We start from the raw sequence: 72,089 nt of genomic DNA on the forward strand, positions 1-72,089 counted from the left end.
CATAAACGGGATTAGTGCCTTTAGAAAAGAGACCCTAGAGAGCGCCCATGCCGCTGTCCATGTGAGTACACATCAAAAAGACAGTCATCTAGGAACCAGGAAATGGGCTTTCACTAGACCTCAAATCTGCCAGCATCTTGATCTTGGACTTTGCAGCCTCCAGAACTTCAAGAAACAAATTTCTGCTGTTTATAAGCCACTCAGTCTATGGTGTTTGTTATAGCAGCCCAAATAGACTAAGACAATGTCTAACATCTATGGATAATTCAGAAAAGATAGAATTATTTTTATCTTTCTCTTACCTGGGTAATTGCTTTCTTTAAACCTTTTTACTTTCAGAAGTTTTCATGCTTTTCAAAGACTTTTTTTTTCCATAGAATATCTTACTTGTTCTTTATGGCAAAACCTGAAGGATAGAGCAGTTATCAGTCTTGTTCTGCAAATTTTAAAATACAATCAAGATAACACTTACCTGTATTTAAACAGCTTTTGTCTCATTCCCCAAAACCTGTTCCTTCACGGTGTTTACCATCTTAATTAATTATAATTATCTAATTAATCAACATTACAGCCAAAAAGGTATCTTTTCCATCACACTCAATACTTCTGCCAGTGCCATTGCCTCTACTTCTAAGATTTATTCTGAATCTATCAGTATTTCACCATTGATTAGGGGGTTTCACCCCCACTTATCATTGCTATGATTGCATATGTTGTCTAGTATTGTTGTGAAGATAACATGAAAATGAAAAAAAAATTAACTAAAAAGTTAAGAATGAACATAAATTATTATTGGAATTCTAGGAGCCCAATAAAAAGTACCCCTTTTCTGTACTTGAATCCTTAATCACTAGAAGGAGATAGACATGGAATTAGGCAGATAGAGATAAAATATCACCTTTATCACTTCCCTGCATGCAGTTCAATGCTTGCATTTGCTTATTAATAAAACTTATGACCCTTTTATGTATCAATTAATGATTTGATTTTGTGAAATCTCTTATTTTATCCATATACCTGGATCTTCCACATCTTCCTATTAGATTATTCCTTAAGTCATGCACAACCAGTTAGAGTTATGATGCTTTATGTTAGTTGCAGGGTTGGAGGCAAAATTAGCTGCCAAACCAAGGTGATGCCTACCAGGTACAGGCTTCCTTTGAGGCTTTGCCTTTTCCTAGACATAATCACGCAGCATAGCATCTTCTCCCTGCCAAAGAAGGCTGCCTCTTTCTCCTGACTGCTTTGTAGATGACTTAACATAAGGCCTGTTAGAGAGCTCTTCAGTTTTACACCTTTATAACCTCTTACACATAATGGCTAATCTCTGCCTCATTGGCTTCTGCAAAGTGTGGCTACAGTTTTCTACTTCAAGGTAGCTTTAGACAGTCCAAGACCAATATGGACTGCTCAATAAGGCAGAGCTGTCCACATTTGCTAAGGTCTTTGCAAGCCTTGTTTGCTAAGGATCAAGGGGTCTGCATTTTCTATGAGCTAAGCTGGCTAAAAATAGCCCTACCTATATCAATAAAGCCACTTGCCTGTGAACAAAGCTGCCATAAACCGTAATGATCCACCAAGGACAAAATTTCACTTAGGCCACCCTCACTAAACCCTTAGGAATAAAGCTACCAGCCAATTTCTTTCTGTCTCTTTGGTAACCTACGTTTCTTGAATTTTCTTAAGGTTCACAGACAGTGTACCCAAATATTAGAGTTTGGGGGAGCTTAATCATAATATATTGGCCTTAGTTTAGAACAAAATGAAATCCAGAAAACAAAGAAATGTATAGCAAGAGTATTTGCTTTACTGATATTAAGATAAATTAAGAACCTGGTTATAAATCTTTAGGCAAGTCGGCTAGCTTGTTAATACTTTACTCCTGAATTGAGCAGATATATCTGCTTTGTCACAGAGGAGTACAAAATTTCTGCTTTCCTATCAACAAATAATACTATGATGATTCTGAACTTAATGAAAAACCAAGTCCTGAGCACTTAAATGATCTGAGAAACTAATGTGCATTAATTGCATATTAACATCAAAGAGCAAAAAAGATGCTCTGATAAATATGTAGCTGGTATAATTTTTTCAATCCACTTATTTTGATGATGATGATGATAATTAGACTATGCTGGTTACTTAAGAGAATACATAGAATTATTGGGGGAACCAGCCCCCAATGTTTCAACATAGGTTCTTTCTATTTTCCCTAAGTGTCGGCTGGTCTGAGAAATAAAGAGAAAGAGTACAAAGAGAGAAATTTTATAGCTGGGACTCCGGGACTGTCATCACATATTGGTAGGACCATGATGGCAACCCCGAGCTGCAAAACCAGAAAGTTTTTATTAGGGATTTTAAAAGGGGTGGGTGTGTGTGAACAGGGAGTAGGTCACAAGGATCACATGCTTCAAAGGGCAATAAAGATCACAAGGCAAAGGCAAAATTAGAATTACTGATGAGGGTCTATGTCCCACTGTGCACACATTGTCTTGATAAACATCTTAACAGGAATCAGGGTTCGAGAGCAGACAATGGGTCTGACTAGAATTTACCAGGTTGGAATTTCCCAATCCTAGTAAGCCTGAGGGTACCGCAGGAGATGAGGTGTATTTCAGTCCTTATCTCAATCGCATAAGACAGACACTCCCAGAGCGGCCATCTATAGACCTACCCCCAGGAATTTATTACTTCCCCAGGGTTATTCCTTGCTGGGAAAATAATTCAGTGATATTTCTCCTACTCACACATCCATCTATAGGCTTTCTGCTAGAAGAAAAATATGGCTCTATTCTGCCTGACCCCACAGGCAGCCAGACCTTATGGTTATCTTCCCTTGTTCCCTGAAAATCACTGTTATTCTGTTCTTTTTCAGGGTGCACTGATTTCATATTGTGCAAACACATGTTTTACAATCCATTTGTACAACAGTGGTCCTGAGGTGACGTACATTCTCAGCTTACGAAGATATCAGGATTAAGAGATTAAAGTAAAGACAGGCATAAGAAATTATAAGAGTATTGATTGGGGAAGTGATAAATGTCCATGAAATCTTCACAATTTATGTTCAGAGATTGCAGTAAAGACAGGCATAAGAAATTATGAAACTATTAATTTTGGGAACTGATAAATGTCCATGAAATCTTCACAATTTATGGTCTGCCTCAGCTCCAGCTGGTCCCTCTGTTTGGGGTCCCTGACTTCCCACAACATAGAATCTTTTTTAGAAGCAGCTATTTATTTTTTAATACTTGGTGCTCTCCTTTGGACTAATATGTCTAAGTGTGTGGTAGTAGGGAGCATAGCTGCATATCAGAATTGGGGGAAGAGGAGGACTCTTTTCAGACTGTTACTCACTTAGAGGTTCTAATATCCACCTTCACTCTCTCCAGTTGAGAATCTCATTTTAAATGAACTACAGAGGTAGAATCTTAGAGATCAGTATATTACGTTCCTCGGGTCACTGGGTCTGAAAGATTTGAAGACCATTGTTTTGGAGTCATTTTAATTCCCTATTGCCATGCTCATTTATGGCTCCACCAGGTCCTTCATTGACCTGGCATTGAAAACATTACCTCAGCATCTTGTAACTACCCTCTAGCTACCTAAGGCCTGTTGTCTTTTGTGAATCTTCTCTCCCATTATGCTCCTTTTCTTTCTCCATCCCACATGGAAATACTCTACTTAACCTATTAGAAAATGTGCCTGATATGTAAACCTTATCACAGAGCAAAGCTTTCAAGTTGCCATTCTTTAATACACTCATTTAATCCTAAAATAGTTAAGGACCATCTCCATATGCCAGGCCCTGCAAGATAGCTAAGATTACCATGATGACGAAGACCCAGAAATAGCCATGAAAGAATGTAGGGTTTAGGCAGAGCTTATTTCCCGAAATGCCATTCTGAAAGCTTTACTACTCAACATGTAGGTCCCATGACATTGTTTTAGAAATGCTGAATCTTAGGCTCCACTCCAAACCTATTCAATCAGATTCCGAACTTAAACAAGAAACACAGGTATGTGGGTATACACATTAAACTTTGAGAATTATTGCCTTAAAATGCTAATTCTATGATATGTTCTACTATTAAAAAATCTTCTTTGTTTCATTCAATTTCAAAAGTTCTGGGTTAAAGCCAGTTTTAAAAGGTTTCTGTATTGAATAGCTTTACAGAGGTTTTAATGTAATCATTTTTCATTTTAAGCTACAAGAAGCACACATGTTCAAAGAAGTGCTTTGTGTTTCCCAACACTTTGACCAGGAAACCCCCTTTAATCCAGAATACTTAAAATAACTAGGACTTTAGAGAATGCCTCTTGGAAAAATTGGAGTCACATAATTTTTTTCTGCTTTTTTCTTAATTTTCACATTTCTGAGAAAGTTTTCATTTTATTATTTTTATACTCTATTATAACACACACCCTTATGTCCATTTTTTCTAGTATTAGAAACATTTCTGGCATTTAAACTTACCCTCTTCTGTCTCAGTCCATATAGCTTGAGTGGGATTGACCTGTCCCCAAGGCATGAGTGAGCTTGTGACTCAGGACTGTGCAATCAATCACTGTAGTTTTGGTTCAAGGACAGGCATATCAACTGTATTGGGCCAGTTAAGTTTGCTGTAGGATTTTCTGGGGGAAAGTGGAGAAACAGAATACATTAGATGACTATTGTCTCGAGGTCATAATAATATCGTAAGCACTTGGATATAGCTAGGCTGCAGATTGCTCTCTTGACTTCCATCCTTTTGAAAGTTATTTTGACTTAGGCCTCTGTTGTTTTTAACAGTAAGAGCCCTTTTTTAATGCATATAGTTCATTTAATGTACTACTAAGACAAATATTGGACCCTTTTAAATGACTTGTACTGTAGATGGCAGGTAGATAAATCATGCAAGGCAGGTCACCTTGTTAGCCAATGTTCCTCTGATGTCCATTGTAGATGCTGGGGTTAGGATCCACTCTAGGGACATGGATTTTTTACTTGTTGCCACTGGCAGTGGTCATTAGTGCTCTCATAAAAAGCATCTGGTGTCCCTAAAAACCTATCTAGAAGTAGTTGGCAAAACTGGCTGCTTCTCAGATTCATCTGGGAATCTTGTTAAACATTTAGACACTGGGACTACAAGAGAGCTCTTGGGGTAGAAGCTAGGAAGCTGTGTCTGTAACAGCCTCTCATCTGGTGATTCCTAGCACAGTAAGTCTGGCATTTGTCCATGAACGATGCTAGAAAACCCCTTCCCTTAGTGATCTTTGGCTCCTCCCTGGCTTTGTGTGCTCTGTTGCTGAATCAGTTTTTCTCCAATGTAGCCACACATAGAGCCCTCCACCTACAGAGGAACAAATCTTCCAGAGACAATGAACAGCAAGAATTTATATTAAATCCCCCTGGGTATTTGTTTTTGTTTTTGTTTTTCGTTTGTTTGTTTTGTTTTGTTTTCCTGTTTCAGAGGGATCAGCTACATTTACAATCTCAATATGTTTTGTCAGAATGTCAAACGTTTAAGTACATCGTTATGCATTATCTCATCAATCCTCATGTAGAGTTGCCCAATATTATATGTAATGTTCAGTTAAATTTGGATTTCAGATAAACTGTGCATTTGTTTTAGTATGTGTCCGAAATATTCCATGGGACATCCTCATATTATAAATGTGTTTGTCTCTTTTTATCTGAAAATCAAATTTAACTGGATATAACGCATTTGTATTTGTTAAATCTGGGAACCCTAATACCTCGTAACAACCTATGAGGAAGTTAGAGCAGGTGTTAGACTTTTCTAATTATACAGACAAGAAAACTGAAATTCTAAAAGTCCGTAAGTATTAGTGAGCTGTGGAGCAGAAACCAGAGCTAGATTTTCTCACCTCTGATCCAGGACTCTTATGTTTCACCCATCTGGCTTGAGCAATAGTTTAAAAGGATGATTGTGTGCTCCTAAGTACTTCACTTAGCTACTCCATTTTAGCATATATTAGGGGCATTGGGGTTATAAGGATGATTTAGTCTGTGTTCTGCCTTTGAGTTGATGATTAGATTATGACAAGTACTTTGAAAGAGGAAAACTATATTTCTAATATATACATATATATATTCTAATATATTTATAATATCAAAGCCGGGCACAGTGGCTCATGCCTGTAATCACAGCACTTTGGGAGGCTGAGGCAGGTGGGTCACCTGAGGTGAGGAGTTTGAGATTAGCCTGACCAACATGGTGAAACCCTGTCTCTACTAAAAATACAAAAATTAGCCAGGTGTGGTGGCACTTGCCTGTAATCCCAGCTACTCAGGAGACTGAGGCAGGAGAATTGCTTGAATCTGGAAGGCGGAGGCAGTGGACTAAGATTGCGCCACTGCACTCCAGCTTAGGTGACAGACTGAGATTCTGTCTCAAAATAAATAAATAAACCAATAAAACCTACGTTTCTATAAACCAGTAGATTCCCAGAAAATTGGTGGAAAGTACATTTATTTAAATATTGGCTAAGTAGAAACCTTTATTGATTTGAAAACAGTCCAGTGAGCATAGCATAATCCATAAAATGAATAAGAGCTAAGTATAAATCTTTAGTTGATTAGGAACTAGGAGGCTGTCTTCCTTGATTGAGTTGCAGAGCTAAGAATTAATATCATGGACTAGGGGTTCAAAACTTGCACATGAAAGTTAAATTACTTGGGCTCAAACCTGGTTCTATCTATCCTAATTCTGTTACCTTAGACAAATTGCTTAACTTCTGCTACTCAGTTTCTCGCCTGTAAAATGGGACTAATTAGCATAACCATTTTATAGGGTTGTTAGGAAGACTAATTAATTTAATGCATGTGGAGTGTTTTACAATGGTGTTTGGTAAGTGATAAATAAACTTCTACTATTATTATTTTGTTCGTATAGCTGCTGCTTTACACATGTACTGCAATTATTCCAGATGTTCCCTTGCTCCATATTACCTCTCTTACTGATTCCATTAACTGCTACAATGAGTCACATAACTTCAAACAGACGTTTGCATCGAATTTTCCATTTATGAATAGACTGCAGAGGCTATACATGGTGGAGGCCTAGACTGGTGCATAAGATGTCAAATTCTACCCCAAATATTAAGAAGCAGCATAAGTACTCTGCTTATGCTCACGGGCAATGTGGTTTCCTATGTCCATCTAGTCTTTCAAGCTAGAGATAGTTCAGGGAAGAAATTGCTTTGAAAACATAAATTCGTCATACATTTAAGCTTTGTGTCTTATCTTCATTTAGTTCGTCAGTGGAAGAATCCTGAAAATTTGAAACAATAAGATATACAGCCAACTTGGAGTCCATGAATCTGAGCATTTCAGACTAAGGTTTTGGTCCTTTGAACACGTACTCCAAAAACAAGTCTGGCTATCATAGCCAGCTTCTGCGATGTAGTGTATTCCCCACATCTGCCAAGAGTTTGAGCATGCGAAGGGTTCTGTGCCCTTTTTTCAGCTGATTGCTCTACCCCATTATTGCTGACTTTAAAATATTCAAACTACTAATGTAATATGTAGCACCTGCAAATACTGTAAACTATTAGCAGGATGGTAATGAAAATTGACTGCAAATGTAATGACAACAGGTGAAATTATTCATAGCCTGCTCATGGAGCAAACCTAAGAAATAAACTCAATGGGCATAAATGGAATAAGTTCATGACAAATAGGAAAGTATCCCAAACTGCTAAAGTAATAAAAGCAAATATAATAAATCTTTCCTACAAATATAATAAGGTCCCTAACTGTAAATGTAATAAAACCTATCAACAGCTGCAATATGTTTCGAACATATTATATAGCTTTACAAAGAATTATACCCCCTGCTGGTACAGCCTCAACAATGTCATGCTTTGTCTTTTTCCAGTGAGTCCAAATCTAGCACACTGCATGTTGCCCTGTGTATATTAAGTATGACAGAGTGTTACTATAACCAGGTTTGAACTGAAAATGAAATGCTCAATCCAGATGTGCTCTTTGGCCATTCTGCAAGCAGAGCCAAAGGCTGCGGATCTCCCACCAGGGGCTGAAATGCTGCCAGGAAAGCTAAGCATGGGAGGTGAGGAATTGATGAATTGCTGGATAACCTTTGTGTAGCTTGGATATGATGTCTGCATCAGGAAAGTGAGCAGTACATATGACTAAGGGAATGGGGACAGAGGGATTGGAGTGGGAAAAGTGTGGTATGAGGACCTTCTGTAAAGATCATGTATATGCCAGGCACAGTGCCACGTATTTCGTATCTTTCCATCCTTCCTCCCTTTTTTCCTTCTTTCTGCAATTCAGCAAATATCTGTTGAATGCTTGCCAGTTTATAGCTACTAATTATATTCTAGGAATAAAGGAGAAAATAATAAAGTAATCATTACGGAACCCATGAGACCCTTAAACCCTATAGGAGAATCAGAAAGTAAGCAGGAAATTCAAATACAATGCAATTAAAGCCATTACTCGGCAAGAGCTGAGAGTCTGGGACAGAAATCTGAGGAATATCAACATTTAAGAGATGGGCAGAGTTATATCAAATTTCTCTCTTCACATCTTCTCTCAGATTCAGCCAGTTCCCTTTTTTATGTTATGTATTAAATATAATACTAAGAACCAAGCAGAAATAGGTTACCAGGAACAGCAACGGGACATCATGGCTATAAACCCTAAATCTTGCTAATCTACAAACCCTATAGCTTCTTCTAAACTAAATGTACATTTTCTTCTAAAGTATTTTATTACAGGTTTCTCAAATATATATATATATAAAACAATCAACATGTGAGTTTATGACAACCATTGACATAATTCCACCTCTCACACCCGCCTTTTGCAGCATGCCATAAAATAACCAATATTAACACCTGGTTTGTATGGTACCAGGTCTTATTTCTTCATAGAAGCTTAAATATACGCACATAAAGTTTTTGCAGTTTTTCATATACATATTACTTTGCATCTTGCTTTACTCAGTAATATGGATTAGCTATTAGATAAATAAATACACAGCTAACACATTAATTTAGCTGCATACCAAAGGCTAGAATAAACATTATAGGCTGCATACTATTACATGCACTGATTTTTCTCAATTAACCAACATTTGGGTTCTTAGGTTTTTTTTTTTCCTTATTCTTTATTGTTTGTTTACTTTTTTTTGCAGGACCAAAAAAGCAAAAAACAAGAAACAAAAACACACAAACCAGACAACTAAAACAATAATAACAAAAATCTGCAATAGGTATTTTTGTACATATTGCTTTAAAAACATGAGATTCAGTCCAGGCGTGGTGGCTTACTCCTGTAATCCCAGCACTTAAGTCTGGAGGTGGGAAGATCACGAGGTCAGGAGTTTGAAACCAGCCTGACCAACATGGTGAAACCCTGTCTCTACTAAAAATACAAAAATTAGCCTGGCATGGGGGGGCAATAGTGAAAAGTTAAAGTGAAAATTTAAAGACTATGGAACTTTTATTTTGCAATAAGCAGTGGCAGATTACTTTTCAAAATTCAGGAGCAATTCACATTCTTATCAGAGATCATTATCTAGATACTAGCTCCAGGCTATATTTTACTTTACATCTTTTGGAAAGAGAGCTAAAACATGTTTTATCATTGTCTTCCAATTTCCACCTGTAACTGAGTTGCCATCTTTGTCTTTATTGGCTATTTGAATTTTTTATTCTACGAATTATCTGTTCATATAATTTTCTTAATTTATATATATATTTTTTTCATCATGGAACAGTCTTATGTATATTTGAAATAGTAATTATCTTACTATATGGGTTGCAAATATTTTATTTTGTTCTTTGACTTTGTTAATGGAATTCTTTTTATGTCTATTTTCATTTGTGACATCTGGGTTTCCTCTCACTTTGGTGGGCCTACTCTTTCCCAAAAGAGCTATGCCAGAGCTCCTAAATTGTTCTAATGTATATATTTTTTAAAATTATTTTAAATATATGTGAAAAGTTATAAAATATACTTGCATATTACTATTTATTATTGGCATACTATTTTATATATATTTGTACACGTTATAATTATTTATATATGAGACAGTTAACCTATACATTAAAATTTTCTGTAAGAATTTTTTGTATGTGGTATGTGCTTTGTTTTCTTATAAGTTTCTAAACACTTATACTGGCTGTAAAATGAAGTACCATTTTGCTAACTAATTAAATTATAACTTCTCAAATATTCAATCATATTTTCTTTTGGATCAGTTTTGAAGTAATTATTCTAATCAATATGACTATACCTATGCTTTTGCCATACCATTTCTATTACAATAGCTTTAATGTAAGTTTGGTACTTGCTAAGGCAAATTTCCCTCCAGTATTCCTTTTTTTTTTCTTTTGGCCACAATCAAATTTTATTTTTCCATGAACTTTTATATCAATATATCCAGTTTTAAAATAACTTTGTATTCTAATTTGATTTATAATATACTTATCTTGTAAATATGGAAGGATTTACATTTTTGTAAATTATAATCTTATTAAAACACATCGTTGCTCCTCTATTTGTTCAGATTTTAGATTATATATTTCCATCAATGATTGTTGTTTTCTTCATCAGATTTTTCTCCATTTTTTATTTTAACTGGACAACAGTGGAAATACTATTATACTGAAGTCTTTATCAGTCTCTAATTTTAATGGTTCATCTTTTCTTTGTGTGTGTGTGTTTTTCTGTATGTATTGTTTTGTTTTAGTCAAATTATTTTGATGATTCTAGTTATAAAAATATATCATCTGTTAAGAGAAAAATTTCTTGTCCAATGATCATGTAGATTTATATACATATTTCATTCTTGACTTATTGTATTAACTAGCATTTTCAAACCATATAAAATTATGTTTTGCTCCTAATTTTAATGGAAATGATATTACATTTAATTCTTTAGAATGATTTTTCCTGTTTGTTTGAATAGTATTATGTCCACTATATTCCTTAGAATTTTTTAATAAAAAATGCCTGAATTGTACCAAATGTACTTTTAATACATTGCTATATTAATTTGTATTTTTCTTTTAAATATATTTATTTGATATATCATATGCAGTTATTATTTCGGTATTTGAATAATGTGGCTCGATTTCACTTATACTATACAGTCATTTTGTAATATGGGATTTAAATTCTAATTTTAAATTTAAAATTGTACATTATCATTACAGTGATCAGCGCAGCTTTTTAAATCTTTTTTATCTTGATAAATTTGGATATTAAAGTTTCACTTGTTTCTAAAAATAAAATGGGGGCTTTCAATCTTTTGTGATCTATAAAATTCTTTCACAGCACTGGATTACCTGTTATTTAAAGATGATATAAAAATTATCTATAAAGATATCTAAGGTAATTTATTTTTAAATGGCAAAATATTTCATTCATACCACTAATTTTTTGTAGTTTATGTCTGTTTAACTTCTCTACTTTTTTAGGATCAATTTTGATAATTTGTACGTTGGTAAGTAATCATTCCTTTTTTTTCCAAATTTTCCAATTTGTTGCCCTAGTTTTGCACACAATATTTGCACATAAGTATTTTAAACCTAAAAATATAATATGTCTCCTTTCCGATTTGTCATAATATGTAGTTTTGTTTTCTCTTTTGTTTCTTTAATTAAAATTTCATCAGTTTTGTGAGCCTTTTTAAAAAATCAAATCACAGGGTTTTAAAAAATCATATCTATAAATTATTTTTGTTTTCCATATTTCAATAACTCATGTTTTTATAGGTTGCTATCCTTTGATTTTCAAGAACTGTAGACAATAGCTAAATTTTGCAAGGATGGTAAATTAGTAATGACCAAAATTTATTCACAAATATTGTAGCTTCTCCTAATTCAAATATATATACCAGTAAATTTTAGTCTAGTTGCTATGATTATGTATTCATTATTTTATATTTATTGTGCCTTTATTGTTACTTTTAGTTATTTTTCAGTTATACGTGTGTTAACCTCTTTGTTTTCATATATGGACAGTAATATATAAATTGGGTTGATTTTCCAGATTCTAGACATTTATATCCTCCCCTCTTCTTGCAATTACTTATTTGTGAATTAAAACTGCTCTCAATTAGCAGGAATAATATATAGTACATAAATAAACAATATTGTCTAAATCTTTCTTCTCTGTTTTGAATTATTTCCTTGAACTATATCACAGATATGGTTGTAACAGACAAATAGATCTTCAGGTGTTCCCCATAAACTCCACTTTCTATTTTTCACAGCCTTGTTCAGTTTCCTCCCTTTACATGTAGTGCCGAAACTAGCCCAGTTGTACCATAGAAGTGCTGTCTACTGTTTTTCGGATAAACATAGAAACTGACTCTCCTGGTCTTAAAGCTTGAAACTTAAATTTGTCTCATCTGAGTTCCTTCCCCAGGAAACCGGCCTTCAGGCCTCCCAGGTGGTATTAGGGAACTGAAACTCACCAGATCGCTGCATCCAGACAATGAGATACCAGGCTCCTCACTCATCATGACTACCTAAGCAACCACTGGCTTCCTGCTGACCAGCTCCTCTTCCTTACCCCTCCCTAATTCCTGTGTTCCTACACATAGTTAACTTCTCCCCTGCTATATGAACCCCTAAACTTAGCCAGTTGACGAGACAGATTTGAGACTGATCTGTTCTCCTTAACCAAAGCACCTGAAGAAAGCTTTCTTCCCCAGCAATACTCATTGTCTCAGTGATTGGCTTTCTGTGCAGTGAGCAGCAGGACCTAGACTGAAACCCTGGCATTTAGGCAGCAGTGGTGGCCTGTGACTTTAAACAGCAGAATATGGCAAAAGTGATGGAATGTATGTGATTACGTGTATATGATTACGTTTACATAAAATTGTAGTGCCTGTCTTACCAGAGTATCTCCCTGCTGGCTTTGAGGGAGCAAGTGGCTATGTTGGGAAGCCCTGTGTGGCAAGGGATAGTGGATGGTATCTGGGAAGTGAGGGTGGTCTCCACAGCCGACAACCAACAAGAAACAAATGCCCCCAGTGTTACTACTGCAAAAAACTGAAGTCTACAAACAACTCAAATGAAGGTGGAAGTGAATCATTTCCGTTCGAACCTGTGATATGACTTCATTCCTGGCTGACACCTTGATTGCAGCCTGTGCATCCCTTAGAGAATCTAGCTAAGTCATGCCCAGACTCCTGACCTACAAAACGTGATACAAGAAATATGTGTCATTATAAGCTGCTAAGTATTTAGAAGTACTGTCATGTATCAATAAAAATACAGGAGTATTATCAGGTCATATGGTAGCATCTCTCCAATACAGTAAGACATTTTAAAACTTATCTCCAGAAAGATTGTCAGCATTAGGTAAAATAAAAATGTTGGAGCTATCAAAATGTATCTATTTCAATCGCGCCTTTTCATGTTAAGTAATCATTTCAAATTTTAATTTTTAAAATAAAATTTTATTTTAAAATTTAATTTGCATATATGTACATAAATATATATTTGCATATATATATGCAGTCTTTCCTTAGTATCTGTGGGGAATTGGTTCTAGAATTCCCTGCAGATACAAAAACATCCATGAATGTTTAAGTCAATTATATTAAATGGTGTAGTATTGACATATAACCTATGTACATCCTCCTGTATACTTTAAATCATCTCCAGATTACTTATAATACTTAATATAATGTAAATGCTGTGTAAATCATTGTTATATTGTATTAAGGAAAAATAACAAGGAAACAGTTTGTACATGATTAGTTCAGACATATATATCCATTTAAAAACATTTTTTGATATGCAATTTTTTGAATTCACCCATGCAGAAACCATGGATACAGAGGGTACATGTATATATATTCAAACATGTAGTTGCTCATTAATGAGGCTAAAAAATTGTCAAGGTTTTATTTGCTATTTGTTTTATCACTGGTGTGAACTGTCAGCTCCCTTCCTTTGTCTCCTGGCTAAGTTTGAGAATTAAATTAATAGAATTTTTAAAAGCAGTTCTGAAATATTTTGGAGTGCAAATGTTTGTCACAGTAGTCAAAAATTTTTCCTTCACTTTATTTAGGCAATTTCTATATTATGAAAATATCTTCTTTGCTTTTAATTGCCTCTCTGGATATCCCCATCAAATATGGAAATCAAATATTTAATGTAAAATGGCATTTTTTGAGCACCCATTATATGCCAGACAGTTTGTGCATGACACATGGTCCTTGAGTGGTGACATGTCCATGAATCTCCAGCATTGTACGCACTGACTAGGATATACTATTGTGTCCGGAATTTATTCCTTCTGGTGGGTTCTTTGTCTCGCTGACTTCAAGAATGAAGCCGCAGACCCTCATGTTGAGTGTTATAGTTCTTAAAGATGGTGTGTTCCTTCAGATATTCAGATGTGCCCGGACTTTCTTCCTTCCAGTGGGTTCATGGCTTCAGAAGTGAAGCCGCAGACCTTTGCAGTGAGTGTTACAGCTCATAAAGGTAGTGTGGACCCAAAGAGTGAGCAACAGCAAGATTTATTGTGAAGAGCGAAAGAACAAAGCTTCCACAGTGTGGAAAGGGACCCAAGCAGGTTGCTGCTGCTGGCTTGGGTGGCCAGCTTTTATTCCCTTATTTGGGAATAATTTATTCCCACCCATGTCCTGCTGATTGGTCCATTTTACAGAGTGCTGATTGGTCCATTTTACAGAGTGCTGATTGGTGCATTTATAATCATTTAGCTAGACACAGAGTGCTGATTAGTGCATTTTTACAGAGTGCTGATTGGCGCATTTACAATCCTTTAGCTAGACAGGAAAGTTCTCCATGTCCCCACTCAATCCAGGAAGTCCAGCTGGCTTCACCTCTCACTATTTGTTCAATAAATCATTATTAAATGCAAAAAGCAATATCATCAATGTCTCTAATCATTATTAGATACAAAAAGCAATATTAGATACCAAAATCATATCTAACTGAGTGATTAATAAGTGTAGAAGAGAAGAACCAACTTGAAAGTGAATGAAGAGAACTCATGTAGAAACTGCTAAGTTCATGGTCTACCAACATGTTCTTTGCTTGGAAGGCTTGCCTTACACCACATCGCCACGTATTGTTTTATATTAAAGTCTTAAAAGCACTTTCATTTGATCCTTTTCAAATCTCAGTGAACTTGGTATACAGGTATATTTATCTTGGTATACAGGTATAAACTCAAAAGTCAGAGAGTTAAAATAACTTGTTCTATGACATAGATGTATCATGTCAGAATAAGAGCAAGAACCCAAATTTCTTGCTATGAATCCATTGCTCTTCCCGTTATTCACAAGCAATCTGAAACTGCTTATTTTAATGTGTTTTCCTGTGGAATGAAGTCTCTTGTACTGGTGTGTTACTGGTTATCTATATTCCAAGTATTATGTTCTGTCTCCCCAGCATGATCATGAGTTATATTAGGGTAGGCACTTTGTCCTATACCTTTCTTCTAGTTAATATGGAATTTTGTAGATCCTCAATAAATAGCTATTGAAGATTAGATTAAATGGCATTATATCTGCAATCCATTTGTCCACACGCTCTCATCTTTGAATATCTCAACTCCCTCATTCACCTTCAGGCATAGGCATTACACAGCTAAATCTGGTGTTAGGTTATGCTAATGATGTGGAACATGAAAAGTACACTCTGCAGTCTCCAAATGACAGGACAGAAAAGAATGGGTTATGGTTTGATTTATACAGTGCCCTTAGCTAGACCACACATGCTATCTTTCTAAGCACCTAGATTATAAAGCACAGGCGTGGAAAATTCAGAGACAGCCATACATCAGTGGGGATGACTATACTCCCCTACCGGACCAGTTAAAGGAAAATATATCTGTGTATTATATTACCTTTTAGAGTAACCATGATAACTCTGTGGAAAGTTACATTTCTTATATGATCTTTGGTTAAATATCACATTTCAATGTCTTCATAGTCATTCTTACAACATTGTAAAAATGAATCCTCATTTTTTTTTGGACAATACATCTTTGTGAAAGAAACTAGCATAGGGTTTTGGAGCCTTCTCAGTGCTGGGGAATAAATAAATATACTCCAAGGATCAAGGAAGATACCTTTACCTTTCATCATTTTCTACCCCAACTGTGTTTCAGCAACATTATACATTATAGTCTTTTAAACCTTATAACCAGCCTTTGCTAATTATGCCTCTTTTCTTTGGAATATTTTCTCTAGGGTATTTCTTTCTTATACTTAAAGTCTCACTATAGGATTTTAATCCCCTTGTAAGGCTTTCCAGCCCTCCTCTCTCCTCCTAGTATATTTTCTGTGTATATCTTTAGCATGTCTTGTGTTAAAATTATCTCTTCATGTCTCTGTTTTTTCCACTAGATATGATCTTTTTGGAGGCTGTGGTAGTACCATGTTCATCATTATATCCAAAGCAGTTAGTACATAACTTACCACAACTGCCAACAATTCCTGAATTTAAAGGGGATAGTTAATTATTTAATAAAAGCTTGCCATAGCAGTTGTGAAGACTAAATGGGAAAATGCAGATAAATAAATAAATGTTACTGGTGATAAAGCTAAATGTACAATTAGCAGATGGAATAGAGAACATTTGGTGATTCCTTTAATATTGTAAAGAAGAGGGAGGAGTCAAGTTTAACTTCATACTTTCTGATCTGGATAAATAATAATGTGTGATTCCACTGCCCAAGGTGAGGCGCCTAGATGGAGCTATACATGTGCCGTGCAGCTGAGGAGTGATGCCTGTGTGACATCTGAGAAAGTACCGGGTTTAGATGGAAATGTGTCATTATCAGAGTTCAGTAATGTGATTTGCATTCACTTCTCATTCTGCCTGAAAAGTCTTTCCTCCCACTCTTCATTTTGGTAATTGCTGCCTGTTTTCAAAATTCGATCTGGGTCCCCATCCTCTGGGGAGCCTTGCCTAACTTGCGAATTAGATTCAAGTTCTCTCCTGCGAACATATCTTACCTCTCTCTCTGGCATAGGACTCATCATATCACACTGTCTCGGAGGAGATTCTCAACACTTATTCATTTATTTTTCAATAAAGACGTATGGAATCAATAAAACTGATCTCTATAAAAAGAAAATAAATTGTTTAGTTCCACCACACCAAAAATTAGCCTTCACTGTAAAAATAGACAAGAAACAATATACGCCAACAACCCAGAAAGCGCAATCTTTATTAAGGCCAGATGAATTTTCTTTTCTTTCTCAAATCAAGGCCTGCTACAGCAAACATTAGAGAAGATATCATTTTACTTTTAATTTGTATTCCCAATTTCAGAATTACAAGAGTTAAATCTTCTTCAGATGATGGTAAACTGAATTTGTTCTCCATTGATTTTTTTTTAAATAAGGATTCCTGCTTGGGGGTTTCATTCAGTTGGTTGGAAGGAAATCCAGGACTCCAAAATCATGTAAAGCTTCTAACATTAAGAAAAATGTTGGCCTTCACTTGAGGAAGCAACCCTTGTAGAAAGAAAATGTCGAAAATAAATCTCTTTAAAGTGACACTCAGTAAAAGGTATTGCCCAGTCTGGACATGAAAATTTCAGTCACTTTCTCAGGTCTACTGTCTGGTTTCAACACCTTTCAATAAGAGGCTAGGAGACTTTGGGAAGAAAAATAAACTACTTATGAGAATTGGACAGTCATTTAAACCATATACATTTTACCATCCAGCTACATAAAGGTTTTTGGATGTACTAAGTGTAAGTAACACATTATAGGGATTTAAGGTAAACGCCCTTCTTTTTTTAAAAAAAAAGTTCAGTAAATATTTCTGGGTAATTGACTGCTCCATAATGCTTTAGATTTATTTTCCTTTATTTTAGTTTTATGTTTCCCACTGAGGGTGATTCTAACATTTACACTCCATACTTACGTAGCAGTGATAAGAATCCTATAATACATATCATATAATTCAAATATATTGCATATTGCAGAGCCTAGCCCAAAGTAGATATTCAACAAATATTCTTTCCTACACATTTCTAAGGCCCCTTTGATACAGAAGTGACTACTTTGTGAATGCGATAAAGTACTAATTTAGTTTTATTAAGCATGTTTTCACACAGTATTTTTTCTTCCATTTTAGTACCACTATAGAGTGTAATTGAGAACAGTTAAGCTGTAACCATCCTGGAGATCTATATATCTGCCAGTTATCGATCCAGCCTTATAAAAAGGTGCAGAAAGAGAGCCTAAATTGTGCTGAGCAAGTGGATTTTTTTTTAGACACAATCGCATTTCTTTGACGAGGGCCTCTGGTACAGTAATTACTTTTCTTCAAAGGAACTCCTTAGCCCATCACAATGGCAACAGACCTAATAAAGCCAAATGCATCCCCGAAGTTATTGGAGCTGATCTTCTAGGCGATAGAAGCTATTTCCTTTAGTGTGAAAAGGAACACATCTCTGGCCTTTACTTCCTTTTTATAAAATTCAAATGGAGTTGCATTTTGCTACCAAACCCTGCATGCTCTGTCTCCTCTGCATATTTTTAAGTGTACTTACAAGTTATTCAATTTTCAAGTAAATTACCCATTGGATTTTAATTTGTCATCATTGCCATTTAGGGGGCTAAAAATGTCTTAGACTACCTCACCAACTGGATAAGATTGCAGACAAGAGGTACGGGAATCTTTCCACCACGTTACTAGTGGAGGCAGTGTTGCAACTAGGAACTCCAAAATGCCCATATCTCTGTGTAGGGCCCTGGGCTCCACCTGCTATGGAGGCTAATGCTAGGAAAGGAACTTGGCCTACTTGAGGTAAAAGTTTGAAGTGTTTTTCAGGCTTGTCAAGGCCAAAACTAGAGTGAAGTCAAGTGAAGCAACTAAGTAAGTTTCAGTATTTAAAAAGGCTTTCCTCCCCAGGTCACAAAAGTGCCTCACTTAGCTTACCATTGTCCTCACCAACTTGTCAAGCTTCTTTGTGTGTGATTAAGACAATCAACAGTTGGTCATTTCAATCCAAAGTTTATCATAATGATATGGACAGGAGACAGAGAAACACTGGGTAGAAGATGGTGGTTCCCTGGCAAAAGTCCTACCCTCAAGCCTGGAGACCCATGGCCCCAAGTGGGAATAGGCATTTCTGTTTTTGCGCCCAAAAAGTTACCTTTTGGCCGGCCATGCCCCCTTATCCTGTATCCATATAAACCCCGAACCCCAGGCTTCAGGAGCAGATGAGCAGACAAGGAGACAAAGAGACAAGCAGATGAAGGTCAGCATGGTGGTGCAGAGAAAGAGAAGAAGAGGAACATCTGAACACAGAGAGGAGTCTGGCTGCGGGTGGGTGGAGAGGGGTTTGGCCCGGGGAAGATAATCTTGCCACTCCATCCCCTTCCAGCTGCCCATCCATCCTACTAAGAGCCACCTCCACTGCTCAATAAAACCCCATATTCATCCTTTAAGTCTATGTGTGATCCAATTCTTCCAGGACACTGGACAAGAACTTGGGATACAGAAAGCTGTCACACTGCCCCTCTGCCCTTGCAGAAAGGCAGAGGGTCCACTAAGTTGGTTAACACTCAAGCCATCCATGGATGGCAAGACTAAAATGGCACACTGTGACACATGCCCACTTGGGCTCCTGCACCTGTCTGTCTGTGTGCTTCCCCTTCACAAGGGGTTGGAGCAGTGGCAGTGACCAAACACACAAGCCACACCCCTGTCGCACATCCTGTGAGGGGGGTCAGGGAACTCTCCCATTTCAATAATGAATGTTAATATTCATTTAAGTGTTCACTATAAATCAATCTTTGTCGTAAGAGTTTTATGAGCTCATTTTAGCCTCCCTATAACACTATGACATAGGTACTAATAGTGTCTCCATTTTAAAGATGAGGAAACTGAGGCACAGAGAAATAAAGTAACTTGTCAAAGATCTCACAAAGTTTAAGAAAGAGCTTAAATTGAAGAGCTGGGATTCAAAGCCATGTCGAATGACTCATTGCCATTTTAGAAGAAACTCCAAAGCATCTTTCCAGGCAAGCTGGAGGCACAGAGTGTCAGCCTGAGACCTGGGTTTGGTGCAATGTCATCTCAGGGCTTGTCTTTGGCTCAGGATGTATCTAAAAGAAATTGGAAAGACTATTCTGAAGAAGGTAGAATTGGGACTTGATTAGATTAATAGGGCTTTTATAACAAAATACCACAGGTTTGGGGCTTACACAGCATAATTTTAATGTTTTACAGTTCTGGAGGCTAGAAGTTCAAGAGCATGGTCTCGTTAGGTTTGGTTTCACCTGAGGCCTCTCCCTTTAACTCATGGACAAGCACTTCTCATTGAAACCTTACAGGGTCTTTCCTCTGTGTGTGTGCACCTCTGGTGTCTCCTCTTTTTCTTATAAAGACACCAGTGGTATTGATTAAGAGCTCCACCCTTATTACTTTGCTTCACTCTAATTACCTCTTTAAGGCCCTATCTCCAAATACTGTCACATAGGAAATTAAGGCATCAACCTCTGAATTTGAAGAAAGATACAATTCAATCCACACCAGGTACATAGAGGCAAGATGATTTATAGTATCCAAAGGAGAAATGTCAGTCAGAATAGGCAAGGATCAGATGCAGTAACAAACAGTCTTCAAATCTTAATGAGTTAATACAATAACCATTTATTTATTGTTCATATCATAGGCAAAGTCTGGCTTAGCAGTGACTATGTTCATGGATTCTGGGAACCAGGATGTCAGAGACACATATATCTTGACACATGCTTCCATCAGTGTACAGAATGGTAAAAGAAAATCAGACAATTGTACACTGGTTTAAAGCTTTCAGCTTCCTTTAATATTTCAATGGCCAAAACAAAAAACACAGCTACGTTTAACTTGAAAAGAGGTAAAATACAATCCTACTACTGTATGCCTTGAGGGATCACACAAATACTTTCTAGGCAGAGAAGCAAGTATCAGATCATCAGCGAAATATCTGTTATTGCTTTGGTGGACTGGGAGTGAAGGGACAGCTTTAGGGATGTAGGCTGTTTTAAATAGTTTTAATTTTTTTTCCTTTGGTTTCGTTTTGGTTTTGGTTTAGAGGAGCAGCTTAATTATTTTCTTTGCATACAAGATATTTCGCATTTCTGGCCATGCCCAGTAAAAGACATTAGCTTCTCCCTACCTCATAATTATAACTAAAAACACCCATACCACCACCAAATTATCAAAAACCACTGAGGGAGTTGTGAGTTGGATGAACCTACAACTGGGATACAGTGTTGTAATTTAGTTATGTTCACTAAATGTTCACTAAAGAGACTTACTTCTCAATTCCAGACCCCACATCTGTTTGTTGGTCAAAGCAACACAAAATTAACTCACAAAGCTTGCTCATTTTTTCATCATGAGAAATAGGGATAGGGTGATGGAACTGTCATACTGTCCGCCAAGAGTCAAACACTAGAGTATAAATAATTCTGTAAGAAACATAAAATCAGGGAAACCAATGGGAAGAAGAGAGAGAATACAGATCAAAGGAAAAAAAATAGGGTCTGGTATTGTCCTGGTATCTGCAGAATTTGCAGAAAGAATTTTGTTAAAATGCCTGTAGCATTTGAACTTAAGAAGAAAATATTAATTGCAACAAATCATAAATACCACAATTTGCAGAAACCACATGGAAATACTCAGCTGAGTGTGCTACGGTTTGCAAACATAAAGTTAAAAACATATTGGTCTTGCTGACTAAGGCCAACACCACAACTATTGAAATACACTGATTTTAATACCTCATTTCACTGTAATTTTGCAGCAGTAAAATACATTTGTAATTATGTAGCTTCAAGCATTTCTTATGGAAAATTACTTTTCCTTAACATAATGACCTTTTAAGTTGTGGTATTGCTTCACTGTAATTCCAAAACTATTTATACCACTTACAGTTAGTGCCATATGATTTAGAGCTCCTATTTTATGGCCACCTTCTTCATTACTATTTTGTTGTATAAATATTTCTTTTTTAATATTATTTTTTAAATGCTAGTATAAGTATGGCAAAGGAGAAAGCAAAATTAATATTGTTTTTATTTCTATATATTTTAAAAGGTAAAAAGAACAGAAATTCAGAAAATATTTTTTAAATAAAGAATATTTAGGCAGTTTAAAAATTAATATGTTAAACACCAACACGACATCTTTTCTGTATAAAAACAATAATCAGATAAGAATTTTAATGAAAGAAAAAGTCTCATATATGATAGCAACAAAAAAGATGTACTCTCTAGGATAGGTTTAACAGGAAATATGCATGATTTATCTGAAAATACATTTTTCTAAAATTCTATTGAGAGACATAAATGAAGTTTTAAGTAATTTAATACTCTTGTATTAGAACTCAATACTGTGTAAGTTTTAATTCTCATAAAATTCATCTATAAATTCAGTGCAATACCAATTAAAACAATAGATTTCATTGAAAATAAATAGGGAATGATATCCAAAAAATTATGAAAATAAAATTTTAAAAAGAACAATGTGTCAGACTAGCTATGGAAGTTTGTCATACAAATATAATAATTAATATGGTTTTCTACTGGATGAGTGTATCAATCAGGATGGATTAGGATATGCTGTAGTAAAAAAGAGCCTCAACACCTTTGTAGCTACAACAAAGGTTTAGTTTTTTGCTCATTCTACAGTCTATTGAAGGTCACCTCTGAGCTCTGTCCATAAGTCCTGAGTCTAAGGTTCAGGCTGATGAAACAATATCATCATGAGCACTGCAGATTACCATGGCAGATGAAAGAGTGTGAAAGCATTTTGCATTAATAATGAAGTGTTCCAATACTTATCACTTCTGTTCACAACTCATTGGTCAGAAATGCTCCCATCTAATTACAAGGGGGTCTGGGAAATGGAATCTCACCAGGAGCCTGGAAGACAGAGAGCCAGAACTATTTGGTGGTCAACAGTAATGAATAACACAATCTGATATAAGCAGATCAAAAAAGCAGGCAGTAGTATCCAAAGACAGGAAATATGAGAATGAAGATTCTTATAATGTTTGAAATACAATATTGAAATTTTGTGTTTGTGTGTGGACGAGGGGGTTGTGAATGTTTTACAGAAAGCTAATTATTTATTCAAGAAAGATTTACCTTTTTACCTTGCACCCACAATATGATTGGTGCTGTTACAGGTCCCAAGAATATGCCAGAGAACAAAACAAACAAAAATTCCTGTTCTTACTTGGCTTATTAAAGACACAAATCTGAAGAATACATGATCCTTGCCCTGTGGACTACAAGCTGTCCACAAAACTGTGGATGTTAGTGAGAACATGTATAATCTTATTATATACATTTTTAAATCACACGTGCATTACCCTTGCAAGTAGACTGTTTGGATACTTGTTTTAGTTATTCATTTCCCTTTAGGCTTCATATTACTGGGGCTTGGAATACATATGATACCCCAAAATATGACATTTGGTGATTGAGGAAGCCACAGAAGCAAGATGCTCACTCTGACCTTTTCCCACCTTTCTGCATGAAGTAGGGTCATAAAGAAATTCTCTGACCTACCTTGTCTGAAAGTACGTCACAAGATCCTCATTCCAGAGTGGTCCTGCCCCATGTTTTGGGAGGAAAAACATGCCACACAGAGAGGCCAAGAAGAATCTGAACAGACCTTTCTGAGTTTTCTCTGATTTATTACCGTTAACTCAAACCCTTGTTGTCCAATCATATTTCTCCACAACTATCCTCTTCTTTTGTCAGACTTAGCATAAAAATACACAATTTTCCTTGGGTCATCATTTCTGAAGATCTGATGCCATGCAAAATTTTGATTAAATACATTTGCTAAGTTTTGCTACTGCTAATCTGTGTTTTGTTACATGGGTGTCAGCCTTGGTATTTGTGATAAGTGGAGAAAAGTCAGCTCTTTTCTCCCCTATAATGTCTAATTTTAGTTTATTCTCATTGAATTATTTCAAAACACTGAAATTTGTGCCTTTTTTGCTGGTTGACTTTTGCTTTTGAAACCACAGTCTGTATAAAAGTGTTTCTAATTAAATATTTTAATTTCAAAAACTGTTTTTACTTACATAAAATTATGTATATTAATTGAAACAAACACTAAAGTCAACCAGAAGGAATAACATAATTCCTTGTAATCTACCACCTGTAGATATCGATCTTCAATATTTTGATATGTTTTTATTCATGTTATTATATAATAACTAGATATTGAGACAGACAAGTGTAAAGGGGTTTCTGGAAAAATCTCCAACCGGCCTGTGCACTGGGAGGAGTGCGTACGGGGTTGGAGCGATGGGAAGTTCATGCCCTTTGCAGCGGGGAGGAGCCTGGCCTCTCTCTCCGTCCTGGGATGGTACCTGGGATTTAATTTGTGAGGTGGGAAGTGCACTAGCAAGACTCTGGCTTTGCGGAGGGTCCTTGTTTCCCTTTTTTTCTTTTTAATTTTTTTAACCTTTTTGCCCAATAAATTCCATTTTTTTCTCACCCTTCAAAGTGCCTGTGAGTCTAATCTCTCATGGCGATGTGACAAGAACCCAGATTTTAGCTGAACTAAGGAAAACGTCCTACAACATTATTTTTTTAACTTTGAAATAACCGAATAAATAAACCTATGCATGCCTTTGACCTTAACATCAAGTAAGTTTTATAACCCGTTTGCATTTTTCCTATATATTTTTTTCCATTAAGTTCTTTTATTGAATAGACTGGTGGGGTTTTTTTAAGCAGTTTTAGATTCCAAGTTAAATTGAGCAGAAAATATGAAGATTTTCTTATACCTGAAACCCCAACATGCACAATTTCCCCTACTATCAAAAACTCCCACCAGAGTGGTACATTTGTTACAACTGATGAACCTACACTGACCCATCATTACCACTTAAAAACCATAGTTTTCATTAGCGTTTGCTCTTAGTACTATATATATGATGGGTTTTGACAAACGTATAATGACATGCATCAACCATTACAATATCATGCAGCATAGCTTTTCTTCCCCCCAAATCCTTTGTACTCCATTTGTTCATCTCTCCACCTACCAGCACCCCAGGCCTTGGCAGCCACTGAATTTTTTACTGTTTCCATAGTTTTGCAGATTTAATTTGGTGCCTTCTCAATTTATAAGAGTCTGTTGTGATATAGAGCAATCCTTCTCTTCCTGGTATAGAGAGGGAAACACATTTACAAATGGAGACTTCATTATAAATACAAATTGCTCTTACAAAAAAGTAACTTACACTCTGTTTACAAAGCCTCTCCTGTGTATGCTATTTCACAAAATTATCAGCTCAAATTAATCCTTCTGCCAGAGAGGCATATTTTGGGGTGACATATTCTAGTCTCCCACAGTATATTTATCTGGTCTCCTATAATATATTTATGTATATTTCTGGACTTTCTGTTCTGTTACATTGGTCTATTTTTCAATTCTTTCACCAATACCATGCTCTCTTCATCACCATAGTTTTATACTAAGTCTAGAAAGCAATTAACTTGTGTATTTTAATCTTGTGTTATGTTATGTGTCCCTCAAAAGTTCATGTATTGGAAACTTAATTGCCATTTTAACAGTATTAAGAGGTGTGGGCTTTATGAAGTAACTAGGCCATGGGGGTCCACTCCTTATAAATGGAATAATGCCTCTATTGCAGGAGTTGATTAGTTATCCTAGGAGTGCATTCCTGATAAAAACATAGTTTGGCTCCATCTTCTTTTTCTGTCTCTCATGAGCTCACTTCTGCCTTTCATCTTCTGCCATAGAATGACCTTTGACAGATGCCAGAACCGTGGTGTTGAACTTCCTAGTCTCCAAAATCATGAGCCAAATAAACTTCTATTATTTGAGAATTACTCAGTTTTTGGTATTCAGTTACATCAGCAGTAAATGGACGAAGACAGAAAATTGGTATCAAGTGTGAGGTTGTTGCTGTAACAGATAACCTGAAAATATGGAAGTGGCTTTGGAATTAGGTAAGAGGTAGAGGTTGGAAGGATTGGAAGGAGTGGGCTAGAAAAAGCCTGTATTGTCATAAATGATGCATTAGGTGAAAGTCTGGTAAGTACTCTGAAGACAGGAAATTCTTAAACTTCTTAAAAGTTACTTAAATAGTCATGACCAGAATGCTACTAAAAGTCTAGAGAGTAAAGCTCATTCTGATGAAGGCTCAAATGAAACAGGAACAATAAATTAGAATTGGATTAAAGACCATTCTTGTTATGAAGTAGCACAAAATAGCTCAATTTTTTTTTCATGCCGAAGAACTTTCTGGAATGCAGAACTTAAGCGGGATGAACTAGGATACTTGGAAGAAATATCTAGGCAGCAAAGCATTCAGACTGCCATATGCTTACTTTTAACTATATGCAATGAGATGCAAGAGGAAAGGATTGACTTAAAGATAGAATTTATAATTAAAAGGAAAGCAGAGTGGAAAGACATTGAAAATTTGAAGTCTGGTCATGTAAAAAGTGGAAAGGTGTGTTCAGGAGACAATACTAAGTGTGTGGCCAAGCAACCAATTGCTAAATATAATGTCATGGATACAAATAAGCCAGGTGCTATTTTTCAAGACAATGAAACAAAGACCCTGAAGGCATTTCAGAGATATTCAAGTCTTCCCTTCTCATAAGAGACCAGAGCTCTAGGAGTATAGAATGTTCTGGGAAGAACAGCCTAAAGTGCCTATCATGGACTCACTATCTAGGGCTGTCTACAGACTGCTCCCCACTTTCTGATATAGTGCTGCCTGGCCACCCCAGCCATGGCTTAAGCAGACCCAGGTGTGACTCAACCCACCACTCTGGAAGGTACAAGCTATAAATTTTGGCAGCATCAACTTGATGCTAACTCTGCAGACTCACACAATGCAACTGTGGGGCCATAGCTTGCTCCACCTAGATTTCAAAGGATGATGTGGACAGCCTGGGGGTCCAGGCAGACACTTGCCATGGGGTGAAGCCACCATAGAAAGCTCCAACTAGGGCAATGATAAACAGAAATGTTAAGTTGGAGCTTCCACAGGGTTCCCACCAGGGCAATGCCTGGTGGAGCCATGGGAGAGGGACTGTCACTGAGACCACAGGATATTAAAACTACCAGCATGCAATGCCATCATGGGAGACTTGAAGCATGAGCTGAGTTCAGCAAAGCCATGGGAGAGGTGCTCTTTCCTAGGGCTTTGGGAGCCCAAACATTGTCCCAAATTATCCAGGAAGTGGGATATAGAGTCAAGGAAGATTATTAGAGCATTAAAAATTTAATATTTGCCCTCTTGAGTTTTGGATTTACTTAGGACTAGTTACCTGCCCTTTTTTTTTTCTTACCTATTCTCTCTTTTGGAATGGGAATGTCTGTCCTGTCTGTTCACCACTGTATTTTAAAATAGATAATTTGTTTTGATTTCACAGGCTCCCAGCTTGAGGGAATTTGCCACAGGATGAATCATGCCTTGAATCTCACCCATACCTCATTCAGTTGAAACCCTGGGCTTTGAACTTTTGAATTGATGCTGAATGAGTTGTGACTTTTGGGGCTATTGAAATGGAATAAATGTATTTTGTATTTAAAGAGGACATGAGTACTGGGGGTCAGGGGTGGAATACTATGGTTTGAATGTGTACTCTAAAAGTTCATATGTTGGAAACATAATTGCTTTTGTAAAAGCACTAAGAAATGGGGCATTTAAGAAGTGATTAGGCCATGATGTCCCTGCCCTTATGACGGGATTAACTACTATACGTTAATGCAGAAGAGGGCTCCTGATAAAAGAATGAGTTTGTTCCCATTTTCTCTCTCTATCTCATGTGCTCACTTTTACCTTCTCCTCTTCTGCCACAGGATAATGCAAAACAAAACAGAAAAGGCCCTAGAAAGATGCTGGCACCTTGATATTGGACTTCTCAGCCTCCAGAACTGTGATAAATTATTTTTTTTATTCATAGATTACCCAGTCCGAGGTATTGTATTAGTCTGTTCTCACACTGCTAATAAAGATATACCCAAGACTGGGTAATTTATAAAGGAAAGGGGTTTAACTGACTCACAGTTCCACATGGCTGGGGAGGCCTCACAATCAAGGTAGAAGGCAAATGAAGAGCAAAGTCATGTCTTACATGGCAGCAGGCAGGAGAACTTGGGCAGGGGAACTCCCATTTATAAAACCATCAGATCTCATGAGACTTATTCACTACCATGAAAGCAGTATGAGGAAAACCACCCCCATGATTCAATTATCTTCACCTGGCCCCACCTTTGACATGTGGGGATTATTACAATTCAAGTTGAGATTTGGGTGGGGACACAGCCAAACCATATTATTCACCTCAGCCCCTCCCAAATCTCATGTCCTCACATTTTAAAACACAATCATGCCCTTCCAGCAGTTCCTCCAAGTCTCAATTTATTCTAGCATTCACTCAAATGTCCAAGTCCAAAGTCTTATCTGAGACAAGGCAAGTCTCTTCTGCCTATGAGCCTGTAAAATCAAAAGCAAGTTGGTTACCTCCTAGATACAATGGGGGTACAGGCTTTGAGTAAATACACCCATTCGAAATGGGAGAAATTGGCCAAAATGAAAGGGCTACAGGCCCCATGAAAGTCTGAAATCCAGCAGGGCAGTCAAATCTTGAAAGCTCCAAAATTATCTCCTTTGACTCCATGTCTCACATCCAGGTCACAGTGATGCAAGAGGTGGGCTCCCATTGCCTTAGGGAGCTCTGCCCTTGTGGCTTTGCAGGGTACAGCTCCCTTATGGCTGCTTTCATGGGCTGGCATTGGGTGTCTGAGGCTTTTTTAGGTGCACAGTGCAAGCTTTTGGTGGATCTACAATTCTGGTATCTGGAGGACCATGGCCGTCTTCTCACAGATCCATTAGGCAGCACCCCAGTGAGGACTCTCAGTGGGGGCTCCCACCGCACATTTTCCTTCCACACTGCCCTAGCAGAAGTTCTCCATGAGGGCTCTGCCCCTGCAGCTCAGCTCTGCCTGGACATCCAGGCTTATCTATACATCCTCTGAAATGTAGAAGAGATTCCCAAACCTCAATTCTTGACTTCTATGCACCTGCAGACCCAACACACATGGAAGCTGCCAAGGCATGGGGCTTGCACCCCCCCCTCTGAATCCATGGCCTGAACTGTACCTTGGTCCCTTTTAATCATGGCTGGTGTGGCTGACACACAGGGCACCAAATCCTCAGGCTGCACACAGCAGGGTCGGGGGTGGGGGGGCCAGGTTGCGGGGCTGGGACCGGCACACAAAACCATTTTTTCCTCCTAGGTCTCCAGTCATGTGATGAAAGGGACTGCTGTGAAGACCTCTGACATGCCCTAGAGACATATTTTCTCATTGTCTTGGCGATTAACATTTGGCTCCTTGTTACTTATGCAAATTTATGCAACTGGCTTTAATTTATCCTCAGAAAATGCGTTTTTCTTTTCTATCACATTACCAGGCTGCAAATTTTATAAACTTTTATGCTCTGCTTCCCTTTTCAACATAAGTTCCAATTCCAAATCATATCTTTGTGAATACATAAAACCAAATGCTTTTAATAGCACTCAAGTCACCTCTTGAATGCTTTACTGCTTAACAGTTTTTTTTCTGCCAGATGCCCTAAATCATCTCTCTCAAGTTCAAAGTTTCACAGATTTCTAGGGAAGGGAACAACTAATACCAGTCTCTTTGCTAAGACATAGCAAGAGTCACCTTTATTCCAGTTCCCAATAAGTTTCTCATCTCCGTCTGTGAAAATGTCAACCTGGATTTCATTGTCCATATTACTATCAGCATTTTAGTAAAAGCCACTCAACAAATTTCTAGGAAGTTCCACTTTTCCACATCTTCCTGTCCTCTTCTGAGCCCTCCAAACTGTTCCAACCTTTGCCTGTTACTCAGTTCCAAAGTTGCTTCCACATTTTCAGGCATCTTTACAGCAGTACCCCATTTACTACATTAGTCTGTTCTCACACTGCTTATAAAGACATACCCAAAACTGGGCAATTTTTAAAGGACAGGGGTTTAATTGCTTCACAGTTTTAGATAGCTGGGGAGGCCTGACAATCATAGTGGAAGGTGAATGAGGAGCAAACTCATGTCTTATATGATGGCAGGCAAGAGAGCTTGTGCAGGGGAATGCCCATTTATAAAACCATCAGATCTCATGAGACTTATTCACTACCATGAGAATGATATGGGGAAAAGTACCCCCATGATTCCATCATGTCCACCTGGTCCCACCCTTGACATGTGGCAATTATTACAATTCAAGTTGAGATTTGGGTGGGGACACAGCCAAACCATATTGGATATTTTGTTATTGCAGCAGAAAATGAACTAAGACACTTTGCATCCTGCACCCTTGCTATAATTATTTATTAATTTCAGATGTCATAGATTTTTTTTTAATTTGTGTTTTATTTTCTTGGTTTTCTCAAAATTACTAGATCTGACTATTGCTTTCATTTAAAATTTGATACTAGGGATGTTTTAAAAATCATATTAGATATTCTAATTTACTAATTTCTGTTTTCATCTTTAAAAACACATTTTTCTTCCATTTTGCTTCCTTATGTTTGTTTTGTTAATTTTACCTAAACTTTGCTTTGAATAACTACTTCATATATTTCCATTTTTCTTTCTTTAATCACAAAAGTCTTTGTGCTACTAAATTTGACACTGAGTACACCTTTAGGCTCTAGCCTAAAAATAAAATTATAAGCTCCCCCAACTGTCTGAATGGACTGTCTCTTGGAGAAGGGGACCCCAAAGTAACCTTGAAAACGGAGTACTCAGCCCTGACTCTGACGGGATAAGAGGTTAAAAATATCCCCTCCTTTGCTAACCACAATTCGGCTTTCTTCCCTAAGGGCTAAACAGAAACCAGTATGATCAAAAGTCTCCACCACTATTATCAACAACCATCTGACATTACGTCTTCTTTTTTGCCTGGTCACTTACCAGGTGACCATAGAGTGGTCCTGGCCAGTCTAAGGAGAATGTGCAGTAAGGGTTTTTTTGTCCTCCACTTCACTTTTTGATATCAGAGGGCCTAAAGCTTTACTGTCACTTTATGCTAACACTGCCATTTTTTTTGTACATTGGTTTTTTTTTTTTTTTTTTTCTTTGAGATGGAGTCTCGCTCTGTCGCCCAGGCTGGAGTGCAGTGGCGTGATCTCGGCTCACTGCAAGCTCTGCCTTCCGGGTTCACGTCATTCTCCTGCCTCAGCCTCCTGAGTAGCTGGGACTACAGGTGCTCACCACCATGCCTGGCTAAGTTTTTGTAGTTTTAGTAGAGATGGGGTTTCACCGTGTTAGCCAGGATAATCTCCATCTCCTGATCTCGTGATCCACCCTCCTCGGCCTCCCAAAGTGCTGGGACTACAGGCGTGAGCCACCTTGCCTGGCCTGTACATTGGTTTTATGAAGGGTCATGAAGCTCAATTGTGCATGTGCATGTTTGTCCTTTCATAAATATTCATGACTCCTCTTATAGCTTATTGAATATGTACATTTGGTGACCCTGCATAAATTCCTGTTTCCTTTGCCCCTCCCTTGCTGGAAACTATACTGCTGGGCCTTTCAGAATAACCACGCTGCAGGCTGCAACGCTTTATGTGAAATAAAACCCTCATTTCCAAATTTATAAACCTCATCATTCTTCAGTTGACAATATGTATCTTATGCCTAGAGTATAATAGGTGACAGGCTATTAAGTCATATGGCTGAAGAATTTACTTGCTCTGAAACACTGGGCATGTAAAATGAGAACAATGATAGTATCTTCCATGCAAGATAGTTGTAATGGTTAAATGAAATAATCAATGAAAAAGAATTCATAAGCATTTATTTTCCATTATTTTTATTTTAATTTTTAAATTATTTAATATTTTTATTTTTTATAATTTTAATAAAACAAAAAAGTATTTTACTTTTACTAATATTTATATATATTTGGAGATATATTTTTGAATACATATTTATTTAGGTTCAAAATGTAAGAGGCCTCTGTTAAAACATATTTATAAATTATTTTATTGAAATTATCTGTCTTTATTTTTCTTTTCTTTCTTTCTTTTTTTTGAGACGGAGTCTTTTTTTTTTTGGCTCTGTTGCCAGGCTGGAGCGCAGTAGCTCCATCTCGGCCACTGCATCCTCCGTCTCCCATGTTCAAGCAATTCTCCTGCCTCAAGCTCCCAAGTAGCTGGGACCACAGGCGGGCACCACCATGCTCAGCTAATTTTTGTATTTTTAGTAGAGATGGGGTTTCACCATACTGGTAAGAATGGTCTTGATCTCTTGACCTCATGATCCACCCACCTCGGCCTCCACTTTCGGATTACACTTTGGGATTACAGGCATGAGCCACTGTGCCCGGCCTATTTTTATTTTCTAATCTGAAAGTAAGTGAGAGAGTATAGAGATAGCTTATATAAACTAAACTATCTTTAAGGTATGAATTTCTTCCAGTTCAATCATGGTATTTTCAACATTTTTTTTTCATATTTATATGCTATGTAATTTATAAGACATATTTATGACTTACAGTTTCATTATGGAGTAGGGAACTCATTATTGTATGAAGCATAGCCAGGTCCATTTGTTTACATATTAACTATGTCTGCTTTCACATTACAATGCCAAAGTTTGGTAGTTAAAAAAGGCAACTGTCCACAAGACCTAAAATATTTACTTTCTTTGCCTTCACAGGACATATGTTTGCCTATCCTGTATTTAGGCTTTTGGAGACATTAAATATTTAGCATTTTCTGTGTGACATATTGTATTTTTTATCTTTCTTAACTAGGATAGCCTGCTTTAGTTCTGGGGTAAAATTTGTAGGCTTAGATGAAGCCTGGAATGGTAAGAGACAAAGTAGAGGTTCACAGAAAGGCAGTTAGAATAAAAAGGCCACCATGTTCATAACTATTTCTCACAAAGCTCCAGGTAGCAATGGCCTCACTTATGCAATATGTGGGACTAATATATGTATCAGGAAAGGGGTAGCTGGTCTTTTTCGTTCAGATAATCTTCTCAGGAATATAAGGCCTCTCAACATATTTTAGAAAGAGGTATTTATCCTGTTAGAGGGATTTCATAGTGTTGTTTTTCAAGACAAGTTGAGAGAAGGGGAACCATTGATAGAATTTTTAAAATTAATTTTAAATTTCATAGAAATTTAAGGATAATTTTAAGTTATAAGCTACAATGCTATAAAAATTGACAAAAAATGATGAACAGGCCAATCAAACTACTGTTTTGGGCTCCCCCACAAAAAAAATTGAAGATTTTCTGAGATAGGTTCCCATTTTGATGATGTTTTTCTCTTTCTACCAAAATGCTGATTTTGAAATATCACCAGTCTTGTATCTCCATTTATTTAAAGAGGCTTTGAAAGATTTTTTTTAAATGTCAAGAAAGAGTTGATTAGAAATAACTAATTTACAAAATAAATATATAGAGCATAGCAATTTCAAGATACTCTGGGACATGACATTCAATTAAAGAAACATAAATAATCAAATAACCACAGAGTCAAGCAACATGAACTTAAAGAACGAAACATAATATTTACTAGAGAAAAAAAATGCTTCTTGTAACCTAGTTGTTTAAAATCTGTATGCAAACTCCAAGCACTTATTATCTCAGATCATTTGGGCACTTAATCATATACTATCGGGGGAACCAGCCCCCAGTATTTCACCGTAGGTCCTTTCTATTTTCCCTAAGTGTCGGCCAGTCTGAGAAATAAAGAGAAAGTGTACAAAGAGAGAAATTTTACAGCTGGGCCTCTGGGGGTGACATCACATATTGGCAGATTCCATGATGCCCCTTGAGCCACAAAACCAGCAAGTTTTCATTAGGGATTTCAAAAGGGGAGGGAGGTACGAACAGGAAGTAAGTCACAAAGATCACATGCTACAAAGGGCAATAAAAGATCACAAGGGCAGAGCAAGATCACAAGGTGAGGGTGAAATTAGAATTACTGATGAGGTTCCATGTCCCACTGGGAATGCATTGTCATTGATAAGCATCTTAACAGGAAACAGTGTTCGAGAGCAGATAACCGTTCTGACTAGAATTCACCAGGCTGGAATTTCCTAATCCTAGCAAGCCTTAGGGCACTGCAGAAGACCAGGGTGTATTTCATCCCTTATGTTCAACTGCATAAGGCAGACACTCCCAGAGCGGCCTTCCATAGGCCTACCCCTGGGAATGCATTCCTTTCCCAGGTTTATTCCTTGCTGGGAAAAGAATTCAGTGATATTTCTCCTGTTTGCTTTCTGCAATAAGAAAAGTATGACTCTGTTCTGCCCGGCCCCGCAGGCGGTCAGACCTTATGGTTATCTCCCTTGTTCCCTGAAAATCACTGTTATCCTGTCCCTTTTTAGGGTGCCCAGATTTCATATTGTTCAAACACACATGTTTTTACAAACAATTTGTACAGATAATGCAATCATCACAGGGTCCTGAGGCAACATACATCCTCAGTTTAAGAAGATGATGGGATTAAGAGATTAAAGTAAAGACAGGCATAGGAAATTATAAGAGTATTGATTGAGGAAGTGGTAAATGTCCATGAAATCTTCACAATTTATGTTCAGAGATTGCAGTAAAGACAGGCGTAAGAAATTATAAAAGTATTAATTTGGGGAACAAATAAATGTCCATGAAATCTTCACAATTTATGTTCTTCCACCACGGCTTCAGCCAGTCCCTCCTTTCGGGGTCCCTGCCTTCCCACAACAATATCCAGTCTTATTGCATTATTGATCTGCCATGGTCCCTGCAGTCTAACTCCTGGATCATTAATTATTGATGAGTGAATATCTTGCTTTAAGAGCTAGATTCAAATTCCTTAAGACAAGAGATCAAGATCTTTATATGCACAAATTCTCTACTCATGAAATGTAATTGAACATGAAATAGAAACTAGGAGACCTGATATTTTTCCGGATACTCGTTATAGTCCTTTGTACTTGTTTAAGTCATATAAGCTGTCTGTGCTGGTTTACTTGTGCAACAGAGATATGTCAATGAGAAATCAAGGTTCCTTCCTTCATGGAGTTTACATTCTAGTGGAGAAGTTAGACAATATATGATTATACAAATAGACAACACTTTCATAAGTAAGGGTAAAGAGCTATGGAAAACAAACAGAAACAATAGAAACAGAAGCAATAGTGTGATAACTGTAGTGATAATGGGTTAGAGAGGGCAACTCCAGAATGAGTGTTCAAAGGTTGATATCCAGTTAATGAAAAGACCCCAGCCTCAAGGAAAGGAAAGAAAAGCATATTTGAAATTCAATAAGAAATAAGTATGAAGGTCCTGATGCAGAAACCAGCTCTACCTGCTCCAGTACAGGCCCATATTTGTCTGTGGCCTGAGCTCAGTTAGCAAGGGCAGAAAGCAACTGTTGGACATGAAGATGGAGAGGTGCTCAGGAGGGCACTGGAAGGTTTAAAACCAGAAAGTAAAGTGGTCCTCCAGTTAGGAAGCCATTGTTAAGATCTTGGTTAGAAATAAAGGTGGCTTGAAAGTCCGAGATTTTTGCAGGTTTTGGGTAAAGTATGTGGACGTAGGATATGTTTTAGAAAAAGAGCTTTGTAAATCTTACCACAATGTGAAAATTTAATGTATTCTGATTATAGTTACTCATTAAATATTTTAAATAAATTCATCTTAGAAATTACTTTCAACTTTTTACTCTCTTTTTAATATTAACTCACCTCCAAACACATTTCTATACTACTGTAGCTGTCTTTGTTTCCTTTGTCCTTTTTCAATACAACAAACTAGATTCTGATAAAATAATACCCGTGTGCATAGTTGCTACTTGCTAAATATTTGCTATATTAATGACTGCATAAATAAAATATGGCAAGCTTGTTACAGGGCTGATGGGTCAAGAAAATATTTGAATGAATGAAACATAGATTTAAAGGGTTTATTGCTACCAGTTAAAGTCAGTCAACAGTCTCTTCATTTCAGGATGAGAATTTTATAATGTCACTGACCCTGGGATATGGGTTTACATGAAACTTCTTGGCAGCATTAGTTTAGTCTGGTAGCACAAAATAATGTATATAAATGGGCCTTGGAAAGAACAAAGCTTTGTGTCAATAATTGTAAGGATTGCTCCCATTTATTTTTCTGACCCCTATGTGTGTCAGATCTCATGCTAGGCATTTTTACGTATATTGTCTTGTTTAATTCTCACAAAAATCATGAAGGATAAATGTTATCATTTTATTTTAAAATTGAGGGAATTATTACTCAGTAACGTTATTTAACGTCTGGATGAAGATGTATCTTTCAAACCCCACTCTCAATTATTCTATTGCATCAAGGATTTAGAATTGATTAAGAAATAAATATTAACTCACAAATATCTAGCAAATTATTAATTTCTTTGAAGAGTATCCTAGAAATTATGCTACATATGTTCCTAAAATAATCACAGAATTATAGATTGTAGAGATTTAGAGCTAGATCCATAAGGAACCAGATGCTTCTTCATATGCAATTTCTTGCCTGACTTTCACATGCTCAAGGTCACAGAAAAGCAAAGCTGGGATTCAAATCCAATTTGGTGTTCTTCAGACCATAGCATACTGGCTCAGAATTTGACATTTTGTTCATCTCTATGTTTATAAAAAGGCAAGATAAAAGACCCAGAGAAATCTATGAAAGGGCTCATTTTGCCATTGGTGAAAAAAGAAATTGTGATTTACTTGAAAGAAAAAGATGACATAATAAAAGTAACAAATAGCTTTAGCTTTAAAATATAGTATGCCCTAAAAAATGCCTGAAAATAATGAAACAAGAGTTCTTAACACCATCATAAGAGTGTACTGCTCCAATGTAGAGAAATATAGAGGTGAAATGGAAGCTGTGAAATGTCAAAGGTAAACTTGGCCAATGTCAGCAGTGTGCGTTGCAGAAACCTCTGGAATGCATGACAGAGAAAGCAGGAGGATGTAGTAAACAACAAAAAGATCACTGCATTGAGCATTCCACAGATTTCTCAGCTGAAGAGGAATTTTCATTTCTCTGATGCTTTCAGCTCAACATGGGCCCCAAATGACAGATATGCAGTATGGTTCTCTTACCACCCCACCCCCACACTGTGACCTCTGAGTGGAAAGAGACACCTACAGACATAAGCCTGGGGAAAGCAGATCTTTATGCTCAGGGACAATCTCTCTTGCATACACACTGGAAATGCTTTCTCTGATCCCACCCATAACAACAAACTCAGAATGCCCTCCACCCACACCAAATTCTTCAAAAATGACTAATTTCTATGCCATGTAATTAAGACAACCGATTTCTCAGAAAAAAAATGTGGCTGCATTGAGCATCAATTACAGTTTTCTTTAAATGAGGATTTTTTCTTATCTCTGCTGGATTTGCAGAGTCCTAGTTTTGTAAAGAGTTTCTTTCTTTCTTTTTTTTTTTTTTGAGACGGAGTCTCGCTCTGTCACCCAGGCTGGAGCGCAGTGGCGCGATCTTGGCTCACTGCAACCTCCCGGGTTCATGCCATTCTCCTGCCTCAGCCTCCCAAGTAGCTGGGACTACAGGTGCCCGCCACCACGCTTGGCTAACTTTTTGTATTTTTAGTAGAGATGGGGTTTCACCATGTTAGCCAGGATGGTCTGGATCTCCTGACCTGATGATCTGCCCGCCTCAGCCTCCCAAAGTGCAGGGATTATAGGTGTGAGCCACTGTGCCTGGCCTGTAAAGGGTTTCAAGTGAATTCAGAGTAGACGTTCTGGATATTAATCATACCCATGATGATACACAAATATGAGAAACAAGGTCATTTATATAGGCTATAATTTATTATGGTCCACAATGTTAGGAGTAAGTTAGAACCCTACGTTGAAATATGTTTTTGGGGTTTCCCGTGCAATCTGTCACATTGATGGTTAAAAGTGAACTGCAGTGCCTAGGCTGAAAGTGGGATAGGGTGTTATTGGGAGTTGTACCTATTAATGTTTGAGAGATTTGATTTAAAAAATCACATCAGTTTACATGTTTACACCAACTTAGTTGCTTCCCCATTGTATTGTTATCCAGTCACAGCTCAATGTTTACCTTGTCCCATTAACTTAGAGGACTTGGAGAACCTTTACTTTCTTGTGGGGAAAAAAATGTAAAGGTGTTTTTAAATAAGTTAATGTAGCAGACAAAAAATTATAGAAATAAGAGCCAAGAGAAAATAAGAAAGATCCAAGATTGTTGCTTTTAAAGGGAGAGATATCTGAATCACATTGAGGAGCTGCCCCCAAAGTGTTCTATGCTTCTAATCTATGGCAGAACAAATCCTATTATTTTCCTATGTAGCAGCCATCTCATGGTAATTCAGTAATTTTTTATTTAATCTATTTCCTTGATACTATACTTTACAGAATATGCTTCATCTGTGTTGTTTTCTATCTGAATCCATCACCTAGTAAAGCCCTTAGCAAATGGAAGCTATTTAGCTCATATCTGTTGAACGAATAAATGCATATCCCTGTACTTCACTCTCCCAATGGTATATCCTAATATTGGGTTTGGATGGATAAACTCATATGTGTTTTCAATGATCGGGGCATTTTATGCAAGGTCCTCTAATCTGTGGAGAAGACAGATCAACAAATAATCTTGTATGTTTTGGTGTGAATATCCCTCAATATCGACATGGTATCCACAGGTGGATTTTGAGAAATGATTAGGTCATAGGGACTCTGCCCTCTGAACAGATTAGTGCTTTATAAAAGGGCTGGAGGAAACTAGTCTAGGCCTCTTTTCGGTCTTATGTTCTTTTACCTTGTGAGGACCCAGTGTCCTTTCCATCCAGAGTATGCAGTAACAAGGCTACATCTTGGGGACAGACAGCAACTCTCATCAGACATCAAATCTGCTGGCAACTTGATCTTTGGCTTTCCAACCTTAAGAAATATAAAAAATAAATTTTTATTATTCATAAATTACTCAGTCTGTGGTATTTTGTTGTAGCAACACAAATGGAGGAAGACACTGTGTTTAACACTATAGCCACTAGAGAAAAGACACAGAGACTTCTGGGAACAGAGAAGAGCGCCTGGTTCAGCTCAGCAGATTGGCGTCTTTTGAGATTTCTTCCACCTTTCCTCCCACCTCTCATTATATTTCTTTGCTAATGCTTGGTATAAGTCTATATCCAATGCATAATTTCCTGGCCCACCCATGGGTCGTAAGTGTCTGTGCCCTTCCTCCACCTCCCTAAAAACGCAAGTCTCAGGTACAAACACTATTAGTTCTCCTTTTTGACAGGATTTCTGTTCCTTCTGTCCCATATCAAAGACTGGTCTCCCCTAGACCTCATTAGTGCCTCAACCTAAACTACCTACTTGGTTAGTGCTTTAATGCATAATGCTCCACTCAATAAGTGCTTAGTGAAAATATATTGTTCAGAACACTGACTTCTGAGCCTATAGCTGCTTAGATTTCTGGTTGATTGAGACATTCCTAAAAGCCAAATTCCCACATTCTAACTTTTGGAATTTTAAGCTCAACTCTATCAAAAAGTGACCATAGGCCTAACAATTTTGGGTCGTAAAGATTTTTATATGATTTTACATTAAACTTTACACAAATTTGATTGAATCCTTTGAATAATACTAGTATCTCTCTCAAAAAAGATGATTTGGAAAAACAAAATCTAAGTAAAGTTTGCCACATACATCTCTTCAGCCCTGCAAAAGCAAAGCAAGTGCTTTGTCAGTATTTCCATAGAACTTGCAAATAGAACACCCTTCACTAAGAATAACAGAGATATCATCTCACACCAGTTAGAATGGCAATCATTAAAAAGTCAGGAAACAACAGGTGCTGGAGAGGATGTGGAGAAATAGGAACACTTTTACACTGTTGGTGGGACTGTAAACTAGTTCAACCATTGTGGAAGTCAGTGTGGCGATTCCTCAGGGATCTAGAACTAGAAATACCATTTGACCCAGCCATCCCATTACTGGGTATATACCCAAAGGACTATAAATCATGCTGCTATAAAGACACATGCACACGTATGTTTATTGTGGCATTATTCACGATAGCAAAGACTTGGAACCAACCCAAATGTCCAACAATGATAGACTGGATTAAGAAAATGTGGCACATATACACCATGGAATACTATGCAGCCATAAAAAATGATGAGTTCATGTCCTTTGTAGGGACATGGATGAAATTGGAAATCATCATTCTCAGTAAACTATCGCAAGAACAAAAAACCAAACACTGCATATTCTCACTCATAGGTGGGAATTGAACAATGAGAACATATGGACACAGGAAGGGGAACATCACACTCTGGGGACTGTTGTGGGGTGGGGGGAGGGGGGAGGGATAGCATTGGGAGATATACCTAATGCTAGACGACGAGTTAGTGGGTGCAGCACACCAGCATGGCACATATATACATATGTAACTAACCTGCAAAATGTGCACATGTACCCTAAAACTTAAAGTATAATAATAAAAGAAAAAAAACTTAAAAAAAAAAAAAGAAAAGAAAAGCAGATAACTTGCATGAAATGAGCCTTCTGGTACTTTTTTTATCATAAAAATCTCTCGAACTCCTTTCATCTCACCTTTAAATTGGCTGTTATGATTATCCCAATTTTACAGATGAGTAAACTAAGTTTAACAGAATTTTTACAATTTTCCCATGGTCACATCTGCTGCTAAGCAGCAAAGCAGGAAATGTGACCGCAGTTCTGACTCTCCCCAAAGCTTCTCTCAGAGAAATAGAATCAAGTGGTAAAGAACATTTGGGATTTAAATCTAGACTTGTAACCACCCAATGGATTTATTTTGCCTGCTGCCCAGATAGAAGCAATTTATCAAGACAGGGTAATCGCAATAGAGATAGAGTTTAATTTTTGCAGAGCCAATTGAATGGATGACCAGAGTTTTATTATTACTCAAATCAGTCTCCCCTAAAATTCAGAGGCTAGGTTTATTCAAGGATAGTTTGGTGGGCCAGAGAATGGTGCTACTGATTTGTGGGGCATACAATGACAGAGATATGGAAAATAGTCTGCTTCTGGGTGGGGCCACAGGACCAGTTGGCAAGTCTGGGTGGAGCTCTCCTCATCAGAAACGTGAAAACATGAAAAGACATCTCAAAAGGCCAATCCTAGGTCTTACAATAGTGCTATTTTCTTCAGGGGGTTAAAGACAAGACAGGGGTTGTTTAGATCAGATCGCTTTCACTGCCATAATTTTCTCACTGTTACAATTTTTGCAAAGGCGGTTTCAGTCTGGCTAGAGTTCCACTCCCATCTCTTCTGTATGACCCTGAGCATATTATGAAACTTCCTTGAGCACAGTTTTATTATAAATCAAGTGGGAATAAAAATAATTAAAATAGTTGTTGAATATGTTTAATGGGCTTAATGGGAGAACCAACGGGTTCTCCTTGCCCACTACCTAGCAGAGCCAATTATCAAGACAGGGGAATTGCAATAGAGGAAGAGTTTAATTCATGCAGAGCTGGGCTGGCTGTATGGGAGACTAGAGTTTTATTATTACTCAAATCAGTCTCCGTGAAAACTTGGAGACTAGAGTTTTCAAGGATAATTTGGTGGGTAGGGGTTGAAGAGTGGGGAGTACTGATTGGTCATGTCTGAGATGAAATCATAGAGAGTCAAAGTTATCTTTTTGTAGAGTCCATTCCTGGGTGGAGGCCACAAAACCAGATGAGCCAGTTTACACATCTGGGTGGTGCCAACTAATCCATCAAGTGCAGGGCCTGCAAAATATCTCAAGCGCTTAGGTTTTACAATAGTGATGTTATCCCTAGGAGCAATTTAGGGAGGGTGAGAATCTTGCAGCCTCCAGCTGCATGACTCCTAAACCATAATTTCTAAACTTGCGGCTAATTTTGTAGTCCTACAAAGGCAATGTAGTCCCCAGGAAGGAAGGGAGTTTGGGGAAAGGACTGTTATCATCTTTGTTTCAAAGTTAAACTATAAACTAAGTTCCTCCCAAAGTTTATTTGGTTTATGCCCAGGAATGAACAAGGACAGCTTGGAGATTAGAAAAAAGATGGAATCAGTTAGGTCAGACCTCTTTCAGTGTTATAATTTCCTCAGTTATAATTTTTGCAAAGGCAGTTTTAGAGATATGGGCGTTCACAATTTTTTTAACCAATTTGATGGAATTGTTTTCAAAAAGCTTTCTATAGGGTGCAAAAGTAATAAGAATAGTGCTTTGTCTCAGCAACTGCCTTGCATCATAATGTTAAACTCCCAGACTACAATCCCCACGTCCTATATCTATGTTGAAGAAAGATATATTTTAAATTATCTAGGTTTCTCATACTCCTTGGTTTATGTATTTTAAAATCCATTGGTGAGTTCTGATTGCAAGTAGGTTATTTTGAGGGTCCTATGGAACCATCACTGTGGAGCTGCCATGGCTGACAGGGACGACCTGGTGACCCGTTCGATGGTGGGATTTTAAGGAGTGACAGCTTGAGATATAGCACATGTGCTTGGAGAGATTTCCAGGGACAGCAGACTGCATTATTGGCCTTACTGTTTCACAATGCCAAGGCATTATAGGGACATGACTGTTAACAACAGAGTGTGCCATTGTTTTGCTGGTATTTTTTTCTCAAGCCTTTCTGAGTGACAGTCCCTGGGGAGAGTGAATTATCACCCTTAACTTGTAACTTAACTGCTCCTGTTGTCATTCTGCATAATTGCTGTCACCCAGGTAAAACTAAGTTGTTTTTCTCCCTGGTAAATTCTCCCACACTCAGCGTGGAGCCCTTCAGGCAAGGCAGGCAGTAGGGAACCTGGGCAGATAATGTGGCTATTTAAAGGCATCCTGGAAAGGGAGAATCTTTAAAAGGCTTTTTCTCTAAAGACTAAGGCCATGTACAGTGAAGATACTAGTTTAAATAACTGAAGTTGCAATTCACTTCACAATTACAAGCATAGGGATTATAATAGTATGAACCATATTGCAGTTGTGAAAATTAAATTAGTTGATACATGAAAAGTGTGTGGCACAAAAGATCAGTGTGTTCACTGTGTGTTCAGTGTGTGGCACAAAAGATCTCAGCAAGGGTTGGATTTTCTTACTTTGTAATATTATGTGCTTATTCATTACAACCATCTTTCAAGGTAGTAATTATGATTCTCATTTTTTCAGATAAGAAAACTGAACTTTTTTGGAGCTGGAATTTAGAAGTAAGTAGGTCTAAGTCTAATGCAGATGGGCTTAACTTCCAAAAAAGCTCTCTAGATTCAGCAAGTAACTAGATTCACCAAGGAAAAGCTCTCTAGATTTTCTTTCTTCTTTTTTCTTTTTTTTCTTTTTGCCAAGTAAGATGTGAGAAGAGCTTGTCACTCAGGGGAAATTATTATAGAATATAGGGTTTACCAAATAGCCCCTTTATTTGAATAAATTATTTTATTTTTTCAAAAACTGTATTTTCATAAAACTAACATAACTAGCTAAATACAATAACCAATTTTGAAAAACAACTGCTTCAATAAATTATTTGCTTTCATGAAGAGCCTGAGGCTGATAATAGATATTGATAATAATGCTTACCACAAGAGTAATAGTAAATACAATTACAATAATGATGGTGATGTTGATAATAATAATAAAATAATACTGTATACCATTTATTGACCCTTTACTATAAGCCAAGCATTGTTCTAAGAACTTGCCATCAATATCTCATTTAATTCTCATTAGGCAGGTGCTATTATTATCATTTATTTATATATTATAAAATTGAAACTCAGAAAGATGAAGTAAAATACTGGAAGTCACAGTTGCTACATGGATGAGACAGGATTTGATTTCAGGCTATCAGGCATCAGAATTGTGTTTTTTATATAGCTAGAAAATGACACATTAGGACTCGAACCCAACACTCCCCTTCTTCCATGTTCATTCTCTTTTCTTTTTGTTCAAATGGGTGCAGAGCGTGGATGCCCTTTGACCAACATTTAGATTTTCTATAAAACTAGGTAGCACACACTCATAAGATTTGAAAAAGCAAAATTTACTTAGACTATAGTATGGTGCATACTGGCAATGCCCAAATAAATAAATTGACAATGCCCAAATAAATAAATCAAGAGTAAATATAATATAAAAATTGAGTTCTCTGACTGCATAGATGATTCTTAATAAGGTCTGCAAGAGTGGGAGAGGTGGCACAAGAATATGGGTAGGGATGGAGGCTACAGCCTGGGAAGCAAAGGAAGGATCTTGGGAGATGTACGTTAAATGAGCACTTTCATAGGAGTATGGTTTTCATTATATACAAACTACAGAAAGTAAAACTCAGCAAAATCTTTGCTAGTGCGTATAGGTCATGGGTTAAAAAGAGAGGATGAACCACTTCTTAAAGATGTATCTACTTTTTATCAACACATACTTTAGGTTCAGACTGACCTATGCTTAAACACTGATTACACTTTTGAGTAAGTGAAATCAGCTGAGTTTCAGTTTGATCATCTTTAAAAGAGAGATTTTGATACTTTTCTTGCAGACATTGTTCCTAGCACATGGTAAAAACCCTATAACCAAAACCTATTATTACTATTATTATCTATTTTAATAAAAATTTAAAGTATTATTCGTTTAATGACAAAAACACCAGTAGTTTTGATAAATGCATATTCCCATTAATTTTATTATTGATACTTCATAATCTATTCAATATCTCTTTCTCTAAGTACTAATAATTGCACTCATTTAAAGTTACCCACTTTTACCTCTATTTTCTTTATTTTTTTGTCTCTCTTTTCTCTATTTTTTTTCCTAGGATCTCTCTGCTTCCCTTTTTCAAACCAGGTTATCTCTTCAGTTAACACTTCATGACTTTTCCTCTTTAAGGTACTCAAAACAAGAAATCCTAATTTTCACAGCAGATGTAAGTATTTTGTTTCAAAAATAAGCAAACAAACACAAACAGAAATTTTAACTCCTTATTATGCTCACTGGGAGAAAGTAGATATTGTAATCTGGACATTTCTTGATGCAACTCCTCACAAGCAATCTTAAAATGTACAAAGGTTTGGCTTCATATTGATGGGCTTTCAAAAATAATGTGTAGACCAGCCTGACCCTCCAGAGGTGCAGAGTTGCAAATTCCAGCTACATTATTTGAAGGGTTAAAGTCATTGTGAAGAGACTCAGAACAATACACCCCAGTGATCAGTTGGTGGTGACACTGCCACTTTCTCATGGTCTGGACCGTAGGCACCAGGGTCAGACATTTTGCAATTGCCTTGACGGTTGCAGGGAGGAGTTATGATATTTAACCTAGGACACCAGCCAACAATTATTTATCTGTCAAAACTTTTCAAATATAATTCAGTGTTACTGGGTCCTGCTGAGCCTGAGACTGCCAACCTGTCTGAGTTCCATAAGAAAGATCTTCAGATAATTTCTGTAAAGGCAGACAAGGGCAGCCCCATCACCAAAACTCAGAGGTAAGAAGGGAATAAAGACAATTTTTAACCACTCTTCTCTTTCATTAAAAACAATCAAAATGTCTCTGACTTTTGAATGAATTTTGAGTCAGGAAAAGCTATGCCTCTGGATTATAAAAGCTGGCTCTGCAGCACCTGGTTTTCCAGGAGTTAGAGAAGTGTCAAACTGGCTTAACTCAAACCTGCTTGTGCACCACCTTTGAAATTTGGGCACACTAACCTCTTCGAGGCCACCTTCAGAGTTCATTTTCATGCTCTGATCCCCAAATCTGCTGGTTCTCTCTCAATCTCTGTACTCTTCAGTTAAAATGTCACAGTGGGATGACATTTGATTTGCAGAAGATAGAAGCATAATCATTGCCTTGGATTCAGTCCTATTAAAAATTTCCCTGATAACAAGTTTACCTGGGGGAGGAAGGAGAAAGAAAAAGGAAATCTCTGTGTGTGTGTGTGTGTGTGTGTGTGTGTGTGTGTGTGTGTGTGTGTGTGCATGCACATGTGTGGTGTGGAAGGTGGGGACATCCTTAGAGCTCTGCTGATAAAATCAGCAGAGATTTGAGAGTGCATTACAGTTTTATTTTTTGACCAAACCGTAATGCTGGGGGATTTGACTGCTGGGAGAAAAGGGGACACATTTGTCAGACTTTTCACTTCAATATATGCTTGTGCAGTTGGTAAATAAAATACTTGAGTAGATATGAATTGCTCTGTTGTCCCGTGGCTTTAGGTCTAAGGGTTTACCTTATAGTTTTGCAAGTCCTCCTTTAACTTATAACAGCTTTGTATTGAGTGAAGATATGTGAGAGTCCTTACCTTATAGAAAAGCAGCTGAAAAATCAATGTGCCTACTGAAAACTGAACTCACAGGTTCAGAAGAAAAATGCTTTAAATATCAATAAATGTGTTTCAGAAAAATGTGGTGTTTCTGCCTACTGTGTGACTTGTGTGTAAATTCTAGGACATAGCATGTGCTTGATAAATGACTACTGGATGAATGCATGTGCTATTTATATAACACATATTTCATAACAGCTAACTAGCTAACTGTTCTGCTCTTATTGTAGGTAATGGGTCAGTAATAGGTCCATGTGATGTTGAAAAGAAAATAAGTTGGAAAGGAGGCCAGTTCAACTTAGGTGCTCAATACATGATGGTTGGATACATTAAAAATTCACTCCTGAAAAGATGGTCAGTCAAGTCATTTTATGCTGCCCGTATTTTGTTTCAAGGTTATGAGACTCTAGGCATAAGCAGAACATAACTAAACACAAATTAGAAAAAAACCTGAAATAGATTGCTATATATTGTTTTTGTAAAAGGAATGGCAATTTTTTAAAATTATACTTTAAGTTCTAGGGTACGTGTGCACAACATGCAGGTTTCTTACATATGTATACATGTGCCATGTTGGTGTGCTGCACCCATTAACTCGTCATTTACATTAGGTATTTCTGCTAATGCTATCCCTCCCCCCTCCCCCCACCCCACAACCGTCCCCAATGTGTGATGTTCCCCATCCTGTGTCCAAGTGTTCTCATTGTTCAATTCCCACCTAGGAGTGAGAACATGCGGTGTGACTCCACCTCTGGGCAATTGTTTATATGCCATTATATTAAACAATTATACATATAATTGTTTAACATTGTAGAAACATTTATTATATAAGATTATATAAACAATTGTCATTCCTTTTAAAGACAAAAATTCCCATAGCAATCTATTTCAGGATTTTTTGAAAAAAGTTGTTTAAGTCATAATTAAAACATTTTCCTTGATTTAGAAGGAAAGAGGAATTGATCCCATAGCTGCCCAGAGAGAAAGAACTCTTCTTAGAGAAGGAGGTGACATTCTTTCCATCCATAAATTACTGGTTTAATTCTTAGTAACAGACTAATCATTACTTCAGGCTTTCCAGCTGAGTTAAACCAACATGATGATGTGAGGACCATTAAGAGGTGGGTAGATCACGAGGTCAGGAGTTCAAGACCAGCCTGGCCAATATGGTAAAACCCCGTCTCACTAAAAAATACAAAAATTAGGTGGATGTGGTGACGAGCACCTGTAGTCCCAGCTACTGGGGAGGCTGAGGCAGGAGAATCGCTGGAACCGAGGAGTTAGAGGCTGCAGTGAGCCAAGATGTCTCCGCTGCACTTCAGACTGGTCGACAGACTGAGACTCCGTCTCAAAAAAATAAAAATAAAAAAAAAAAAACAGAAAATGTCTTTTTGGTCATATATGTATGTATATATTTTTAAACCGCTTTATTAAGGCACAATTGGCATGTAAAAAGTTTTGCTTATTTGATGCATGCAACTCAATGAGTTTAGGAATAAGTGATGAAACCATTACTACAAACAAAGCCATAGACATATCCCTCACCTCCCAAATTTTCTTCTGCCTTCTTTGTTATTGCCATCATCATCAATGTGTGTATGTATGTGTGTGTTTGATAAGAACATATAAGATATGCTCTCAGAAAATTTTAAGAATATGATATACTATGTTAGCTCTTGGTACTATTCTGTATGGTAGATCTCCGGAGTTTACTTATCTTACAAAACTGAAATTTTGTACCCTTTGTAAGTCAAATATATTGTTAATGTCAGGCCTCTGGGCCCAAGACTGTACGTATGCATCCAGATGGCCTGAAGTAACTGAAGACTGACAAAAGAAGTGAAAATGGCCTGTTCCTGTCTTACCTGATGCCATTACCTTGTGAAATTCTTTCTCCTGGCTCATTCTGGCTCAAAAGCTCCCCCACTGAGCACCTTGTGACCCCCACCCCTGCCAGCCAGAGAACAACCCCCTTTGATTGTAATTTTCCACTACCTACTCAAATCCTATAAAACGGCCCCACCCCTATCTCCCTTTGCTGACTCTCTTTTCGGACTCAACCCGCTTGCACCCAGGTGATTAAAAAGCTTTATTGCTCACACAAAGCCTGTTTGGTTGTCTCGTCACACAGACGCGCGTGATATTTGGTGCCGTGACTCGGATCGGGGGACCTACCTTGGAGATCAATCCCTTGTCCTCCTGCTCTTTGCTCCATGAGAAAGATCCACCTATGACCTTGGGTCCTCAGACCAACCAGCCCAAGGAACATCTCACCAATTTTAAATTGGGTAAGCGGCCTCTTTTTACTTTCTTCTCCAGCCTCTCTCACTATCCCTCAACCTCTTTCTCCTTTCAATCTTGGCTCCATCCTTCAATGTCTCCCTTCTCTTAATTTCAATTCCTTTCCTTTTCTGGTAGAGACAGAGGAGATGCGTTTTATCCGTGAACCCACTGATGTATTTAATGATATTTTTCTCTTTACTTTTACACAAAGGAAGCATAGGGTCAAATTTCCTACTCTGCTACAGACTAGGTAAGGATAATAATATTTATCTTATAGTGTGATGAAGAACAAATGAATTAGTAACGCAAAGTATTTATTGTAAAGTACAAACTTTGCCATTGAGTCTGAACCCCTTGATACCACAGGAAGTGATATAAACACTTGCAGGTTTTCGAGGCCTCAGGCCACACCTAGCATCCAGGAAGCGTTCATCTTAATGGGATGAGATGGCCATGGGATCTTCTAGGCCTTGTGATGTCTTCTCAAACACCTATTTACCTCTGCCTTTGTAAATCCTTCCTTCCTCTTGCCAACTCAAATTGAACTGATTTCTTGATTCACGGTGTCACCCTGGTATTCTGTATATACCAATATTTCTCAGCCTTGGCACTTATTGACACATGGGACTGGATAATTCTTGTTTGTGGGTGGCTATCCTCTTTACTGTGAGATATTTATCAGCACCCATACCCCTATCCGCTAGATGCCAGTAACTCCCTCCCAGCTGTGGCAACCAAAAATGTCTCCAGATATTGCCAAATATCTCTTAGTGGACAAAACTGCCCCAGTTGAGAAACACTGGTTGTATCATTTATAACGTTTTATTGTACCTATTTAATAAACATCCATATAGCACATATGTCAAACATTTTTTCTAAAAGCATTGCATATGTTAATAGTAATCCTATGAGTTAGGTGCTGGTATCACATCCAGTTTACAATTGAGGAAACTGAAGAACTGAAAGTTTAGAGCTGAGAAAATTTAGGCACAAAGAAGCTAAATGACATCTCCAGGCTAATATATGGAGAGGGGATTTCTATTCCAGTGGTTTGTTTCCAGAGCCCATGCTGCCAACCACCATGCTATGCTTAATCTCCAGTAAATGAATTTGTTTCCACCCTGAATGTGCAAAGCCCAGGGCATGGGGGGAGTGGGGTTGGGACTCAGAGTCTATAATTACCTGAAATAATCTAAAATTATTAATAAATATAAATAATGTTACTAATAAAGCAGGAGCCATGGGCGAAAGATATTATCAAAATAAATCTCACATGTAAGTAGATGGTAATTCCAAAGCATCAAGCACAGTGTAGAATTCCAGCTACATGAAGAAGTGCCTTTCTACATTCCTACCTCTTTAGCAAGATGTGTTTTATATCACATAGGGGAGGGAAGGTTTCAAGTCTTACGTATTAACTAATTTCTAGATGAGGAAACAGATTTAGGGAGATTAGATCACTTCCCAAGATCATAAGGCCAGGGAACAGCAGAAGCAGGTTCAGATTCAGTCTTTTAACATGCCGTCCAGTGCTCTTTACTAATTTCTATGGTTTTTTTTCATTCTCTGGCAACTCTAATCTCATTATCAAAATAATCATTCCCATCATTTTCATGATCCATAATTATTCTTTTCTATAACTATTTTGGTTATTTATTAAAAACCCACAGTGTATGGCTTACTTTACCTTTTTTCATCCATCACAGAGAAATTAAAAGCTCAAAATGTTAAACACATCTACGAATGAGTCTGTTATCATCTATGCCATTATTCAAATTATTCTCAGCTCTTACCAGATCACTAGGTTTTGTTTCTTTCACAGTCAAACTTCTTGATGTTCTGCATAAATGATGTTTGATTTACTGACACGAGGAATAATCTATTCCTAACGATTACAATGTCAGATGCAGTGGTGGAACTATTATAGAATTATTAGAACATTCCAAATGTTCAAATTACACTCCCATGGTCCTTTATAGAATCATTCTTTGGTCTTCCAATGGTCACTATGACAGATGATAATTGTACAACTGCTGTTCTGACTCATGATTAGAGCAACCAGAAAGAATTTTAAATTATTAACAAATTTAAATATGTATAATGTTACTAATAAAACAGCGTCACAGCTGAATATCATCAAAATAAATCTTACATGCAAGTAGATATTTTTCACCTAAGTTTTATATGATTTGTGGAACATTTAGAAGGTCCTTTGCTTCCTCTAAATGTCTACTTACTCAAGGGTTATAATGTCTTAAGTCCTAGTATTAGTGAATGAAGCCTTTTACTTACTATGTTCTTTAAAAAGTCAATAGCCCTGGGAAGGAAGTGCTAATTAAAATTAATTCACACCCAGGTATTAACAGCAGGGCATAGTAATTTCTAGACACAGCTAAAAGACTTACTAACTTACCTTGCTACTTTGAACAAATCACTTAACCTCTCTCAGCTTGTGTTTTTTCATCTGGAAAACAGAAATGATGAAATTGACCTGCAAATTCCTATTGTGAGCATTAAATAATTAACACAAATAAAAACACTTTTTAAAGAGTAATATTGCTAATTTTTTTTGCCGAGATTTTGTGTCATTCTTCTAACTAAAAGCACGAGACCTAAGACTGATAAATGCCCAGGATGAAGGCATTTAAAATAGAATACCTGAACTTCAAATTTTTAGCCACCATAATCCCTGCATGAATTTTTTTTTTTTTAATGATGAGTGTTCAGGATTTGTGGAATATTTGAGAGAAAATCGAAGGCCAAACTGACTATAATGTTACTGCCAACAGATAACTCAAATGCTCAGCTGCCGTTCCGCAACTCTATACCAATTACCCATGATCCTTCCGCACTTCTGGCTCTCCCTTTTGCAAATGAGAAGACATTTTTCTTCTCCTGATTTGGATGTTTCAATCCAAAATGAAAGTTATATGACTATATTGACTCAGGGAAATGCCATTGAAGACCATCTACTACGTGAGTAAAACCAATGCTTACTATTAACCGGCCTAAGCAAAGAGACTGGGGTCTATGCATTTGGAAACCAATATATGAATGTTCTGGCATCTGCCAATCTAAATGCTAACAGTAGAAAAAAAAAAAAGCCTTATTGTATTCAGGATGGTCGCCTGAATGAACACTGTGGTTGTCAAGAGCCTGAGAAGTTTCTACCTGCTCTCTAGCTCTCTAAAATTCCACTATTAGGGAGTTCTTAGACTGACCACGTGTTCATAAAGTACAAATATTATCTTGTGGAGACGATAGACCCAATAAAGGACTGCCCACCCAGACTAAGAACAGAAACAGTCAACTATTCATCACTTTCCTCTATCTAGATTCATAGTCATTTCCCACTATTGGCCATTCGCTCTGCCAGGCACTTTTACAAACTTTGCCTATTAAATTTCCCAGCAAATCAGTGACAAAGTTAGGTATTCTCATTCCCTTTGTGTTACTGATAAAATTACTTAATCTATAGGAGCTAAATATATGGGGGTCAGGTGTGGAGCTGAGACTCAAACTTTAATGTCCTTGCTTTATCCCTTGCACACACAACCATGGAATGAATGAAGCTTAACATATTACATGGGAAAGTCCTAACAATATTTTAGAACCACAGTCCTCTGAACTGCTATGGTTTTTTATTTAAATCTCTTACTGCTTGTATTACCTTTTTTTTTTAATATCCTAACTATTGATGAGCATCTGCCCTGCTAGAATACTGTGTTGTGGCATTTCCCACAATTCCAAGCATTTTATCTTTTCATTATGTTCATTCATTCATTCATTCATTCATTCATTCATTCATTCCTCTCTTATTTTGGGGTCCATGAATACAGAAATAAATGCAATGAACTTAGCCTAGTGATTCTCACTTCAACTCTTGTCAAATGAATGAAATGCAGCCTTCCTTGACTATTTTAGTCACTTCCCTAAATCCCTGGAGATATAAAGTATCCTTTCATAGCTCTTCACTCACACGTGTTTTTTATTTTAGGATTTCTTTTCCACATCAAGTATGTATTTCCAGCAAGTGATACCCAAGGTCTGGGAAATAGCTTCTCACTTGGTAGAACCTTTTGTCACCTATTTCAAAGACAAATCTATGTTTCACTTCCATCTCACTTTTGCTTTTACAGCCATAAACTTGTCTGTACTCATTATAGTTGTGATTGCTGACATGGATAATCAGCCCAATATGTAAAGAGGATTTTCAGAATTTTCACAAGGCTAGAGGAGTTCCCTGGGTGAAATTTGCCCAAGTTCACATAAAATTCCTGTGCTTGCATGTAATTAGTTTCAAGCTTTTACTTTCTAAGTTATTGACTCCTGGGAGCAGCACACCCACACCTTGCCTTTTTGTTTGTTGAGTTTATTTTTAATATTCTCTGGCATTGCTTTTTACAAAATAATTTTTACCTTTATAATACTTTTTGATTTACAGGAAAGTTGCAAAGATAATAAAGAGTGTTTCCATATATACATCACCAATTTTTTCCATTGTCAACATCTTGCATTTTCCTGGCACACTTGCCAAAACTAAAAAAACTAAAAAACTGGACATTGGTACATTACTACTGCCAAAAATTCAGACACCATTTTTTTATCCCAGTATCTAATCCAGGCTACCACACTGCATTTAGTTGTCATATCTCTACAGTTCTGTGACAGTCTTTTCTTGTTTTTTTTATGACTTTGACACTGTTAAAGATTATTGGCCAGCTATCTTGTATAATTGCCCTCAATCTGTGTTTTTTTAATGTTTTCTTCACAATTAGACTGGGGATAATGAGTTTGGGCAGAATATCACAGAAGTAAAAGTTGCTTCTTCTCATATTATCTTATCAGAAGTACCTGACATCCACATGACATGCTGGTGATGGCATCCATTATTAGTTGATTGACACAGTGTTTTTCAGGTTTCTCCATTGTACAGTTATTATTTTTTCTCTTTCCTTGTGCTATTCTTAGGAAACAATTACCAACTCTAGCATATTCTCAAGGGAGATGCAGGAAATCTAAACTCTTCTGTTCTGAGAATTGGAATTAAATTTATTCTGCAAGAATTGTTGAAGGTTGCTTCATCACATTTATTCATTTATTCAACACTTTTTATCATTATGGAGTCATGATTTTATTTTATACTTTAGGACCTGATGCAACACTATGTTATTTATTGTGTTTAAATTGTTCCAGCTCTGACCATCAGGAGCTACTTTTGGTTCTACCACTGCTTTTTATTTTATGTGCTGACAGAAATAAATTTGCTAAACAATGTCTACTTTGAGAATTAATACAGTTCAACACTTGATTAAGCAGTCGTAAGACAACATGAAAAAGTATAAAAATTAAAAATCACAAAATTAAAAGGAAAAAGCACCATGAGGTCAAGGACTTTGATTTAATGTTGGGTCTCCAGTACTTACCGTGATTATAATTGTGGTCACTGACAGGGATAATAGGACTTTGTCTGGTTTACTCTTGGGTCTCTGGTACTTACAGCAGCATCTAACACACGGTAAAGGCTCCATAACTATTTGTAAATTTATTGTTTAAGAAAATTATATCCTGTAAATTGCTTGATGAAATTATTTCTTACAACTATATTATCTTTAACTGTTCTTTCTCAGCTGACTTCTGTCACACAAATGCATGTGCACATGCATGTGTGCACACATAAGTAAATATATACCCTAACGAGGCAGAGAGGCAGCATTTACTTCTTACCTCTCCTTTCTCTCCCTTCTCCATCATACTCTCACCAACTTCATAATTTTTAGTCTAGTCTTTTTCAGTCTTTTCTCATTCCACTCTGGCATGGGACTATTTATAAATTGAGGTCAGTATCTTCTAGAAATATGTCAATTTGATTGTGGGGAAAATATGATTCATATCCCAGTAGACAGAAAGTGGCCTTTATTTGTTGTCAGAGTTGACAATAGAATATGCTTTTAAATATATAGGTATTCTCATAATAAAGATGTTCTGTTATTTGTTCTGTTATTTATTCTGTTTCATTCATCATTTATCCAACAAACATATGTTGGGTGACTACCATGTGCTATGAATTCTGAATTCATAGAAAAGGAAGGCCATCTTCCTCCCACAAGAAATTTGTAGGAGTTGACCAAAAACAATTGTTCCCAGATTAGGCTTATTGTGGTCACTAATTATACAAAAGTAAATTCCTTTAAAGGATGTTGAATGACCTTCCAATAACAAAGATAGAAATTTGTTTTCCAAGAGACACTTCAGGATCATGTTTCATTTGCATTTCTCTTCTCTGCAAGCATCCAATGGACCTCATTCTCTTTAACCCTTGTTTTATTTTATCAATAACATTAGGAATCTGTTTTGAACTATTTCAAAAAAGCCCCTTCCAGCTAAAATAGTCTCTCTTCTAAGTAGAAGAACAATCACTTTGGTTCGATAGACATGGACTTGAATTCTGATCCCATTATTTTAGACAAATTGTCTTTGAGGCTTAGTTTCTCAATAGTAGCAATTGACTTAATATAATGACATCTTAAGTGTTTTTGAAATATAGAAAGTTTCTAGTTAAAATATGCCTTTCAATAAGTGTTGTTTCCCTCCTTGTCTTTAGTCTTCTCAGCATCTTCTCTGAGTTAATGTTCATGGTCTTAAATTCTGATATCATCCTTAGGTAAATTCCTTGATTTCTCTAGGATTTAATTTCCTCTTCTGTAGAAATGGCACTGGTATGATTATCTTATCATTTTTTGGTGACCAAGTGAGGTAATGTATAGAAAATATATGATCCAATACATGCTTATGTCATTTTATTGCACTTTGCTTTATTGTGCTTCACAGATATTGCAGTTTTTACAAATTGCAGGTTTGCGGCAACCCTCTGTTGAGCAATTCTATTGTACCACTTTTCCAATAGCATATACTTGCTTCATGTCTCTGCATCACATTTTGGTAATTTTCACAATATTTCAGACTTTTTCATTATTAATTGTCTCTGTTATGGTGATCTGTGATCAGTGATCTTTGACGTTATAATTGTAATTGCTTGTAATTGCTTTGGAGCACCGCGAACCACAGCCACATAAGACAGTGAACTTGATTGATAAATATTGTGTGTGTTGGCCAGGTGCGGTGGCTCATGCCTGTAATCCCAACACTTTGGGAGGCCGAGGCGGGCGGATCATGAGGTCAGGAAATCGAGACTATCCTGGAGAACATGGTGAAACTTTGTCTCTACTAAAAATACAAAAATTAGCTGGCGTGGTGGTACATGCCTGTAATCCCAGCTACTCCAGAGGCTGAGACAGGAGAATGGCCTGAACCAGGAATTCGAAGGTTGCAGTGAGCAGAGATTGCGCCACAGCACTCCAGCCTGGCGACAGAGCCAGGAAAAAAAAAATGTCTGGAAAAAAACAAACTGTGTAATTAGATGTAGGTTAGACAATGACAAGACAGAGAAAACAATCATAGAACTGTAGAGTGAATATAACTAATATGTCTTATAAGTCTCTCTAATTTTTTCTTTATTTTAAAGAAATTAAAATGAGAAATTGTATAGGATGAATTACAGGTTAGATTTATGAGAAAGATGGATAAATCATGTTGTTTTATATTTTTAAGTTAAAAACATTATGTTTCCCTGCTACTTTCAACCTTTTCGATGATTTGATTAACTGCCCATCCTGATGAGGTTTAATAAAAGGCAACGTACAATAGTGATAAAGTTTCAGTATCTAATACAGGCAACTAGAAAGGGTCATCATTAGTCAGTATTGTGTATACAGAAAATATGCAAAGATATTTGCTAAGCTAATTATAGAATAATAAGCACCTACAGTAATGTAGAGTCACATTGCTGGAGGTAGTTTGAAGTAGGTAACTCTTCATCCAGGTTGTTGGAGCTGTTACTTCTGCTTTTGTTTGGAGATCAAACTTGTATTCTGAAGTCCTTGTGCTTTCATAACATTTTGTTTGTCTGAAATTCTAAATTCGATAATTCTATCTTTTAAGTGTAAGACACCATAATGTTGTAGGCACAGTGTTAAAAATTTTACTTTTCTTTGCATAGATTTTTCTGGGTTAACATAAAAGTAGGGGTTGTGTGATTTCTCACACAACCTGTGGGTTCTTGAGGGAACCCAGAAGTAGACTGGAGAAAGGGTCTTTTTTTCCCTGTCTAGTTCCAGGAGGTGAACCACACACAAACTGCCTAATTTAGACTACTGCCGAGATAATACTGATTGCGGCCACAAATCAACCTTGTCAAGTTAAATATGGCACCCACAGAAATTCTCACACATTCTTGGCATTTGTTCTCTTGGTGCTGTGATGGGCTGATTAACAGCTCTGCTCTTTCAAAAAGACCATCATTCATGGGTTCTGTCTCTCTGACCACTCCCAGTATGACTCATGTTGCTGTATAGGTATGGACTTTTTCACTGCCAAAATAAAAAAAAGTTATGTTTTCCATGATGTAAATTGAACAGCCATACCTAAGATAGTTCAGCATGGTTACAGCTTGTAATGAAATAAATTATACGTGCAAGAAACAAAAAAATGTACAGAAATGCAATTTAGATCTTGGAAAATGAAGAGAAAGAATAACAGGTTTGTAAGCTCTTTCTGATTAGCTTGTAACTTGCTGGTGTCTTTATTAGTAGTTCATTGGAGCCATGTGAGCTCCTGAATCATTGATCAAAGTCAAATCTAAACTCTCCTCTTCCACTCTCATAAAAATAATAGTTAACATATATTGAGACCATATTGTATACCAGAGGCAGTCCTACAGATTTCATGTTTCATGTTTTATTGAATTTTTTGAATGCAAGCTTTTTGAACATTAATGTGCATAACAATCTCCTAAAGAACTGTTAAAATACAGATTCCTCACTAACATCCTTCCTCCCTAATTTCAATTCTGATTCTGAGTTCTGGGACAAGACCCAATAATTTGCATTTATAGCTAGCTCCTAGATGACATGGTGCTGGTGCTGCCAGTCCATTAGTTACCCATTGAGTAGTTTTGCCGATGACTCTCCGAGTCAGCTACTACCATCGTTAACCCCATTTTATTCATGAGAAAACCAATCCTCATGAAGAGACGATAAGAATTTTTCCAGGATCAAGACATTGGAAAAGGTAGAGACAGGACTTGGATTTGAGAACAAAATCCACTATCTTAACTACTGCATATATTAAACATTAATCTTGGATTCTACTTTCTCTTCAATTTGATTTGTGAATTAAGTCCTTAATGTGCCTGGGTGAGCTTAACCTACAAACCAAGAGACTTCTACGGCTAGTAGAACTGGGGGAAATATTCTTACTGGTTTTTATTTACAGCCGAGAAGTACAGCGGCTGTAAAAATTAGAAGAGTGAAAGAAACCCTGGTAACGTCTTCTGGTGATTTTGAAGTGGAGAGTTTCAGGCTCAGGCTGCCAGCATTTCTGAATAGCAGTTGAGCAACTGGCAACATCCCAGGACCTCAGCAGGACTGGGAATTCTGAATGGACAATATTTCTTTGTTGAATTCCTCCAACTAAGATTAATCATGACTGGGCATTGTTTAGACATTGTCAGGGTGTATGCTTTCTAGTAATTGATTTATTTCCACATGGACACCTTGTTTTTAATGCAAATGGTTTCTCTTGATGGGTAGATTTTATTCCTCTGTGTGTGCCAGGGGGCAGTGTGGTTTAATCATAGTAATTATGTTTCTTTAGGCCATGTTACATTATTTTTACTTTCTGAAATCTGTGCTTGTAGCCTACAGGAGGAGGAGATACGGGGTGTTCTATGATTCTTAGTTAAGCTGAGCTTCTAAATCCAGCTCATTTTGTTCTTGTTTTTGCTTTCCAAATATTGTATTTCTTCAGAGCGGGAACTCTGAGAACACCTGACTTTTGGAAGGCAGCTTTATTAACAAGAAGGTAACCTCATGGAATGGAGGTGAAATTGCATAAAGTTAGCAACGAATGCCTATTTAAACATTAGAATCAAAGGGAGGCAAAGCAAAACGAAATCCATCATTAATATAAATGTGCTCCATTATCAGGGTGCTGAGCCAAGAAATGCCATAGGGTGGGTTAAGAGGGAACTTAGTGACCTTTCAGGACTTTGAAACAGCCACTCAGGAAAGTAGGTCTTGCCTATTTTAGACACTCTGAAAATCTAATCCTTGGAATGCAGGGACATTATGGGAATGAAGTCATTTGTCATATATTCTGAGTTCCACATCCAGCTGATATGTTTATGATGATTGTAGTCGTGTTTCTATGAGTGCTCTCAGGTTCATACACAAGGTGGTCCATTTGTTATTGATATTTGACCACTGTAAGCTCCACAACTTATGGGTTGAAATTTATGTGAGCACAAATGACTTCTTTTACCTTCAGTAACACAAGAGTGACACTAGAATGTACAGACTTCTAGAGTCAGAATACCTGAGTTTGAATGCCATCTTTGCTTCTTACTAGTTATGTGACCTTAGGTAAGTAAGTTAACCTCTCTGGCTTTGGTACAGAGGGTTGATGAGAGGATTAAATGGGTTAATGTATGTATGTAAAACATTTAGAAAGTGCCTGGCACCTAGCAAATACTATGTTAAATATAAGTATTTACTATTGTAATTGGTGGTCATAAAGTCAACCTGAAGAGCAGGTTTAATGAGCCATCATGGTCTCTTTTCCTAGATCTTTACCCTAATATTGACTCTTGTAAGCTTCTAATTCTGAGGTGAGAACCAAAATGAAAGGATCCTAAGGAAAGGCAGAGCTCTTCTAAATACTCTATTCCAGGTCTCTTTTGCTCTGGACTCCATACTGGCTTCTTTTTGGAAAGGGGTCCCTTTGACAGGGAAATCAGTTCCTTGCCTGTCTTGCTAAAGCAACTCTAAAAAGAGGCATTGCAAAGAGAAAACGATTCAGAAGAATATATTCAGTGAACAAAATATTTAAAAACTGCTTTATTGCACATATGGGAACAATAGACTCTGGGACTACTAGGGGAGGGAGGGAGGGGATATGGGTTGAAAAACTACTGGATACTTTCATGCGCGTCCGTGTGAAGAGACCACCAAACAGGCTTCGTGTGAGGAACATGGTTGTTTATTTCACCTGGGTGCAGGAAGGCTGAGTCCGAAAAGAGAGTCAGCAAAGGGTGGTGGATTATCATTAGTTCTTATAGGTTTTGGGATAGGCGGTGAAGATAAGAGCAATGTTTTGCGGGCAGGGGTGGATCTCACAAAGTACATTCTCAAGGGTGGGGAGAATTACAAAGAACCTTCTTAAGGGTGGGGGAGATTACAAAGTACCTTCTTAAGGGTGGGGGAGATTACAAAGTACATTGATCAGTTAGGGTGGGGCAGAAACAAATCACAATGGTGGAATGTCATCAGTTAAGGCTATTTTTACTTCTTTTGCGGATCTTCAGTTACTTCAGGCCATCTGGATGTATACGTGCAAGTCACAGGGGATGCGACAGCTTGGCTTGGGCTCAGAGGCCTGACAGATACTATGCTGACTACCTGAGTGATGGGATCTGTACCCAAAGCCTCAGCATCATACAATTTACCCATGTAACACACCTGTACATGTACCTCCATTATCTAAAATAAAGCCAAAATTTAAAAAACAAAAAACAAACAAAAAAAAACTTACTTATTCTTCTTTCTAAAGGTTTTCCCTCCTAGTGTCTAGCCCAATTTTTTCTTATAGGAATGAGTTTGTCTGTAGTTGATACCACTTCTTCATTTCCTTCTTGAATGATGGTGGATAAGACATAGGGGAAATTCCATTTGAGGTCACCCTCATGTTAAAGTATGGTAGCCAGAGCATGGCCCAGAGAATGTTATAACCTGCACTAAATGGCTATGTTGTCATGGCAGCTTCACTCTCATCTCTATGTCCACTCTGCTTTGGATTAAGCAGGGTAAATACCCCTTTGCCAGCCACGTTCAGGTACCAGGAATCTGTTTTTCTTCAGTCTTGAGAGAAGCTTGACTAAATTAGAGGTTTAGGAGAATGAAAAAGGTATAGGACTCTGCTTGTCCTACACTTTTATACACATAACAGGAATAATGCAAGGGTAGCATTAGGAAAGCAGTTGATTAACACTTCCTGTGTGTGATATGTAAGGTTAGCCATTTGGACACCCCCTAGAGTACTTGAATATAACCAAACAAAGCACAGGATGCCATGGTTTCAAGACTATCCTAAAGGAAACAGTATCTATGGCTAATTGATCAGTGCTACTGCACATGGTCATCCTACTCCCATTATATTCATGTGATTCAAGCTAACCACGTTTACCCACCCCAGTGAACAAATTTCCGCTGTAACCAGCCAGGGCACTCCCTTTTACTCAATCAGAACACTTATTTTTTAAGTAATCAAAAGATCTGCAAATATATTAGGTTGAAAATATTTTGGAAAGGTTAAAAATCTTTCTCAAATGCAACTTATTTATTAAATATATTCTCATCCATCAGAAGTCCTTCACAATCACAGTGTCCCTATTTTTCCCCTGAAAATTGTTAATGAAGGGGTGTGTGTGCCAGTATGTACATAAAATCAGACCAAGGAAGAAGGATGGCATGGTGTTTTATTTAACAGAGAGTTTTAACAAACTCAAAGCACATTTCCATCCAACATGGGGTAGGGCCTGTCCTCTTTGTGACTGGGCTGCTTGGTTTTGGACTAGACTCCCATAGGCTTTAGGTACAACTACGTCAAGAAGCCAAAAATAGAAATGATAGCATGCAGGGGATTAAAAAATGGTTTAAAGTAATTTTTCAAAGGCCCTACTATACATATTTAATATTTTATCATGCTTACTTCTTCCTCTTTCTCTGGTTCATAAATCTGTGGCTCAGAAGTTTGCACAGATTCTCAGAAATGATTTTTCTAAATACCATAGTATTTGTTCACAGTGACTGCCGAGTCAATGTCCAACTAAACACATTATCTCCCACTACGTAGAAAATTAGATACTAATACATTTTCTGCCAAATAGGTTTTCTAACTGGAACCACTGTATTTTCCAATGACATGAATACCCTTAAATGTCAATATGAATAAATTACTAATAATGAACTCTTCATTTATCTTTAATGCTTTGCCAAACTCCAGCTTGATTGAAAAGCTGATATTTAGTAGAAAGAAGAAAGGGTGTATCTTGAGGAAGAATCAAACTAACAAGGGTAATAGAGTAGAGCATTTCTGTGTCAAATTCCATCTGAACAATCCTGTTTTTTTAAAGGTCGGAAGCCCATACATACTTGGAATTTTTGCTCTCTCTGCCTTTGATTTAAAGTGCAAAATCAAAAGCCTGTTCTATGAAAAGAAGTGCACTTGAGCAACTCAGGAATGTGCTGAAGCCTTTCTACAAATTAATCTCTTCTTTAGTGAAGTGAAACATCGGGACCATTCAGGGACAGTGGGAGGGTCTCAGGGGCTTGAATTTGAGCCAAGCTTAATGAGAAGGAGTTGGAGGCAAAATGGAATTGAACTGTACCTTGTTAACTGTTGAAAGCTGTGAATGAGGTGGACTTACTGGCCAAGAATTCTTTTCCTTTGTTGCAATTAACTGCAGTATAGGGGATACTTGTGAGGTAGTTTTCACGATCTTTAAAGATCATTTTTTTAAAAAATTATACATTTTTACAAATGATTTATAAATTTGCTACTGCTTTGAAGACATATAAATTCATGTTTCAGTGAAGTAAACATTTATTCATTTCACCATTTTTACTGGGAATCTCTATTGCTAGCCACTGTCTCAGGTGCCAGGGGGAATAGTAGTGTTAAACACAGTCCCTGGCTCCAGTGACTCAACTTCCAGCTGGAATCTCTCAGCCCTAGCAGGAAAGGCCAAAACCAAGAGGACATATATGCATCAGACCTCTCTCTCTGCAGTTCTCTGAGCAAACTATTCCTCTTAGGGGATCATGGCATATTGTTTCCAGGGAGACCTTTCTGTGCTGCAGATGCTGGTTTCTTCCATCAATTTCTTCTATAGAAAACTGCTAACTAAACCTGCTAAGCTGGAAGCCTGGTAACCTTGAGAATGAATGTTCAACTATGACCCGGGGAACATGGATTTATGACAGATAAAAATCAACTGGAACAAGTTACTAAAATGTTCTATGACTCAGTTTCCTGTTTTGTAAAATGGAGATGGGATCTGCTCTGCAGGGTTGCTGGGAAATGTGTGCTGACCACAATTGACCACAATTCGCAACGTCTCAACATGTTTCTCAGATGTGACATACCTGATTAGCACCTTTGGATCATTCAAAAATACACCAATTTTATTATACATATTGTCTCTTAAAAAACGAGCTGCTAAATTGTTTAATGGGTAGAACAATTCTATGCCTAGAATGGCCATTGAATCAGGTGTGGAACCACAGGTGTCTTGTAAGTGGCTCTCCAGAGCGAAAGGTTCCAAAGCTAACAGTAAAGTGGGTAAGGTGTGCCCTGAAGTGTAGGAAGAAAAATTGAACTCTTTATAGGTTTTATCTCATCTGTTACTAGTCTCTGTTTTCACATATTTCATAATGTGCATATTAGAATAGTAGATGTATTCATATATACAAATATGTAATTTATTAATAAGTACACATATTTTGGGAGCGCATGCTTAATTTTTAATTGACAGACCTTATAGCCAAAAGAGTTAAGAGACCACTATTTTAGAGGAGGAACAATTAAACTAGTCAGTCAAAAGTAATAAAGAAACCAAAACCATGTAGGAAGGCAATATTCCAGGTTAATTCAAATTGTCTTTAATGTGAATGGACAAAAACCCTCTAAATATAAAAAGTAACTTGTTTCTGTTTTTGTTCATTTTATTTATTTTGAGACAGGGTCTTACTTTCTCTCTCCCAGACTGGAGTGCAGTGGTGCGTCGCACTCCCAAGCTCAAGTGATTCTCCTGCTTCAGCCTCCCAAGTAGCTGGGATTACAGGCGCGCACCACTACCACCCGGCTAATTTTTGTATTTTTAATAGAGATGGAGTTTCACCATGTTGACCAGGCTGGTGTTGAATCCCTGACCTCAAATGATCCACCTGCCTCAGCCTCCCAAACTCTTGGGATTACAGGCCTGAGCCACTGTGCCTGGCCTTTTTTTCATTTTAATGCATACAATCTGAATCTTGAATTCGGTAGGGGTTCTTTGCTGGAAGCCTGTTTCTAGAATTAGCTTTCAAGATTCTTCTACAACATGGGAAAAGTTACAAAAATGAAACAAAAATGACTTTGTAGGCTATTTGCAAGTTCAGGTCACTTTTCCCCTTTCTACCTTACTGTGACCTCTGAGGAAGCTGGCCTCGGGGGCTGCATTATCTAAACTTCATTGGACTCAGAGGTCTGTTTGCATTTGGCCAATGAGAAGCCCTGGCTGAGAATGGAGAGTGGAAGAAGGGAGTGTAGAGCATTGATCACCTCAGTTCCTGCTGGGCCAAAGTGGCAATTTGGTGATGGCTGGAGGGCCACAGACCCTGTCCAGCAAATTTTTCCAAAAGGCATTGCTCTGTCTGAGCTCCTGATGCTCATCGCTCCCTTTGATTCTTCAGGTTGAGATGGGTTAAGAGCAATCTGGCTCTTGCTGTATTATTTCTTGTTGGTTGAGTTGTAAATAGACCTATTATTAAACTCTTCCTCATTGTCCCTTTTGGTTTACATCTATTTCCTGTTAGTATCCTGGCAGCATATCCAATTCAATTCAATCTGCATATGAAAATATATACGTGGATAGTATGTAGACTCCAATCTGGCTATTTCCAAAGTTCATCTGTTCTTATATTCAAAGAGGATTTTGTTTTGTATATAAAAGAAAGTCGATTAGGGAGACTTGATTCACACAATCACAAGGTGAAGTCCCACAATAGGCCATCTGAAGGCTGGGAAGAAAGAAGCCAGCAGTGGCTCAGTCCAAGTCCAAAAGCCTCAAACCCAGAGATTTGATGCTCTTCTTGTTTAAAGCAGTTTTTTTAACAATATATGTAAAAGTACTATTTTAATAGAAATATCATGACTTTAATTTTTCTTACATGATGCAAACATATCCCTAGAAAAGGAGGCAGGTATCTCCTCAGAAATTGGCCTTTTAGAACACATACCAAGCAAGTATAATACCATATCAACAGAAATACAAAATATAGTGATAATGTGCTTAATAGATAATGCGCTAATGCGCTTAATAAAGTTTAATTGGAAATCAAGTGTCAGACTGTCCTGGGGGAATAAGTTAACCTTCTAGGGAATGCAAATATTTCACTACTGCATGACTAAGATATACAGAGATACAAATGTAAGAGGAAAATAAGTTTAAATTTTTGAAAGAACCCAATAGTGCTACCATTACTAACAATAATATCTAACATTTATTGAGTGCTTAAACTTTGTGCTTTACATGTGTTACCATGTTTAATTCTCATAATAACCCATAAAGCAGTTACTATCCCCATTTTTTTGACACAGAAACTGAAGAAAAGGAAAAGAAATTTATCCAAGATAGGAGTCTACAGAATCTGGCTCTCTCTATATATGATGATGATTTTACAAGGTCAGTAAAAGAAAACTAATGTTCACTTAAGAAAAAATAGTTTATGCATTAATATTTTTTTCTTTAATTCTAAGGAGTTCATCTCAGCAATTACAATAGAATTATTCCAGAAAGGGAGAAAAAAGAGCTCTAGGAGTCCTGTAAGACATATTAAAGGGATACGTTAGAAAGAGAAAGGTGGGGGGGGAGGTGGCTTTTCAATAGTTAGAATATTTGTATGAAAGTCATTTTTGAAGCAAATAAAGGAATCTTTTAAAGTAGAGACCCAGTTGTCCAAGGTCTTTCCCAAGCTGGTCCGTATCAACCAATAGTCTGGAATACTTAATGGGCAGAGACAAATAATTCAACCTAAGTTTACAATTAGAAGTAAACTTGAAAATCTACTCCCTTTTAGAAATGGTGAAATCTCCTGGATGTTTAAAACATGTCACATTGGCTCTTATTTATCACATTCAACTGTCAGTTTTGCCTAGGAGAAAACAAATACAGTTGGCAAACTGTGGCCCTAACTGTTGTTGGGGTAAGTGATTTATCCTGCATGGAACAAAGGGAAAGGGCCAGAGTGCTGAGTTCTGGTCTATTCTGATGCTGAGCAGTCCCCATCCTTGCTCTCAAAATCTGGATGTCTTTTGGCCAGGCTATATTGTAGATCAAATACATTCCAGCAGAAGATCTCTTACTAACCTCCTAGGATTACCCTGCATTTCTGAGACTGAAGTTCAGGCTCTGGAGAATTAACATTTCCCATAGAATGAAGAGTGTAAGATGTATCAAAAGAGGAAAAAAAAAAAAAAAGCAACACAAGAATGCATGTCATGTGAGATCATTATTAAGAACCAGAAGAATTTCTGATGGAAAATTCCAAATTCTCTTTGAACAACTGCCTTGGGGAATGTCCTTTAGGAAACACTGGACTTACATATAATATGTCATTAACTGTGCTTATGATTTCCTTTCAGTGTTTATAGGTAGGAGTTAAGGCGTGGAATGTACAAATGTAACACAAAAATTACAGTACAGTGATTGCTTCCTTTGCCAATTCACTCTCCAGAAAGTCATGAAATTCATTGCAGCGTCATCTCTGGTATGAACAGCATACCAGAAACTTAAGCTTTTACCTTTCTTTAACCTCACAAGTTAGATCTGACCCAGAGTCTGTATTGTACACATATTGTGACAAGCACTTTGAGTGAATTTGGAAATGTGGGGCACTCCTACTGTAGACAAGTCCAAAATCTCTCTGTACCAGAGACATCTTCCTCAGCCTTACTTATGTATGATAGGAGGAAGAGACATTGTCTCTGGAAAAAAATAATAATGTGGAGTTGGATTCCTGGGCTGTTCTCCACATTAGCCATTGCTGATTTGTCGCGTTTGGGGACTGTGGCTGTGGAGAAATTATGGGTTGAATTGGTGAAAGTCCAGTGCTAATGGGGCCAAAGTTCACTGGCCTGGTTTGTCTCTTGGTGGCTGTCATAACTGTGACCCCATTTGGCACAGTTATGCCCTTTGCCGCCTGGGTGATTTGGTTCTCATCGCACACATGGGGCTGAGAGGGTTGAGCTTAGTGCTCTAATCTGATGACAGAACTCTGGTGTCAGCCTAGCTGCCTTTACTCTGAGACCTTGAACAACATGTTTAGGTTCTGTCTAGGCTTCAGATTCCTTTCCCAAAGGGCTTTGGAAAGCATTTGTCATGATTTCACTAACTAAATGCTTAGACCACTGATGGTAGGAAACACAGTTTATATTTCTTCTCTTTCCCATGCAGTGCCTTACTTACTGCCAAATATAAAGATAGAAGTAGAAAATTTTAAGGAAATTGATTCATACTGGGTCACCAGAATAGACTCAATGGTAAAAAATTTCCTTTATAATATATAGTAGTAATCATAATAGTAGTAATGTAATCATAGCAGTAGTAGTTGTAATAATAGTAATAGAGCAACTAACATTTGTCAATTGCATGACATCTTGTGAAAGGTTAGTATCTAATTTAATATTCGTAACAATACTCTGAATCAGGTACTATTACTGTATCCAATTTATGGCTGAGGAAGCTAAGAGAAAGAATGCTCAGGTTACTTGACTGAGATCAATAGCAAGTAAATGACAAAACCAGGAATTGCTGAAAGTTGGTTCCAAAGTTAATGTCATGTAGCCACTTCATAAACTGAATACTTTTGGACACTGTATATCTTATAAATACAAGCATCTCTACAATCTATTTGGCTTCTGTAGAGTATTTGACATACAGAAATTTCTCATGTGTCAAAATGTTTGAAAAATCAGGGATTAACTAATGGAAAAATAGAGAAAGGAGAAATACAGTATGATTCTACCTGACTACTTTTCTTATCATCGGGCTCCTACCATGAGAGAGTTTCAGAATTTAGAAAACATAAAACTTTCCAGAACCGATTTCTTTGGTCTTCTTTATAAACAGAGTAAATTAGATTGCCCTGTGTTTATTTATTCTCACTGGGAAAACATCTCATTTGCTCCCATTGAGATTTTCAGGTTAAAACTGGTTTTCCTCTAAAGGCAGATTGGTAAATTAACAAAGGAACTGCAAGCAATCCTCAGACTAACTGCATAGTTGAGAAAAAGCATGAATACTTCTAGCTCCTTTCATTCCATGAGGATCAATTTCACCTGTGGTTCTTTACGCCTTAAGGGCATTATTGATCCAGCTTCCTGTTTCACCAGGTCTTCACTCAAAGCTGCCTAAAAAAAAAAAATACACAAACAACAACAACAGCAACAAAACCCTTTTCCATCCATCTCTATAACTAGAAGACCAGGAGGCAATCCACTGAAAAATTTAGTAATGTTTGGACATGTTTTAAATCAGCAATACTGGTACTATGAATTGCCACTCCCCCACCCCCAATTCATGTGTTGGAGCCCTAACCCCTAAAGTGATTGTATTTGGAGACTGAGTTTTTAGAAAGTAAAGTTAATTGCAGTCATAAGGGTAAGGTCCTAATCCGATGGGATTGGTAGCCTCATAAGAAGAGGACAATAGATCTTTTTCTTTCCCTAGGAACATGCACCATGAAAGGCCATGTGAGCACACAGCAAGATGAAATCTTCCATCTGCAAGCCAGGAAGAAAGCCTTCACTAGAACCTAACCATTATGGAACCCTAACCTTTGACTTCCCGCCTCCAGATTGCCAGAAAATGTCTGTTGTTTAATCTACACTGTTTATGGTATTTTATTACAGCGGCCCAAGTAGACTGAGACAACTGGAGAGCTACTTTGTTTCCTGTGTGTATGTGTTTTCAGTTCAGCTTTTATTTGCTTTTCTTTCTCTTTCCCCTCTCCTTGCTCCCTTTCTCTTTCCACTTTCCCACTTTTTTTTTTTTTTTTTTTTCTTAAAATTAGACCCAAAAACCTGTCCTTGAGACAGCCAAGTTGGCCTTTAAGGGCAGCGTTTACATGACTTCCAGTCTTTTCTTAATTGACTATCTCTGAAAAATGTAGTAGGCCACTTTAATTTTCATACTTTTAGTCTTTCTTCCCACATATTGCAGCATCACACCTTCTATTCCTCAATGCCTCTTGTCCTCCTTGCCCAACATGTTCAGAATCTATGCTAAAGAAAGGGCTGTTCCTATGTGAGTGCATGCTATGTGCATAAGAGAATGGTACTTTCTCATTGCAGAGAAAAATAGATAAATAAATAAAACCTTTTTCCTCTCTTGTGGGCTGAAATATGTTCTCCCAAAATTTACATATTGAAGCCCTGATCCCTAGTACCTCAGAATGTTACTGCATTTGTAGGTAGTACATTACAGAAGGTAATAAAGTTAAAATTAGGCCATAGTGTGAGTCTTAATGGTATCTCACTAGTGTCCTTACAAGAGAAGATTAGGGTTTACAGAGAAACACTAAGATTTCACAGGCACACACTAAGAAAAAAAGACCATATTAAGGGACAGTGAGAAGATGGTCATTTCCAAGTGAAGGAGAGAGGCCTGAAAAGAAACCAAACCAGCTGATACCTTGATCTTGGACTTCCAGCCTCCAAAATAAATTTGTACAGTTTAAGCCCATCTTGTCCATGCTATATTGTTACAGCAGCATGCGCAAACTAGTACCTCCTTTTTAAGGCATTTGGAACATTGATGAGAGAGGGGTGTGATTTTTGAGGGCAGAAAATCTCAGCACGTTTGATATCACATCAGTAAACAATAATCTACTCTACATTGGCTTTGATGAGCAAGTAGGATTTTTATTCTAGTTTGGCTTAGAATCATAAAATCATAATAACCTTAGATACTACCTATTTCAATCTCCTCATTTTATATGTAATGATACAGAGGTGCATATGGAAGAACTGACTTGTCCAAAGCCCCACATTAGTTTTTGATCAAGTCAGGACTACAGTTCAAATACTTCAACTTCCAGTGCTCTTTTTGGCTACTGTATAAAATGTCATATCTCATTTTTATGTTTTTCCATCAATTCTGTTGTATTTACTAACCATCATAGTCTAAGCATTTACCTTTTCAAAATATTTTTGTTTTCTCTCAAGTATTTATTTTGGAATACATATTTTTTCTACCTGAGTTTACTATCTTGTAGGCTGAAAGATTTTCAGGGAATACACCAACAAGTTTTTCCACTTCTTGGATTCTTTTCCTCAGTTTTTAAATTATGATGGTTTTCACCTATGCTTCCCAGCTCCATTAAAAAGTTGGTTTTGCTGAAATAAACCTGCATATTTTTGTTTACTAAATGTACTGAATTTGTAATTGTAGACCTTAATTTGATTATAACCACTGTCCTTGAATTTTCTTCACTCCTGTATTACTAGATTTCCTCACCACTACCACCACCAACACCACCACCACACACATAAAGTCCCTGGCTGTTTCCATTTTTAATTCTGCTTTCCTGAGCTACAAAAGAGCCTTTGTTATATCCTCACAGGGAATGTTGATGCCTTGTGAAGTCTAAGGATGGCTTTGTCAGATAGAGTCTTGGCACAGCCTCAAATAAGTACTCAATCTTCATATGTTGATGCTATGTATAGACATGTGTGGTACTTTGTAGGCATTTTGAAGACCATCTCTGATCTTTTTTCAAATAAGATAGTTCAATTTTAACATCAGATTGAAGCTGTACAGAATTTCATTTTCAATGGTTGAAAGTGGATTTTAATCAAAGGGTTATCATGATGATGAAAGGAATTGTTTCTAGGAGACATAAAAGTTTACAAAGCAATTTTATATACAGGATTCCATATGCTCTTTACATTAAGCATGTGGAAGTTTACTGTATGAATGTTATATTCATTTTTCAGGTGAGCAAATGGATAACAAGAAATCTTTAACAACTGACTCAAAGACAAACCACTAAATTGAAACCCGTAATCTTTGTCTCTAGTCCCTTCCATTTTATTCTCTTTTGTTTTTGTTTTTTTTTTTTGCACGTTGCATTTTTGCATTTCTATATCAGTTAGTGTATTATTTTATTTGTGAAACATTTTAATGAATTTTTCTAGGACACAAGGATAGAAAAATAAGCTGGAACTAAATGAAATTAATGGTTAGTTCCAGTTAATACTCAGATACTTAAAAAAAATCACCAGTTAATTAATTTAGTTCTGTCTTCAAACTAATTTATATTTTTGAATATAGTTTCAGTTACTTATGACCTAGAGTTTTTAATGCCTAATTCTGACCTACAGTGCTCTACTGGGTAAGAAATACAGCCCCACACCATATCTGAACCTTCCTTAGTGGTCATGAGGGTCTGTTTGACAATATAATACAGCTTAGAAGCTTGGAAAAGGCCTGATATTTCAGAGGTTAGTAGCTTCTCAGACCAGGCTTTGGAGCTTGTCTTTCACCAATAAGGCAACAATATACCTAACCTCTAAGGCTCATTAAAAAAAAAAATTCTAAAAAAGGAAATGACTAGAGTATCTCTATCATGTGTTTGTTAGAAACATCTAATAAAATAATACATGAACATTGCTCAGCACTGTGTGATACCTTGCTCCTAGACACTTACCTTTCTAAAATCAAAACGAAAAAATCAAAGTTTCAAATGTTTTGTGCCTTCATTATGAAAACCAAATTCTGTGTGCGTGGCTTCATACTCAAAATCATTCACAATTTCAATTTGTCTTAGCATTTCAATTTCACCTCCCACCCTGACTGACAAGTTTCTTCCCAACCACTCTAAAGTAACCACCATCCTTTGTTACCTAATCTGCTCTACAATTCCTGTTTCACTAAGCATTTGCATTTTCTTTATCCTGCTGCCATTTTTTGGAAGATCCTCTCCTCCTGCAAAAGTCCCTCAATTCTTCAATTGAAGTACAATGAACATTTATTGCTTTGCTCTTCATTCCCAAGCTGCTTCACCCCAATCCCATATCCATAGTAATTTTTGTTATATTCAGGCCTTCAGCTGATTGGGAGGGCATTACAGAGGGCAGATCACGTTAAGGACGGCAAACTCCTTTACTCAATCGACCAATTTAAGTGTTAATGTCATCTCAAAATGCCCTTGCAGGAAGACTCTGAATGTTTTACCAAATATCTGGGCATCCCATGGCCCAGTCAAGTTGACAAAATAAAATTAACCATCACAGACTCCTTTGTTGATCTTGCTCATGTAACTTCACCCAAATTGTTTTTATCCCTGTGTTCTTTGACCTGGGATTGAGAATAACACATCCAACCCCCTGCTTTGATGTTAGTGTGCAAGATGACATCATTTTAGGGAATTCATTGTATCTATTAGTAAGATTGTTCAATAGAAAAGTAGTACTTTTTTCATTATCAGCTTACAAAGATGAAAATAAAAAAATAAAATAAATTTTATCTCAATGACCCTGAAGCCAAGATGAATTTTCATCTTTTACATGAATGAATAAAAATAA

At 37.1% G+C, this 72,089-nt stretch overlaps 1 long non-coding RNA gene across 2 annotated transcripts, besides 2 other annotated features; it reads right to left on the reverse strand.

The window, feature by feature from the left end:
- Positions 1-308: 308 nt before the first annotated feature.
- LOC107986263 (uncharacterized) lies at positions 309-51,094 on the reverse strand. 2 transcript variants are annotated; one of them, XR_001741604.2, is made up of 5 exons: positions 51,040-51,094; positions 38,827-38,948; positions 16,986-17,093; positions 4,478-4,635; positions 309-406 (listed from the first exon to the last, which is right to left on the reverse strand). It is a non-coding gene; the product is annotated as an uncharacterized LOC107986263 (long non-coding RNA). The 2 variants fall into 2 exon arrangements; XR_002959783.1 differs by lacking the exons at positions 309-406; positions 4,478-4,635 and adding an exon at positions 12,972-13,183.
- Positions 12,580-12,629: an enhancer, noted in NCBI's record as "active region_21361". NCBI's record gives its function as "activates an Ori minimal core promoter by ATAC-STARR-seq in GM12878 lymphoblastoid cells {active_cell/tissue: GM12878}" and the evidence as "EXISTENCE:reporter gene assay evidence [ECO:0000049][PMID:35858748]".
- Positions 42,416-42,930: an enhancer, noted in NCBI's record as "NANOG hESC enhancer chr4:19012316-19012830 (GRCh37/hg19 assembly coordinates)". NCBI's record gives its function as "activates a minimal SCP1, AML or CMV promoter by ChIP-STARR-seq in naive H9 embryonic stem cells {active_cell/tissue: H9 hESC(naive)}" and the evidence as "EXISTENCE:reporter gene assay evidence [ECO:0000049][PMID:30033119]".
- Positions 51,095-72,089: the final 20,995 nt, after the last annotated feature.

Source organism: Homo sapiens, chromosome 4, assembly GCF_000001405.40.
Source record: "Homo sapiens chromosome 4, GRCh38.p14 Primary Assembly".
NCBI lineage: Eukaryota > Metazoa > Chordata > Mammalia > Primates > Hominidae > Homo > Homo sapiens.